The sequence below is a fragment of the Arachis hypogaea genome, chromosome 18, assembly GCF_003086295.3.
Source record: "Arachis hypogaea cultivar Tifrunner chromosome 18, arahy.Tifrunner.gnm2.J5K5, whole genome shotgun sequence".
Classification (NCBI taxonomy): Eukaryota; Viridiplantae; Streptophyta; class Magnoliopsida; order Fabales; family Fabaceae; genus Arachis; species Arachis hypogaea.
The window spans coordinates 93481201-93553289 of record NC_092053.1 but is presented as its reverse complement, the minus strand read 5'-3'; the positions used below and the strand labels follow the sequence as shown (position 1 = coordinate 93553289).

Here is a 72089-nt window from a genome sequence, read left to right as displayed (position 1 = left end):
TTCTTCTACTCTCTTCTTTCTTCTTTTACTCGAGGACGAGAAAACCTTCTAAGTTTGGTGTGGTAAAAGCGTTGCTTTTTATTTTTCCATAACCATTTATGGCACCTAAGGCCGGAGAAACCTCTAGAAAGAGGAAAGGGAAGGCAAAAGCTTCTACCTCCGAGTCATGGGAGATGGAGAGATTTATCTCAAGGGTGCATCAAGACCACTTCTATGAAGTTGTGACCAAGAAGAAGGTGATCCCCAAGGTCCCTTTTAAGCTAAAAAAGAATGAATATCCGGAGATCCGACATGAAATTCGAAGAAGAAGTTGGGAAGTTCTCACCAACCCCATTCAACATGTCGGAATCTTAATGGTTCAAGAGTTCTATGCCAATGCATGGATCACCAAGAACCATGATCAAAGTGTGAACCCGGACCCAAAGAATTGGCTTACAATGGTTCGGGGGAAATGCTTAGATTTTAGTCCGGAGAATGTAAGGTTGGCATTCAACTTGCCCATGATGCAAGGAGATGCACACCCCTACACTAGAAGGGTCAACTTTGATCAAAGGTTGGACCAAGTCCTCATAGACATTTGTGAAGAGGGCGCTCAATGGAAGAGAGATTCAAGATGGAAGCCAGTTCAACTAAGAAGGCATGACCTCAAGCCCGTAGCTAGGGGATAGTTGGAGTTTATCCAACGCTCAATCATTCCCACTAGCAACCAGTCTGAAGTTACTATAGACTGGGCTATCATGATCCATAGCATCATGATTAGGGAGGAAGTAGAAGTTCATGAAGTTATATCCCAAGAACTCTATAAGGTGGCTGACAAGTCCTCTACTTTGGCAAGGTTAGCCTTCCCTCATCTCATTTGTCACCTCTGCAATTCAGCTGGAATTGACATAGAGGAAGACATCCTCATTGATGAGGATAAGCCCATCACTAAGAAAAGGATGGAGCAAACAAGAGATCCTACTCATGGACATGAGGAAATTCCTCGTCATGAAATCCCTGAGATGCCTCAAGGGATGCATTTTCCTCCACAAAACTATTGGGAGCAAATCAACACCTCCCTAGGAGAATTAAGTTCCAACATAGGACAACTAAGGGTGGAGCACCAAGAGCATTCCATCCTCCTCTATGAAATTAGAGAAGACCAAAGAGTCATGAGAGAGGAGCAACAAAGGCAAGGAAGAGACATTGAGGAGCTTAAGCACTCCATTAGATCTTCAAGAGGAAGAACAAGCCACCATCACTAAGGTGGACCCGTTCTTTAATCTCCTTATTCTTTATTTTCTGTTTTTTGAATTTTTATGCTTTATGTTTATTTATGCTTGTGTCTTTATTACATGATCACTAGTGTCTAAGTGTCTATGCCTTAAAGCAATGAAAATGAATCCATCACCTTTCTTAAATGGAAAATGTTTTTAATTGAAAAAGAAAAAGAAGTGCATGAATTTTGAATTTTATAACAGATTAATTATTTTGATGTGGTGCAATACTTTTGTCCTTCTGAATGAATGCTTGAACAGTGCATATTTTTGAATTTGATTGTTCATGAATGTTAAAATTGTTGGCTCTTGAAAGAATGATGGAAAAGGAGAAATGTTATTTGATAATCTAAAAAATCATAAAATTGATTCTTAAAGCAAGAAAAAGCAGTGAAAAGCTTGCAATATATATATATATATATATATATATATATATATATATATATATATATATATATATATATATATATATGCAGAAAAAAAAGAGAAAGAAAGAAATTAAGCAAGCGGAAAAAGCCAATAGCCCTTTAAACCAAAAGGCAAGGGTAAAATAAAAAAGGGATCCAAGGCTTTGAGAATCAGTGGATAGGAGGGCCCACAGGAATAAAATCCTGGCCTAAGCGACTAAACCAAGCTGTCCCTAACCATGTGCTTGTGGCGTGAAGGTGTCAAGTGAAAACTTGAGACTGAGCGGTTAAAGTCGTGGTCCAAAAGCAAAAAGAGTGTGCTTAAGAGCTCTGGACACCTCTAATTGGGGACTCTAACAAATCTGAGTCACAATCTGAAAAGGTTCACCCAGTTATGTGTCTGTGGCATTTATGTATCCGGTGGTAATACTGGAAAACAAAATGCTTTGGGTCACGGCCAAGACTCATAAAGTAGCTGCGTTCAAGAATCAACATACTTAACTAGGAGAATCAATAACACTATCTGGATTCTGAGTTCCTATAGATGCCAATCATTCTGAACTTCAAGGGATAAAGTGAGATGCCAAAACTGTTCAGAAGCAAAAAGCTAAAAGCCCCACTCATCTAATTAATACTGATCTTCATAGATGTTTTTGGAATTCATTGTATATTCTCTTCTTTTTATCCTATTTGATTTTCAGTTGCTTGGGGACAAGCAACAATTTAAGTTTGGTGTTATGATGTGCGGATAATTTATACGCTTTTTGGCATTGTTTTTAGTATGTTTTTAGTATGTTTTAGTTAGTTTTTATTATGTTTTTATTAGTTTTTATTTAAAAATTATATTTCTGGACTTTACTATGAGTTTGTGTATTTTTCTGTGATTTTAGGTATTTTCTGGCTGAAATTGAGGGACCTGAGCAAAAATCTAATTCAGAGGCTGAAAAAAGACTGCAGATGCTGTTGGATTCTGACCTCCCTGCACTCGAAGTAGATTTTCTGGATCTACAGAAGCCTAATTGGCGCGCTCTCAATTGCGTTGGAAAGTAAACATCCTGGGCTTTCCAGCAATATATAATAGTCCATACTTTGCCCAAGATTTGATAGCCCAAACCGGTGTTTCAAGTCAGCTTAAGAATTCTGGCGTCAAAACGCCAGAACTGGCACAAAAGCTGGAGTTAAACGCCCAAACTGGCACAAAAGCTGGCGTTTAACTCCTAGAAAAGTCTCTACATGTGAAAGCTTCAATGCTCAGCCCAAGCACACACCAAGTGGGCCCAGAAAGAAGATTTCTGCATTAATTACTTATTTCTGTAAACCCTAGGCTACTAGTTCTCTATAAATAGGACCTTTTACTATTGTATTTTCATCTTGGTTCTTCGGGTTCCTTCTATGGGGCCGAAGCCAATAACCACCATTATCACTTTTGTATTTTCAATGGTGGAGGTTTTACATACCATAGATTAAGGTGTGGAGCTCTTTTGTTCTTCATGAATTAATGCAAAGTACTATTGTTTTTCTATTCAATTCACGCCTACTTCTTCTCTAAGATATTCATTCGCACACAAGAACATGATGAATGTGATGATTATGTGACACTCATCACCATTCTCACCTTTGAACGCGTGCCTGACAACCACTTCCGTTCTACATGCAAACAAGCTTGAATGTGTATCTCTTGGGTTTCTAATATAATATTAGAACCTTCGTTGTATAGGCTAAAATTATTGGTGGCCATTCCTGAGATCCGGAACATCTAAACCTTGTCTGTGATATTTTGAGTAGGATCTGGGAAGGGATGATTGTGACGAGCTTCAAACTCGCGAGTGTTGGGCGTGTGACAGACGCAAAAGGATCAATGGATCCTATTCCAACATGATCGAGAACCGACAGATGATTAGCCGTGCGGTGAAAGCGTGCGTAGAACATTTTCACTGAGAGGACGGGAAGCAGCCATTGACAACGGTGATGCCCAACATAAAGCTTGCCATGGAAAGGATTATGAATGATTGGAAGAAGGCAATAGGAAAGCAGAGGTTCAGGAGGAACAAAGCATCTTCATACGCTTATCTAAAATTCCTACCAATGAATTACATAAGTATCTCTATCTCTATCTTTATTTTATGTTTTATTCATCTTTTAATTATCAATCCTCCATAACCATTTGAATCCGCCTGACTCAAATTTACAAGATGACTATAGCTTGCTTCAAGCCGACAGTCTCCGTGGGATTGACCCTTACTCACGTAAGGTATTACTTGGACGACCCAGTGCACTTGCTGGTTAGTTGTGCGGAATTGTGACAAAGTGTGATTCACGTTTGAGAGCTCCAAGTCTTTGGCGCGATTGTTGATGATCACAATTTCGTGCACCAACAAACATAAACTGGATTCCACTAATTCAAATCACAAAATAAAGTACAAGTAAACTTGCAGAAGAAAATAGCTCATGAAAGCCGGGAACAAAGAATCGAGCATCGAACCCTCACCGGAAGTGTATACACTCTAATCACTCATGTGTTTAAGGTTCGATTCTCTCAATTCTCTACTAATCTTGCTTTCTAAGGCTTGATCTTCTTCTACCAATCAACAAATAATTTGATGCACAGATACACATATCAAGAGGTCTTTTAAGGGTTGTAATGGGGTTAGGGTCAAGGTAGGATTGTATTTGGTCAAGTGGACTAAAATCTGAATCCTTAATTAACCCAAACTTTCCACCTAACTTAGGACAATCCATGTAATCAAAATACAAAACCTAACTATCCATTAACCATGTTTTCCACATATTCATGCATCCTAATTTCGAGTACAGCACATATGCATTGCTATCACCATTTACTTTGGGGCATTTTGTCCCCTTTTATTATTTGCTCTTTTTTTATTTTCTTTTTCTCTCTCTTTTTTTATTGTTTTTTTCTTTTTTTTTTTGTTTTTGTTAATACATAGAACAAAGATATTGAATGCAAGAATATATGTTCAGCTATTGTTTTGCACATTTTCACAAGAATATACAACACCCAATTGTCAAACCAAATGTTTCCAAACCCAACTTCCCTACACTTAAATCATGAATACTCTCACTAGTCTAAGCTAACCAAGGATTCAAATTAAGGACATTATTATTTTATGCTTAGAGTTAATGATGTGATAAAGTAAAGAACAAATGGGATAAGTAGGCTCAACATTGGTTTACAAAGGATAATGAAAAGGTTAGGGCCATATGGGTATGTAAGCTCAGTGAAACAAGACCTCAATCATGTAAGTGCATGCATACATCAAGCAATGGAAATATAGAATTAAGCAAGACAAAGATCACAATTTTAGAGAGAACAACACACCAAAAATAAAATATTGGTTGATAAAATGCAACCAATTCAAATAGGCTCAAAATCTCACTGGTTTTGTGTGTTCGAGCTCTAAACCATGTTCCAAAATAATATTCTTCAAACAAGTTTAACAAAAAATTTTAATTCAAATTAGTGAAATGCTATAAAAGGTTTCTTGAACAAGAAAATATTACTTCAACCAAGCAGTGGTAGAATATGCACAAGATCAAACAAACATGCAATCAAACATGCAAATGCAACAACTAACAAATTAAATATTGGTGTTGAAAAAGGAAGTAACTAACCCACGGAAGTTCGGTATCGACCTCCCCACACTTAAAGGTTGCACCGTCCTCGGTGCATGCTAAGATGTGCAAGTGGATGGGTTGCTCCAACTGATGCTTTTTTCCAAAGGCTGTGCAGATGGACTTATCTGTCGTCCCATTGAGAAGCTTTTCCTTTCCCTTCTCGGTGACCATCCTGAAAGAAGAGGAAAAAAAAAGAAAAGTAACATATAAATAAAGATAAGAAAACAAATAAAGTATGGGTGGGTTAATGCCAAATAACGAGAGTCTCAAGTACATGGTAGCTACAACATGCAAGTGAAAAAATAGTAGAAGCAAATGGCATATCAATAGTGCAAAAATTGCAATAATGGGGGAGAGAAAGTGGGTCATGAAAGACAGTATAAATGCATATCAATGCAAATGGAATACATGTCATAAGAATTTAGCATTGACCTATGAATAATAATACCCAACAATTTAAAACAAGTCACGAATCATCAAAATAACGGAAGAAAAGATGCAACAGTTGAATAAGAATATTTAACACCAATGGTAAAATAATAACTCAGAAAAGAAAATAAAAACATGAAAAAAATTAAAATGCAAGGAAGAAAAGTATGCAAATGCAGTAAGTAAAAGAAATGGAAAGAGAATATGGATGAGAATGTAAAGAAATGAAGAAGAAGAAAGTAAGAAAGGAGGAAGAAAGAAGAAGAAAGAAGAGAAGAAAGAAGCAAGAAATGAAAAACAGAGCGTGACGCGCACGCATGCATCACGCGTAAGCGTGAAAACTGAGTTGGCCATGCGACGCGTAAGCGTCACCCACGCATGCGCGTGGGTGGTAAAAAATGCATTCTGACGCGTGAGCGTCGGTCACGCGTATGCGTGACCACTCGCGCGCTAAAAGCACGCTTCCAGCACAATGGCAGCCCAACTTTTTGTCCAATTCACCAACAGCGCCGATTTTGCATTCCACGCGTATGCATCGCTGACGCTTACGCATGGATTGGCAAAAACACAGGGGACGTGTACGCGTGGGTCACGCGTACGCGTCGGTTGGCTTGTGCGCCAGGCACCCCTCCCGCGCGTCTCCATCGCAACTCTCTGTTTATTTTATTAATATTACGAACCTGCGTGTGATGCGTGCGCGTCATGGATGCTTATGCGTCGATCGCAGTTTTTTGTTATGCAGAATGCAGGTGATGATGCAGAATTTATGAAGTAAAACTGAGAAGAATAAAATAAAATAAAACTAGGAATAAAAGGGACGATCATACCATGGTGGGTTGTCTCCCACCTAGCATTTTTAGTTATTGTCCTTAAGTTGGACATTTGGTGAGCTCCTTGTCATAGCGGCTTGTGCTTGAACTCATCTTGAAACTGCCACCAACGCTTGGACTTCCAATAAGCTCTATCAATCCCAAGTAAATTCCCCAAGCCTTGATGAAGTTCTTCACAAGCTTTGTGCTCCCAAAATTGATCCTCTTGTATGCTGGGATCCCAAATCTTGTTTCTACACCCGTCTTCAAGTTGATCAACATGATTCCATCCGGGTGGTTTAGCCTTGGAATTCTCATGTAAGTACCCAAACATCCTCCTAGACCTATTCACTTTGGTTTTACACCAACCATTGTTATCAAACTTTGAGCGTGCAACCATCATGAACCTAGAGTGATGTTTCTAACCACTACATAATTCTCCCTTACTCTTCAATACGCAAAGAGCTCTAAGTTGACCATCCGTTTCAAGCAATCCATACTCAAGTGGAATTAGAAAGCCTAGAGATAAGAGATTTACCCGCTTGAATTGTGTAAAGGATGAAGGTGACTTAGGAAGGGGGGCCTCTCCATACTTTGACAATGCAAGGTCCACTCCATTGTACTCCTCTTTAAATTCTTCTACCTCTTGACAAGTATCTTCAACTTAAATTCCTTGTTTGCCAACTTCTTCTTTGGCTATTTCACATCCAATGGGAGAGGATTCAATTGTAGATAGGAATTCATCAATGATTGAATCTATCTCTTGATCAACCTCTTCAAGATCCCTAACTATAATATGCTTTGGAGGTTGTACACCCTCCTCAACATCAATTTCAAGCCTCTTGGAGGGAGGTTCTATGACTGGAGGTTCACATGGAGGTTCCGCATCTCCTAAGTCTTCAACCACTTCCTCTTCTTCAATAATTTCAACTTTCTCCACTTGCTCTAGTACAAATCAAACTCCTCCTTGATGTCACTTAGTGTAGAGTTATCTGCAATGATGGAGCTTCCCTCTTGTTCCATGTTCACTAATTCTTCAACTACTTCATCTTCAAGGGTCTCTCCTACCTCCATCTTTTGGGCCTCTTCTTGCTTCTCTTGAAGTATGGATGCGTGAATCCGATCCATTACATCCCTAAGACGATCCATTCTCTCTTGTTCCATATCAATAGCGTAATTGGGATCATATTGCTCTTGGATTGATGGATATGGGTGAAAAGTAAGTGCACCAGAGCTTGAGGGTTGAGTACTGGGGGTAAAGGATGGATCCACATGGGATATAAGAGCTTGGAGAGTAGAGGTGAGACCGGTGAGAGTAGAGGTAAGAGTGGTTTGAAGCTCTCTTTGCCCTTGGCGAATAGCACTAAAGGTGTCATCTATGGGAGCTTGGGGTGGATAGGAGGGTTCATTTGTTGGGAGAAAAGGCTCATAATACTGAGGTGGTTCTTCTTGATAAGGGTATGGAGATGGTGTATATTGAGGTGGTGGTTCTGGGTATGGTTCATATGATTCGTATGGTGGTTGGTGTGGTGGATAAGGGTTAGGGTCATATGGAGGTGAATGGTGGAAAGAGGCTTGTGAGTATGGTGGTTCAAAGCTATGTTAAGGAGGGGGTTCATAGGCATATGGTGGGGCTGGGACTTGTTGGTAACTACAAGAGGGTCCATCATATCCATTGTCTTGGTATGCATCATAGAATGGTTGTTGCTCATGGTGCATTGGAGGAGGTTGTTGCCAAAAGGGTTGATCAAATCCTTGTGGCTCCTCCCATCTTTGATTGTCCCAACCTTGATGCATGTTCTCATTATAGCTTCCATTTCCTACAATATAATTTGAACCAAACTCATAGCCAAAGGGGTGAGAATTCATAGTAGCAAGTAAAAACAAAAACTAATAAGAAAATAATGAGAATAAACTCCTAAAACTAGAAACAACTAACAAAGAAACGAAAAAGCAAAATTATTCACAATATTCACAATAACCAATAATAAGGCACACGTTTGCAATTCCCCAACAACGGCGCCATTTTGACGAACGGATTTTTGATGGTAAAGAATTCACAATAAATTCTCGTTGCTAGTATAGTTTCTAAACCAACAATAATCTTTTCATACAAAAATTTGGTTGTCACGTAAACAAACCCAATAAAATTAAACCGAAGTATTTAAACCTCGGGTCGTCTCTCAAGGAATTGCAGGGAAGTGTAGTTTATTATTGGTTGTGGAAAAGTATATTTTTGGATTTTTTGAAAGGTTGAACAAGGAATGTAAATGACAAGAAAATAAATTAATAATTAAGAAAAATCTTAACAAGTATTGAGAATTGGAACTTCTATCCTCATTATCATCATCAATTATGATAGTAATTATCTTTTGCTTTCACTTAGTTAACCTCTAACAATGAAGGAAAGTCAAGTGAGAAAAGTTAACTTAAGTTCACAAGTCCTAATCAAAGACTAGATTTAGTGAAGCTTAAACCGACTAGCAAGTCTCAAATACCAATCAATAAAATACCTTTGATAATTCAAGAGTCTCCAATTAATCAATTCAATTTAAGAATAGAAAAATCTAACTTAAAACCCTCACAAGCATTTTATCAAACACTTGGAAGGCACAATATAAAAACATAGAAAACTAGCAAGGAATATTAAATCCAAACAACCAATTGCAAACATCAATGACTAACAAATAATAGAAGAAGCAATAAATATGAAATACCTCAAATTGCATTAAATAGAAAATCAAATCTAACATGAGAATTCATAAACTAAATTGGCAACATAGAGTAATCAACAAGGGAAATAAATAAACTAAAGTGCTAAAATAAATAAGAGTAGAAGAGAAACTAATTAAGAACCCTAAAACCTAGAGAGAGGAGAGAGCCTCTCTCTCTAGAAACTACATCTACACTTAAAATTATGTGAATGAATGTTGTATCGTCAATGAATTGTTTGATTCCCTCACTCTGCAGCCTCTAATCTGTGTTTTTCGGGCTTGAAATTGGGCCAAAAGGAGCCCAGAAATCGCTCTCAGCGTCTTCTGCAATTTCTGCACGTGGCACATGTCACGCGTACGCGTCGCTGTCAGCTTCTCAAAACTTCATTTTCTTGCGTTCCTTCCACTTTTGCATGCTTCCTTTCCATCCTCTAAGTCATTCCTGCCCTATAAAGCCTGAAAACACTTAACCCACAGATCATGGCATCGAATGATAATAAAGGGTAATTAAAATTGACAATTTAAGAGCCTAGGAAACATGTTTTCAACTATATCCAGAATTAGGAAGGAAAATATAAAACACGCAATTTATATGCATAAGTGTGAGAATAATGGATAAAATCCGCTTAATTCAATACAAAATAAACTGTAAAATAGCGATTTATCAGTCGTTTGTATAACTTCTTATATTAACTTGTACTTTGTCGCTTTATCTTGCCGACAACCTTAGGTCGGGCAATGAATTTTGCGGTGTGTCGAGCTTATGGTAATGCGTTTGAGATTGGAAACTTTAAAAAAAACATAAATCAAGAATCTTTTATTAACGTTTAAGAAATTCCTTTACAGAGTCATTGACTAAAGGCTTGTGTGCCTGAAGTTCTTGTACTGGTGCCTCATTAAAAAATCCTTACTATTGGGAAAAAGAGTGCACTTAGGTTCAAGGCTTCTAGCTATGGTACCTTTTTAAGTTACAAGCGTGCCAAGACGTCAGGAGCTCCCGCCCTTGGAGGTCGGACACCTTATAGGAACCTTTGCCTAGGACCTCTACTATCTTGTAAAGTCCTTTCCAGTTTGAAGCAAGCTTTTTCTCACCCGACTTCTGTGTTCAGATGTCATTTCGGATCAGGACGAAGTCGTTGGTGGTGAAGTTTCTCTTGATCACCTTTTTATTGTACCTTAGAGCCATCCTTTGCTTCAAAGCTTCTTCCTTAATCCGAGCTCTTTCTCAGACTTTGTATAGGAGTCCGAGCTCTTCTCTTTGAGCTTGGACGTTAGCTTTTTCACTGTAAAACAAAACTCTAGGTGATTCTTCGGCTACTTCTATGGGGATCACTGCCTCCATTCTATATGCAAGTTGGAAGGGTGATTCTCCTATTGTTGAATGTGGAGTAGTACGATAAGCCCACAAGACTTGAGAAAGCTTGTCCGCCGAAGCTCTCTTTGCATCATGTAATCGGTGCTTTAACGGCCCATATGACTTTGTTGGCAGTTTCATCTTGTCTATTAGCCTGAGGATGCTCCAGGGATGTGAACTGGTGTTTTATTTCAAGTCAGACACTAGGTTTCTGAAGGTCAAGTCAGTAAATTGAGTTCCATTGTCCGTGGTGATGGAGTGGGGAACCCCAAACCTTGTGACAATGTTCTTATATAAAAATTTCTGATTTTTTTTAGCAGTGATGGTTGCCAAGGGCTCTGCCTCAATCCATTTAGTAAAGCAGTCAATCCCTACTATGAGGTATTTGACTTGGCCTGGTGCTTGGGGGAATGGTCCAAGTAGATCAAGGCCCCATTTTGCAAATGGCCATGGTGAGGTGACACTGATGAGCTTCTTAGGAGGCACCACATGGAAATCGACATATTTCTAGCATGAAGGGCACATTCTGACGAACTCGGCAGCCTCTTTTTGTAAAGTCGACCAGAAAAAACCAGCTCAGATCACTTTTTTTGCTAGTGACTGAGCTCCTAGGTGGTTTCCATATATGCCACTATGTACGTCTTCCAAGACTTCCTTTGCACTGGAGGTCAGGACGCATTTTCAGAGGGGTGTTGAGATCCCTCTTTAGTATAGGATATTTTGGACCAGTGTATAGTTTTGTACCTCTTTTATGAGCCTTTTAGCCTCCTTCTCATCATCGGGGACATGTCGAATTTGAGGTAGTTGACTATGGGATCCATCCATCCTAAATGTTGATTGTGTACAGTCAGCACTTCCTCTTCCTTTGATATGGATGACTTTTGTAAAGTCTCTTAAATGAGACTTCTATTGTTGCCACCTGGCTTGGTGCTGGCTAATTTTGATAGAGCATCAGCTCGGGCATTGGACTCTCGAGTTATATGTCGGACCTCACTTTCTGAAAAGTGTGTCAGTTGTTCTCGTGTTTCTTCCAAGTACTTTTTCATAGTGGGGTCTTTCGCTTCGTGGGTGCCATTAATTTGCAAAGTTATTACTTGCGAATCACAGAACACCACCACCTTTTTTGCCTCCACTTCTTTAGCTAGTTTTAAGTTAGCAAGTAGAGCTTCATATTCTGCCTAATTATTAGAAGCATGGAACTCAAACCTTAAAGATAGCTCTATCCAAGTTCTTTGGTTACTTTCTAGAGTAACACCAGTCCCACTTCCAGATTTATTTGACAACCCATCTACATACAGGCTCCATGTAGTGGGGTTCCCGGGACTCTCAGTGTATTCGACAATGAAGTCGGCAAGGTATTTGATTTGATGGTTGTCCGAGTTTCATATTTTAAGTCAAACTCGGACAGCTCCACTGCCCATTGCAGAATTCTCCCTGCTAAGTTCGTCTTTTGTTGGATGTTTTTCATTGGTCGATTAGTGCGGACTTTAATGGTATGGGCTTGGAAGTAAGGTCGGAACCTTCGGGATGTAAGAACAAAGGCATAAAAAAATTTCTCTATCTTTTGGTAATTCAGCTCTACCCTTTGTAAGGCTTTGCTGATGAAGTAGATAGGTTGCTGCCCCTTTTCATCTTCTCGGACCAGGCCGAAGCTATGGCCCGACTTCCAACTGATAGGTATAGCACGAGTTCTTCCCCTCTTTTAGGTCGGGTAAGTATGGGTGGTTGCCCCAAGCATGCCTTGAAGTCTTAGAAGGCCTGTTTGCATTCTGGGGTCCATTCAAATTGCTTCCCTTTCATTAGGATTGAGTAAAGAAGAAGTGATTTCAAGGCTGATCTTACTAAGAATCTGGATAGAGTGGCCAACCTTCCATTTAGTTGTTAGACCTCTTTAACACAAGTCAGGCTCTTCATATTAAGGATAGCCTGGCCTTTATCAGGGTTAGCTTCTATGCCTCTTTGAGTCAGCATGAACCCTAAAAACTTCCCAACCTCTGCTGCGAAGGTGCATTTTGAGGGATTTAATCTCATTTCATGCTTCCTTATAGTGGAGAAGACCTCCGAGAGGTCGGATAATAGTGTTCCGTCCTCTTTGGTCTTAACGAGCATGTCATCCACATATACTTTCATGAGTTTTCCTATGTGAGTGGAGAATACCTTATTCATCAGTCTCTGGTAGGTAGCTCCTGCATTCTTTAATCTAAAAGACATTACTATGTAGCAATAGTTTGCCTTCGGAGTTATGAATGAGGTCTTTTCTTAATCTGGTTTGTACATCGGGATTTGGTTGTATCCCGAGTATACGTCCATGAAGGATAGATATCTATAGCCTAACGTTGAGTCGACCAAGGCATCTATGCTGGAGAGTGGATAAGGATCCTTAGCACAGGCTTTGTTGAGGTCGGTGTAATCAATACACATTCTCCACTTTCCGTTTTGCTTTTTTACTAATACAACATTGGCTAGCCAAAGCGGATATTTCACTTCTCTTATGAATCTTACTTCTAGCAGGTCCTGCACTTGGTCTTCCACAACTTGTTTTCATTCTGGTCTGAGTTTTCTGCGCCTCTGCTGAACAGGTCGGGAACCTGGGTACACAGCAAGCCTATGACACATCAGGTTGGGGTGAATACCGGGCATGTCAGAGGCTTTCCAGGCAAAGAGATCAGAGTTTTTTCTCAACAATTTAATGAGTTGTTTCTTTAGGCTCTCATCCAGGTTTGCCCCTATGCTCGTTCTCTTGTCGCGGTGATCTCTGATTTGTATCTCTTCTGTTTTGCCTTCTGGTTGAGGTCATAATTCTCCTCGAACTCGGATTCCAGCTAACTCAATCTTATTGACTTCTTTGCCTTACAAGCTGCCTTTCAAACTAAGACTCTCGTTATAGCATTTTCTTGCTAACCTTTGATCTCCTTTAATGGTAGCAATCCCTTCATCTGTGGAAAATTTCATGCAGAGATGTGGGGTGAAAACGATAGCTGCAAGTCGATTCAGAATCGTCCAACCTATCAGGGCATTGTAAGCCGAACATACATAAACCAGGATGTAGTCAACACTTAGCGTCTTCGACCTGGCACCATTTCCAAAGGTAGTGTACAAGAAGATGTAACCCAGAGGTCAGATTGGGGTGTCTCCTAGTCCAAAAAGGCTATCTGGGCATGCCCTTAGATCTTTATTCTCTAACCCGAGCTTGTCAAAGGCGGGTTTGAACAGGATATCTGCCGAGATACCTTGATCTATTAAGGTCTAGTGGATATCAGCATTTGCTAAGATAATAGTTATTACCAATGGGTTGTCGTTCTTGGGTACTATTCCTTGAGCATCCTATTTAGTAAAAGGTGATAGTAGGTAAGTCGGGTGATTGACTTTCCTCCCCAACTTGGTATACTTCCTTGAGGTGCCTTTTTCAAGAGGATTTTAATATTTCTCCTCCTGCAAATCCACCATTGATCATGTGTATATGTCGTTCAGGGGTGTGAAGAGGGCGTTCTGGTCGTCCTCCTTCTTCATCCCTTCTTCTCTTTCTCGGGTCGTTAGACCTGTCTGCCAGGTATCTATTAAGTCGGCCTTCTTTGACTAACTTTTCGATGACATTCTTGAGGTCGTAGCATTCATTGGTGGAGTGTCCGTTCAACTTGTGATATTTACAATATTCAGTCCGACTTTCAGCTTTCTTATGCTTAATCGGACGAGGTGGTGGAAGCTTCTCCATGTGACATATCTCTCTGTAAGCATCAACCAAGGAAACCCCTTAGAGGGGGTGTAGTTGTGATAATTTTTAGGCTTTTCTGGGTTCTGCTCCTCTTTCTTCCCGGGCTCCCTTTCTTTGTCCCGAGCTTGGTAGTAGGGCATGTTAGATCTCGATGGAGCTTCCCTAAGTCGGGAATTTTCCTCCATGTTGATGTATTTTTCTACCCTTTGTTGGATTTCGTTCAAGGAAGTCAGGTATCTCTTGGATATTGACTGAGAAAATGGCCCTTCCCTAAGGCCGTTGACCAGACCCATAGTTATAGCTTCGATTGGTAGACTCTGAATTTTCAAGCAAGCTTTATTGAATCTTTCTATATAATCGCAAAGGGTTTCCCCGACCTCTTACTTTACTCCTAGCAGGCTTGGGGCATGCTTCGTTTTGTCTTTCTAGATGGAGAATCTGGTTAAAAACTTTCTTCCCAGGTCGTCGAAGCTAATGACCGACCTGGGGGGCAGGCTGTCAAACCACTTCATGGCTACCTTGGTTAAAGTAGTCGAGAAGGCTTTGCAACGAGTGGCGTCAGAGACGTCAGCCAAGTACATTCTGCTTCTGAAGTTGCTAAGATGGTGACTCAGGTCGAATGTGCCATCGTAGAGATCCATGTCGGGAGATTTGAAGTTCCTAGGAAGTTTGGCCCTCATGATTGATGAATGGACTTTTGACGGTTTAGAATTCACAACAAATTCTCGTTGCAAGTATAGTTTCTAAACCAACAATTATCCCTTCATGCAAAAATTTGTTTGTCACTAGTACAAACCCCTAAATTTATAAACCGAAGTATTGAACCTTGGGTCATTCTCCCTAGGAATTGCAACAAAGTGTCTTGTTATTGGTTATGGGTTGTGTTTTGGGGGTTTTTTTTTTTTGGATAAGAGACATGAAATGTAAATGGCAATGAAAATAAACTAACAACTAAAAAGGTCTTGGCAAAGTTTGGTGGTCAAGGATCTCTATCCTAATCACTAACCACAACATGAGAATTAGCAAGGACTAACCCCACTAAGTTAACCCCTAACTAATAGTAGAGGAAAGTCAAGTGAGCTATGTCAATCCAAGTCCATAAGTCCTAGTTCTCTACCAAATCAATTAGTGAGATCTAGCGTTAATGGCTCCCAATCGTCAATTACTTGGACATTAGTAACTCAAGAGTTCCTAAGTTACCTTCCCAAGCCAAGAGCATAAAATCTACTCTAACATCTTTTCAAGCATTTTGACAAACACTTGGAAGGTGTGAAAGGAAAGCATGGTAAATCTACAACAAGAATGAAATCTAACAACAATTATTGCAAGGAATTAACAACAATGATAAAAAAAACATAATTATTATGAATTACCTCAACTTGAATTGAAAGAGAAGAGAAGGAACAAGAGTAGATCTACAACAAAATATAGAAGCAACATAAAGGAAATTACAACAAAAGAATAGAAAAAGATGATTGCAACAACAAAGAATTGAGAAGCAAAAATAGAAGAAAGCTTGAATCAAAACCTAGATCTAAGAACTAAACCTAATCCTAATTCCTAATCCTAGAGAGAAGTGAGAGCTTCTCTCTCTAAAACTAACTAAAACTAATCCTAATGAGAATGAATGAGTAAAAATAAGTGAATCCCCCTTTTCCCCTTCAATCCTTGGTCCTTATATGCATTTTGGGCGCCAAAGTTAGTTGAAATTGGGCCCCACAGCTCTCAGAAATCGCTGGGCACGTTTTCCATTTAAAAAATCACATGCGCCCATCGGCGCGTACGCATATAGTGCGCGTGCCCTTGAGGTTTTCGCAATCCACGCATGCGCATACAGTGCGCGTGCGCATGGGTGCACATTTCCAATTCTTTGGCTTTTCCATGATTTCTCCACTTTGTATGCTTTTCTCTTCACTCCTTTGATCCATTCCTAGCCTTTTCAACCTGAAATCACTTAACAAACAAATCAAGGCATCTAGTGGAATCAAAGGTGAATCAAATTTAGCTAATTAAGGATCTAGAAAGCATGTTTTCACACTTAAGCACAAATAAGGAGACAAGTATGAAACCATGCTATTTCATTGAATAAATGTGGGTAAAAGGTCATAAAATCTCCTAAATTATGCACAAGATAAACCCTACAAATGGGGTTTATCAATGATCTCTTCTATGAACGGATCTTGCCTTCCCAAGGGACTTTCATCACGCTCCATCCGATTGTTTCTTTGTACATAAGCTTCTAATTTTTGTAGATTGTCTTCTAACTCCTTTCGTCACTTTACTTCCTTTCACAGCTCCCGTTCTGCTTCCTGTTATCATTCAGCTTCGTGTTCAAGCTGTTGTAGCCGATTCCCTTGGCCATGGACGAGATCCAGGATCTCGGTCGCATGAGGTAGATCCTCTGCCTTGGGATGGTGGACTCGGACTAGATCCTCCTTGTTTGGAGATCTCCTGAGGTCCCTTCCCCGTGGGGGCCATGGTATGGTGGTAGAGGTAGAAGCAAGAGGGTTTGGTCTTCTGGCTGATCTTCTGGCTTGGACTCGGATGCTGTATAGCCATCTCTGAGCTCATGGTCCGCCATTTGTTAGAGGATGAATCCCAGGTTCCCGGCAACGGCGAGGGTTAATTTGGCCTTGGACGTGAGGTCCAGATCCCTTTGTGTGGCAACGTCCGACTTGATATGCCGAGGTGCCGCCTGTCCGAGTTCCTAGTGAGGAGGTGGAGGGTGGTACCTACAAGAGACTTCGATTCTTAAATTAGTAAGGGCTTTAGTCATGTTTTTAGTAGAGTAGAACGTGAATTGTACCGGGGGTTTCTAGGGTATTTATAATAGAGTAGATAACCACCTTTGTTGGAGTAGATCTATCTTTTCTGATAGATAAGCGTTCCCTTTATTTTGGGAGTTTGTTGGGATTTACCTTTTAGATGAGGTAGAGATAATAGGAGAGATAGAAAGAGGCAGTTACTTGTTAGGTCAAGTAGAGCTGGACCTCTTTGTTGTAGTCCGACCTCTTTAAAGAAGCCGGGCTTGTCACGAAATTCACCTTTATTGGTGGGCCTTTTTGCGTTATTGGGCCTGACTTCTATTTATTGAGGCAGGACATCAACAGTTCCTAATAGCAACTAGTTTTTTGGTGGCTAAATCGGTTGATATAATTTCAATCGCTAAATCTATCACTGATTCTAATTTCCAAATTATAATTTTTTTACTAAATTTCAATGTACTATTTTAAAATCCTAATTTTTATATACAATTATAATTCTACAAAATATAAAAATAATCAAACATAGATTTATAAAAGTAATGTTTATAAAACTAATGTTTCACACTTTCACTTTCACTTTTACATCATTTAAATCTCTTTAATTACTATTCACATTATTTAAATATCTTTAGTTGCTAACTAGAATAATAACTACAACCAAAGCACTCATCCTTTACACCTTTATTTACCATCTTCATCCTTTTTCTATATTTGTTTTTTCACTTTCTAATTGAGGAATTAGAATTTTAAATTTAGCTTTTTCATCATCTATTGAAGCAAACGATTATTGAGTTCAAATTATATTTTTATCTTTTTCAACCTAATTTTCAAACTATTGTTTCTCCTCTTACATTCTTTTAATTATTTTTTATGTTCTGACCTTCACAACCAATCATATGACTGAGAACTGCAGTCACTATAATTAAGTACATAATTTTTTCTCCCTTTTTGTAAAATAATTTTTGGTATAAAGTATTTATTATTTTAATTATTCTATTTTGTTCTTAGTATATATATTGAGATTTGAAAAAAAAAATTAGTAAACGAAGATATCTAGCTATAAAATACGCAGCCATAAAAAATGGGTAATATCTAAAAAATACGAGTTAAATTTCAAAGTGGTCCCTGAAATTCACAAAATGCATCGATTTAGTCCCTGACTTCCTAATTGCACTAATTACGTCCTCCAGATTCCAAAAAATGTATCAACGTGGTCCCTCTTGAATTTTCCGTTCATATTTCTTACCGGCGGGAGTGACGTGGCGAATGATTGCCACGCTGGAGACCCAAGCCATCATCCCCAACTCTATAGTTGCCGTCCCCTTCTGTCCGTATTGGCCGAGCAACTTCTTACCCTCCTCGCCGTGATGCTCGTAGTTCTTGCCTATTACGGTGCTTCTCGCGGTCTTTCTGTGTTGCTTTGCTTCTCGCCGTTCTCGTCGAAATTCTAGTAGGTGAGTCATCACTTTGCTGTGTTCTTGCTGCGTTGTATATGTTTGTTAATTTGCTTAATTAATTTCTTAATTATTTTTGTTCTTGTTCTTCTGGCATTGAATTTTCTTCACCTTCCATCTCCTTGGTTGCAGGAAGCCACATGGAGAGGCGACACAAATTGAAGACAAAGAAGAAGGCTCATATTGATTTGGCATAGGTTACTTTGTACTATCACTATTTAGTCCCTTACAGTATCGTCTTAGGGTTTTCAAAATTTCTAATTACACACGCGGACACACAACATGTTCCAAACTAAATTCACAATAAAGTATTGCAAATTTGTTATCAATATCGTATCTCTCGCTGGAAAAATCGAAAGAGGCCTATCATCAAGCTCATAGTTCATCGATATTACAAATTTCACAGCCAATAATCTCCAACCTCAGCAAGCTAAATCGTTAAGCCACCGAAAATGGGAGGCCATGGCGGCCTCAACATTCTCCTGCAGAAGCGGTGGAACGTCTACAACTACGAGAACAGAGAAAAGGTCCGCCGCGACGAGGAGCAAGCCGCTAGAGACAAGCAGATCAAGCGCGAAGAGGTCAGAAAGCACAACGCCGAGCTCCGCCTCGAGCGCCTCCGCACCGCCAAGGGTTTGACTCCTCTCGTTAAGGCCAAGGCAAAGAAAGAGAAGGGGGAGAAAGAAGAAGAAGAACCGGAATTGAAGAATTCGGGTGACAACAGGCACATTAACTTGTTAGAGGGGATTAAGATTTTCGATCCTGTACGAGAAACCGAGAAGAGGAAGGAGTTGTTAGGGGAAAGGGAAGGGTGAAAGAAGGAGAAGAGGATGAAGAAAGAAGAAGGAAAGTCCTCGAGGGTGGTGGTGGGTCCCGAGGATGAGAAGTATAGGTTAGGGTACGGGGTAGTAGGGAAGGGTGTGAAGCTTGGTATATATCTTGAGATTCGTAATGGCATCGATGAGAAGGGCGGTGGGGATGATAGTGATGGGGAAGTGAAGAATGAGAATAAGAAGAAGAATGGGAGGAAGACTTTGGAGGAGTTGAGGGAAGAGAGGTTGAAGAGGGAGAAGCACGAGAAGGAGCAGGAGAGGAATGATTGCCAATACGATGACGTTTTCCATCTTCCAGTGTGGCAATCATTCGCCACGTCACTCCCACCGGCAAGCAATATGAACGGAAAATTTGAGAGGGATTATGTTGATGCATTTTTTGTAATCTAGAGGACGTAATTAGTGCAATTGGAAAGTAAGGGACTAAATGGATGCATTTTGTGAATCTTAAGAACCACTTTGGGTTTAACTCAAAAAATACATTAGTAAACGAAGATATCTATTATTGTGGGTCATTTTATATTTCTAGTTTTCTACTGCTATCTGTAGTCTATACTATTGTATGAGATGTTGATGAATGCTTGCAAACAGAAGATAAATCCAAAAGGTTAATAATGTTTAATCTTACTAAACAAAATAGAATAATCATCATGGACAAAAGAATAATACAAGCCGTCCAAAGTTTTTTTAATGACGATAATACTATAAATAAAATCAACACAAAATTGTTAACAATTTAATTTTTTTCCCTTACACATCATTATCATGAAAAATAAAATAGAACTATTTTTTCTGCACAAAACAAAACGGAAAGAAGAAAAAGGAAAAAACGAAGCGTCTTTTTCTGAAGACAGGGTTGAAGTGCAAGTTGATTCACACTCTGACTGTGGGTAAAGCAAGAATCAGTGCGTGATAACCCACAAAATAGAAAAAGAAAACGTTGGTTTGTTTTGTTTCCAGCTGAAAGTTCTGTTTTTGATTGCAAAAGTTATCCTTTTCTTTTATTTGGTCACTTAATTGAATATTAGTTTCAGCGCTTGAACTGAAGCAATACATTGGGTAAGTGAAAATTTTGTTTTTTCTTATTTTTATTATAATTGGATAGTTTGATTCACTTAATGTTCCGCTAGTTTTGATGTTTGATCTTTGTTTTATTTATTGTTTTAATTATTACTTTTTGTTTTTTTTTTTTTTTGGGGGGGGGGGGTTTAATGGAGAGTGTTGAACTGTTGATAGGAGGTGGAACCCTAGATTGACAATTTTGGATTTGGGAATGAAGATGTCAGTTCAAAGGATTCTGATTGTGTTTTTGGTAGACTATTATATTATGCTCAATTTTGATTTTGTGTTACGAAATGGTCTTTGCTTGCCTCTTAATCGCAATCATTTTTGACAATTGGGTTATTTGGCGCTAGAGGTGATCGGCTTGTATGTTCATGAAAATTTTATAGGAATTCTGCAGAATTCAATGCTTAAAAGTATTATTATTAATTGATTAGTCAATAGCTAGCTAATTTCCGGAATTAGTTTTGCAGGACTAGAAATACCTGTAATTTTTTTGAGAAACTACTGAGATATTCTCAAAATTGCATTCACATTGATGCATGGTCATTCCATTCATGTCCTCAGAGACATAATAGCTCTTTAGCCATAGAAATTATGCTGCCTTTGTTTATTATATTGAAACGTTTTATTGTCAATTTTACAAAAGGACTGGGTTGCCATTATCTTGATCTTTTCGGTTATCTCAGTAATTTTAGGCATCTGCAGTGATATTGTATATCTCTATTCTCTGCCCATCCATTATGTCATCGTTTTCCATGTTAACTTGTTGCTAAAACTTCTTTTGAATTCCATTATTTATACAGGTGATTACTTCAAATTTGATTTGCATTTTGAGGCTTGGGAATGCCGAAGATCGCAGATGCTTCAAATTTCTAAATTGTGATTAATTAGTACTCAAGGTTTTCGAAGCACCTTTGGCATAAAGGCTGTAAATAAATTCTTCTTTTTTCAAGTAAAAGGATATGGTATAATGGAACATTCAAGATTCCAAAAAGTTCTTCCAAGCAATACAATGGAACCAAGAAATGGTGAATTCCAGCCTGGGTTGCAGCCAATGATGCAGGATCGACCGGATGACATGCATACAATTAGAAGACCACCTAATGTTGGTACGGCACAAGCCAAACCTGTACTTAATTTTTCCATACAGACAGGTGAGGAATTTGCTCTCGAATTTATGAGAGATAGGGTGAATCTTGGGAAGCCTATGTTTCCAAATGTCGGTGACACTAATTATACACCAGGTTATATGGATCTAAAAGGCATTTTAGGCATTAGTCATCCAACATCAGAAAGTGGATCAGACATTTCCATGCTTTCAATGGTTGACAAATATCCAAAAGAGTTTGAAAGAGTGAACACATCATTGCAGGGAGACAAAAGCAATTATGGGTCAATTCGATCAATACCAAGAACTTCAATGACTCAGGACAGTAGACAACTTGTGCAGAAGTATGGCTCTTCTCGAGGTTCCGATAGCTCATCAATGCTATTGAAGTTCCTTTGCAGCTTTGGTGGGAGAATATTACCTAGACCAAGTGATGGAAAACTAAGGTATGTTGGAGGTGATACACGTATTCTTCGTATAAGAAAGAATATATCTTGGCAGGAGCTCTTGCAGAAAGCATTATTAATGTATAGTCAGGTTCATGCAATCAAGTATCAGCTTCCGGGGGAAGATCTTGATGCTTTGGTATCTGTGTCATGTGATGAGGATTTGCAGAATATGATGGAAGAATGTAACCATCTAGAAGACAGAGAAGGATCACAAAAGCCTAGGATGTTTTTGTTCTCATTGAGTGATTTGGAGGACGCTCAATTTGGTCTCAGTGGTTTGGGTGATGATTCTGAGATCCAATATGTTGTTGCTGTTAACGGCATGGACATGGGATCAAGAAGAAACTCAACCCTGATTGGCGTGAACTTTTCAGCAAATGATCTGCATGATTTGGACAGGCAGAACACTGAAAGGGAGACTGGTAAAGTTGCTGTTGAATCTGTAGGTGTCAACAATTCTCTCCTGAATAACAAATTTGACTCATCACCAAATGTGGAATCCTTGCAACCAGTGCTACCTACTTCCTCAAATTCTTATGAAAGATATCCACAGTCCTTGCAACCAATGCACCATGGGGATCCTGTTGGTCAATATCATGTTTCTAGATCTGTTGTTGAAGACATTCCTACTACTATGCCTCCTCGTGCACTGATTAATCAAGATGGGGTTTTTAGCAAAGGCCATCCACCAGTCGGATTACCAGTACATAATTCTGAAATACCACCAGTGGTCACAAAAAAGAAGGTTGATAGTTTGATTGAACAAGCAAGCGACCAGGGTAAAGTTTTATACTTGGAAACCCCATCCTCAGCTCCTACTCAACTATTTGATGGTTACATGAAAAATAATTTTCCCGAAGCAACAGCTGTAGTTACTATGCCAGAGGGCTATCCAATACCTCCGACAAAAAAGGACCAGCTACAGAACTATGAAGATGGTGCTTCTACATCTAACAGTGGCTTTGCTCCCACTTATGTCGACTCCCAGTCAAATGCTGTTGATTTTAGTTCTCTTAACCCTCCTCCTCTTCCTGAAAGAGTTTACTATTCAGAAAGGATTCCTAGGGAGCAAGTAGATTTGCTGAATCGGTCCACCAAGTCAGATGATTTACATGGTTCTCAGTTTAACATTTCCGATTTACTTTCTGATGCAAAACCCTCAGATTCAGTTACAGGATCTGACGACAACTTGCATAATGGGAATCAGCCTCTCCGAGCTGAGGAATCGGGTGTTGCAGCAAAGCCTTTGCCTGCTGATGGCTATGCTACCAAACATCAAATATACAAACATTTTCCTGATCCAAGTAGCCAGTTGAAGTCAAAACTAACTGAGCATGTGAATTCTGAGTTGAAGAAGGTAGTACCAATAGTTGAAGGAAGTAATGATGTAGTAACTAAAGATCATGTTGTTAATTTTGAACCTGAAACTTATTGTAAAGATAATCATATCAAACACCGGCTTGATGAGATAAAAGATAGCAAATCAGAATCTGACTTTCCTACTTTGCATCAGGTTCCCTCTGCTAGGCATCTTGAGGATCCTGCTTCATGTCTTCCCGAGGTTGATTGGGGCAATGCCACTGTTACAGAATCTAATGAAAGTCGCATGGTTCAAGGACTACCTGTTTCTCTAAATGGGAACCAAACTACCAAAGATGATTTTCAACCTTCTTCAAGTGTTGCTTCAAAGACATCACAAGGTGACATTCTAATTGATATTGATGATCGATTTCCCCGTGAAGTGCTTAGTGACATGTATAAAGCTTTACTTGAAGAAGGTTTCTCGGGTCGGCATCCACTAACCTCGGATGGAGTAGGTCTAAGCATAAATGTGAAAAATCATGAACCTACACCTTGGGAATATTTTCACAAACTGGCACAAGAAGGACTCAATAATGTCTCTCTCATTGATCAGGATCATGTTAGTTTTTCACCTGCAATAGAAGAAGTGGAAGATGACGGTAGAACTCAACATGTTACGCCTCTAACAACAGGTGAAATATATCAGAAAGACTTACATGGAAGGGTTGGAACAGAAACTACTATTCTAAAGCCAAATGATCCCCTCGTGAAGGATACTGAAAGTATGCAATTTAATGCTATCATGGAAAACATAAGAGCACAGGAATCAGTTTTTGAGGTATGCTTTTTAATATATTCAATTTCATTTCAGAATCTTTATAAATATATTTGTTTGCTGACAGAAGTATTTGTCATTTTAACACAGGATGGGAAGTTTGAAACAAGAAATCGTACACCTCCTGTTGATCCTCCCGTAAGTGAAATTGACCCGAATTCTTTGCAGGTGAGTTTCTCCTTCTCTCATCTGCGATATTTCTTCTGTGGCATGGTTCTCATTCTTAGAGGAGTAAATTAAATGAATATTTTTATTAAGGAGTGATTGCTAATTTGTCCAAGTTTTATAAATTTATTGATGTCTTGTACATCAATGAATGGCGATAATGCTTAGGCTTAAATTGGCATGCTTTGCTGGTCTAGTTCCTAGTTATTTGTTTAATAATCGAGACTTGCTTTTGTAACTTTTTGAGTTCATGTTGGCAGCAGAGTATGATGCTTGCATTTTATTGAACAAGGCTTGATCATTTTAATCTGTTCCCATTCTTTCATTTTCATTGAGGTTACTACAACAGTACTGAGCTATGATATCAGCAAGTAAAGAGAAAAGAAACAACAGAGTGAGAAAAAAATTGTGGGAAGAGAGAGAAATCACAGGGAGAGAGGTAGCAAGGGAGAGAAGGAGTTTAGATGAGAACAATGATTGCGATGATTAAATTCTGGTCTGCATGACTAGTTTATGTGAATTCAAGTAGACTTGCTTCTTTTGGAAGCTTTCAACAGAGGTTTAGTGAAAAACAATATCAGCTAACAACTTTTTGATAGCATCCTTTTGAATTAAGTGACATGCTAATATAACTCTAGAAAACAGCATTGGTAGCTGCTGCATATATCGTTTATCAAAGAATTTCGTTCTAAAGATCCTTCCATACTGAACATTTTGTGCTTTGTGGCTTTCAGTTGTATCTCTAGTTATTGCATTCTTCAATTGTTGAATTTTGTGTGAGGTACTATGTGTATGTGTGTGGTTATGAATGTCAATGCTGACTTCTATGGACTATTACAGGTTCTGTGGTCAAGTATTTCTTAGGCATACTTTTAAGTCTGTAACATGTGTATCAAAATACAATGTATGGACAAGTTAACCAAGTTTCAGTCATGATATGATTCTTTATTTCTCTTTTCATCTTCTCATATTACCTATTGTAGACTGCTCTGGTCATCTAGCTGTTTTGTATTTTCACAACTATTTACATCGTCACTTGAATTCATTGTCTTCATTGAATACTGGTCTAAGCATTAAAGTCTTCAGTCCCGTTATTTAATTGTTCTGATGCAATTCATAGGTCATAATGAATGAAGATCTTGAAGAGCTGAAGGAGCTGGGTTCTGGTACCTTTGGGACTGTGTATCATGGAAAATGGCGTGGAACAGATGTTGCCATCAAAAGAATAAAGAAAAGCTGTTTCACCGGTCGATCATCAGAGCAAGAGAGACTGGTATATATATATATATATATATATATATATATATATATATATATATATTATAATTTCGATAATATACTACCTGGATATTTATCTATTCTCTGAACGAGCTTAACTGATGGTAATGGATTTTGAGGCACATGAAATGATATTTGCTTCTTTTTCTCAGACTTTAGAATTCTGGCGGGAAGCTGATATTCTTTCCAAGCTTCATCACCCAAATGTTGTGGCATTTTATGGTGTAGTTCAGGATGGACCTGGAGGAACAATGGCCACTGTTACGGAGTACATGGTGGATGGTTCTCTTCGGCATGTATTGCTTCGCAAAGATAGGTAATGTACCTAGAAAGAACCTTTGCATTTCTATTATTTAGTTCTTCATGTAAAACAATGTCCTCGGTAATTCTTTTTATTTACGTCTGCCTTTTATCTAATATAGTGAAAGTTGTGTGATTATAAATTATAATAACTCCTATTTCTTATAGAAGCCATGATCTATGCAATCTGTTTGTTTGCTTTTGTAATTTTGTTACAGCCATAAGTCATAACTCGTAAGTGCTACTAGAATTCACTGTTTTATAATGTCCAGTTATGAATATCATGTCTGTTGGTGGATTTGGCTCTAATGGGTCTAAATTGTATTGTAGGTATCTAGATCGTCGCAAGAGGCTGATAATTGCTATGGATGCAGCTTTTGGAATGGAGTATTTACACTCAAAAAATATTGTTCATTTTGACTTAAAATGTGATAATTTGCTTGTGAACTTGAAAGATCCTTTACGGCCAATATGCAAGGTAACTACGCTTGTATTTTTGTCTAATTGTTTAAGTTGGAATCTTCTTTGTGTTTAAGAGTTGACAAGACTAAGAAACTTGTGTTTCCAGGTTGGTGATTTTGGCTTGTCAAAAATTAAGCGGAATACCTTGGTCTCAGGTGGCGTGCGGGGGACACTTCCTTGGATGGCACCGGAGCTGCTGAATGGTAGCAGCAACAAGGTGTCAGAAAAGGTAGAATTTTAAGTTGTCTTCTACTCTTTCCAAAGATTAAAATTCAAGTATGCAGCTGAATTTACTGATCTGATATTCTGATCTCTATTTTAGGCATTAAAAACTGCTTTGATCTCACCTGGAAAGTCTTTATTTGTCATAGTACTCTGGATTTCTTAACTTCCCCTTACCTTTGGAGAAGAAATCCCTGTGAAATTAAAGAAATCTACTTCATTTCTGTTTTTCTCTGCCTTGTTACTCGGAGTTATTGGCATCTAAAATTGAATTCTTATTTGTAGGTTGATGTGTTCTCCTTTGGCATAGTATTGTGGGAAATTCTAACTGGTGAGGAGCCTTATGCCAATATGCACTATGGTGCAATCATAGGTGCGATCTTGTTCCTATGCTGTTTTTTTGGGTCCTGAGGTAGATCTTGAACTATGGTTGTATACTCTGAAATCAATTTTCTACCAATTTTTGGAAGTAAGAATGTGCTTGGACAACCTTTTATGCATTCTCTATGAACAGTGACTGTATAAAAAGATTTAGGTGTTTGAGTTGAGCTTTTGAAAAGAATGTTGTTAGTGAATCAGGTTGAAAAAGAGGATCTAAATGAGGAACATAGGGTTTTCACCTAAGATTCCGAAGCATCACATCAAAGATTTGAGAAGTTGAAGCAGTTAGGTGAAGCCAAATAAATGGTTTTATGATCTCTCTTTAACATTCCCTCTCACATGAAGATCCCTTTTAGCTTGAAACATAGACAGATAGACTTCACTGAAATTCAATGTGTGGGTGAAACTCCAGAACAAGTATCCTAAAATTTCAAGTGATAGATCAAAACATTTTCATACAAATTATCACAACTGTCACCATCAAACTGAAAAAAAAAAAAAAATTCAAAACAAAATAGTAAAATTTGAACACTAGAGATTGCAACTGGTTCAAGTGTGAATTTAGCTTGCTTTGCTTGTTACCCTTATTATTGTTGTTGTGATTATTATGGTATAAACCATTTATCTATGTGCCTGGATTTTAACCAATTCCACCCCAGTTGAGTTGACTGTGTGTAAGACACTCTGGGTACAAGTTCTCGTGTTCTTTCGCATAAACATGCTTAAGAGAAATAAGTGCCAAAAAACCAATCAAAGTGTTTGTTACTCAATTTGTCATTTGATCACCATATGACCCATAATTTCTCTTTCCATACAGGTGGGATTGTTAATAACACATTAAGGCCAACAATTCCCAGTTACTGCGACTCAGAATGGCGAACACTGATGGAGCAGTGCTGGGCACCAAATCCTGCAGTCAGACCTTCCTTTACAGAAATTGCCCGTCGATTGCGTGTCATGTCTGTGGCAGCTAGCCAGGCAAAGGTGCAGGGCCAAAAGGCGTCTAAATGATTTGAGAGAGAGATGTGTTGGTTGCTGCTTTTCCAACCCTAATACCAATATTGGCGTTGGTATTGTTAAAATCATACTCCAAGTGTATTATTATACCACCTCTACTTTTTATTGAAAATTTTCTTTTTTTTTTCTTTTATCAACCCTATACTTTTGTGAGCTAAATTTGTGTGTATATGAAACTGCTTTTGTGCAAACGGAAAATAGTCTTCTTTTCTATGTTGTTTGGTTCCCTTTTACTTTGTATATTTGCCCTTTGAACCAAATTTCTTGCATCTATAAGTAATTCACAATTTTGTGTTGTAATTTATGAGTTGAATGTACAATTTCATGTATGGACTTGACCAACGTCATTTTTTTGTGTGTGCCCATGATGAGGAAGAGGTGTAACTATAAAAGAAAAGGAGATAACTCCGAATTATGAAAAAAGTGTAACTATTGGGAGAAGTAACATTAAATGTTGTTTTTCGTCATGAATTATGCTACATATACAATTTTTTTTGGTTTACAAGTTTTATAAGTTAAGCCAAGTTTAACAAAAACGACATTCACCTATTGGAGTGTGATAATACGCGCCACTCAATCGTTTCTAAAGCGCGTTATCACTCACCATTATGGAAGACGCTTCTTCTTCTTTACGTTCCTCCTTCTCCTCCTCCTCTTCCTTCTTCTTCTCTTTCTTTTTTGCGTTTCTCTTTTTTCTTCGTGTGTTTCATCTTCATCGTTTTTTTATTATTGTTGTTGCTACATTTTTTTCTCCTCATCTTTCTATTGATTTTTCAACATTATGTATTTTTTTCTTGTTCTTTGTTTGATTTTTTCTTCCAAGAAGAATTATAAGAAAACGAAATAAGAAGGAAAAAAAAGCAGTAGAAGATGAAGAGGAGGAAGATGAAGGGTTTTGAATTATGCAGAACTTATCAGAATAAAAATACACCAAAAATTCTTAAAATACACTCAAATATCTTCGTGTTACACCAAAATATCTTCGTGTTACACCCAAATTTGCTACAAATATAGAAAAATATTTTCTCTAATACTGCATTTTTTCTTCTTTTTTTTTCTTATTTCTTTCTTTCTTTTAGTTAAATGAATGTAAGTTCATGCTATTCTAAGTAATTTTGAAGCATTATGTGTTTTTTCTTTTTTTTTGTTTGATTTTTTTTGTTTTTATTCTTGTTAAGAGAGTAAAACAAGAAAAAACTTGAGAAGGTAAAATAAAAAAAAAAAGATGAATAAGAAAAAAAGAAGAAGAAGATGGTTATGAATGATGATGATAAAAAAGAGTAAAAGAGGAGGAGGATGAAGAGGAAGAGTTTTGAATTATGCAAAACTTATCAGAATAAAAATACACCCAAAAATTCTTAAAATACACCCAAATATCTTCGTGTTACACCCAAATATCTTCGTGATACACCCAAATTTGCTGCAGAAAAATATTTTCTCTAATGCTATATTTTTTCTTCTGAATTGAACCGCACCTTAGCCACTTGATTTGTTTAAAAACAATAATCAATTTTGTTCTGGTTCAATTGACAATCTGAACCTGAATTATTTGTTATCTTCAGCAACGAGATAACTGATGATGGAGGGGAAAGAGAAAAAGAAAAGAGGAGAAAAAATTCTAATGAAAAAAGAAGAAGGAAGAGGAGAAAGAGAAAGAGGTGGTTGGTATGCGAAATTGTTACTCAAGTTGTGAATTATTGTTCGAAATTGATTCCCTGGCGATGGCACCAAAAACGGATGCACAGAACCATGGTCTAAACATATCATCACAACTTCGCATAACTAACCAGCAAGTGCACTGGGTCGTCCAAGTAATAAACCTTGCTTGAGTAAGGGTCGATCCCACGGAGATTGTTGGTATGAAGCAAGCTATGGTCACCTTGTAAATCTCAGTCAGGCGGATATAAAATAGTTATGGAGTTTTCGAAATTAATACTAAAATAAGGATAGAAATACTTATGTAAATCATTGGTGAGAATTTCAGATAAGCGTATGGAGATGCATTCATTCCTCTGAACCTCTGCTTTCCTACTGTCTTCATCCAATCAGTCTTACTCCTTTCTATGGCTGGCTTTGTGTAAGGATGTCACCGGTGCCAATGGCTACTTTCAATCCTCTCGGGAAAATGGTCCAAATGCTCTGTCACAGCACGGCTGATCGTCTGGAGGCATCACCCTTGTCGTTGGTTGCATCCTATTCCTCTCTGTGAAAATGGTCCGATGCGCTGTCACTGCATGGCTAATCATCTTGGAGGTTCTCGATCATACTGGAATAGAATTTACTATCCTTTTGCGTCTGTCACTACGCCCAGCACTCGCGAGTTTGGAGTTCGTCACAGTCATTCAATCCCAGAGTCCTACTCAGAATACCACGGACAAGGTTTAGACTTTCCGGACTCTCATGAATGCCGCCATCAATCTAGCTTATACCACGAAGATTCTGATTAAGAGATCTAAGAGATACTCATTCAATCTAATGTAGAAAGAAAGTGGTTGTCAGGCATGCGTTCATAGGGAATGATGATGATTGTCACGTTCATCACATTCAGGTTGAAGTGCGAATGAATATCTTAGAAACTGAATAAGTTGAATTGAATAGAAAACAGTAGTACTTTGCATTAATCCTTGAGGAACAGCAGAGCTCCACACCTTAATCTATGGAGTGCAGAAACTCTACCGTTGAAAATATATAAGTGATAATGGAGTTCATTGGTCTCGGCCCCAGAGGGGAACCAGAGTAACCAAGACTACGAATACAATGATAAAAAGTTCTATTTATAATAAACTAGTCACTAGGGTTTACAGAAGTAAGTAATTGATGCATAAATCCACTTCCGGGGCCCACTTAGTGTGTGCTTGGGCTGAGCTTAAAGTCCACACGTGGAGAGGTCATTCTTGGAGTTGAACGCCAGCTTTTGTGCCAGTTTGGGCGTTGAACTCCACTTTGCAACTTTTTTCTGGCGCTGGATGCCAGAATTGGGCAGAGAGCTGGCGTTGAACGCCAGTTTGCGTCATCTAAACTTGGGCAAAATATGGACTATTATATATTGCTGGAAAGCCCTGGATGTATACTTTCCAATGCAATTGGAAGCGCGCCATTTTGAGTTCTGTAGCTCCAGAAAATCCATTTTTAGTGCAGGGAGGTCAGAATCCAACAGCATCAGCAGTCCTTCTTCAACCTCTGAATCTGATTTTTGCTCAAGTCCCTCAATTTCAGCCAGAAAATACCTGAAATCACAGAAAAACACACAAACTCGTAGTTAAGTCCAGAGATGTGAATTTAACATAAAAACTAATGAAAACATCCCTAAAAGTAACTAGATTCTACTAAAAACATACTAAAAATAATGCCAAAAAGCGTATAAATTATCCGCTCATCACAACACCAAACTTAAATTGTTGCTTGTCCCCAAGCAACTGAAAATCAAATAGGATAAAAAGAAGAGAATATACTATAAATTCCAAACTATCAATGAAACATAGCTCCAATCAGATGAGCGGGACTTGTAGCTTTTTGCCTCTTGAATAGTTTTGGCATCTTACTTTATCCATGGAGGTTCAGAATGATTGGCATCTATAGGAACTCAGAGTTCAGATAGTGTTATTGACTCTCCTAGTTCAGTATGATGATTCTTGAACACAACTTCTTTATAAGTCTTGGCCGTGGGCCTAAGCACTTTGTTTTCCAGTATTACCACCGGATACATAAATGCCACAGACACATAATTGGGTGAACCTTTTCAGATTGTGACTCAGCTTTGCTAAAGTCCCCAATTAGAGGTGTCCAGGGTTCTTAAGCACACTCTTTTTTTTGCTTTGGACCTTGACTTTGACCGCTCAGTCTCAAGTTTTCACTTGACACCTACACGCCACAAGCACATGGTTAGGGACAGCTTGGTTTAGCCGCTTAGGCCAGGATTTTATTCCTTTAGGCCCTCCTATCCACTGATGCTCAAAGCCTTGGGATCCTTTTTATTTGCCCTTGCCTTTTGGTTTTAAGGGTTATTGGCTTTTTGCTCTTGCCTCTTGGTTTTAAAAGCTTTTGGCTTTTTCTGCTTGCTTTTTCTCTTTCTTTCTATTTTTTTTCGCCCTTTTTTTTTCTGCAAGCTTTGTTCTTTGGTGCTTTTTCTTGCTTCAAGAATCATTTTTATGATTTTTCAGATTATCAAATAACATGTTTCCTAGTCATCATTCTTTCAAGAGCCAACATATTTAACATTCTTAAACAACAACTTCAAAAGACATATGCACTGTTCAAGCATACATTCAGAAAACAAGAAGCATTGTCACCACATCAATATAATTAAACTAAGTTCAAGGATAAATTCAAAACTCATGTACTTCTTGTTCTTTTGAATTAAAACATTTTTCATTTAAGAGAGGTGATGGATTCATAGGACATTCATAACTTTAAGACAAAGTTACTAACTACTAATGATCATGTAATGAAGACACAAACATAGATAAGCACTTAACATAGAGAAAACGAAAAACAGAGAAAGTAAGAACAAGGAATGAGTCCACCTTAGTGATGGTGGCGTTTCATTCTTGAGGAACCAATGATGTCCTTGAGCTCTTCTATGTCTCTTCCTTGTCTTTGTTGCTCCTCCCTCATTGCTTTTTGATCTTCTCTTATTTCATGAAGGATGATGGAGTGCTCTTGATGTTCCACCCTTAGTTGTCCCATGTTGGAACTTAATTCTCCTAGGGAGGTGTTGATTTGCTCCCAATAGTTTTGTGGAGGAAAATGCTTATGAGGCATCTCCGGGATCTCATGGTGATGAGCTTCCTGCGCCTCTTGAGCTCCATGAATGGGCTCTCTTGCTTGCTCCATCTTTTTCTTAGTGATGGGCTTCTCTTCCTCAATGTGAATGTCTCCTTCTATGGAAGCTCCAGCTGAGTAACATAGATGGCAGATAAGATGAGGAAAAGCTAGCCTTGCCCCAGGAGAGGGCTTTTCGGCTATTTTGTAGAGTTCAAGGGAGATGACTTCATGAACCTCTACTTCTTCTCCAATCATGATGCTATGGATCATGATGGCCCGATCCACAGTAACTTCAGATCGGTTGCTAGTGGGGATGATGGAGCGTTGGATGAACTCCAACCATCCTCTAGCCACAGGCTTGAGGTCCAATCTTCTTAGTTGAACTGGCTTGCCTTTGGAGTCAATCTTCCATTGAGCTCCTTCCACACATATGTCCATGAGGACTTGGTCCAACCTTTGATTAAAGTTGACCCTTCTAGTGTAGGGGCGTTCATCTCCTTGCATCATAGGCAAGTTAAACGCCAACCTCACATTTTCTGGACTAAAATCCAAGTATTTCCCCCGAACCATTGTAACATAGTTCTTTGGATCCAGGTTCTTACTTTGAACATGGTTCTTGGTGATCCATGCATTGGCATAGAACTCTTGAACCATTAGGATGCCGACTTGTTGGATGGGATTTGTTAGAACTTCCCAACCTCTTCTTTGAATTTCATGTCGGATCTCCAGATACTCATTTCTTTTGAGTTTGAAAGGGACCTCGGGGATCACCTTCTTCTTGGCCACAATATCATAGAAGTGGTCTTGATGAGCTTTGGAGATGAATCTTTCCATCTCCCATGACTCGGAGGTGGAAGTTTTTGTCTTCCCTTTCCCTTTTCTAGAGGATTCTCCGGTCTTAGGTGCCATCAATGGTAATGAAAAAACAAAAAGCTTATGCTTTTACCACACCAAACTTAGAATATTGCTCGCCCTCGAGCAAGAAAATAAAGAATTAGATGAAGAAGAAGAAGAAAAGATGGAGAAGAGGGGGGAGGTGTGTTTCGGCCAAGAAGAGAAGAGAGGGTTGTGTTGTGTGAAAATGAGGAAGAATGGAAGGCTTTATATAGGGAAGGGAGGGGGGTTAAGGTTTGGCCATATGGGTGGGTTTGGGTGGGAAATTGATTTGAATTTTGAAGGTAGGTGGAGTTTATTGGGTAGGTTTATGGGGAAGAGTGGGTGGATGTGAGTAGTGAAGGGTTAATAGGGAAGAGAGATGGAGGTGATAGGTGAAGGGTTTTGGGGAAGAGTGTTTATTGGGAATAGAGGATGATTAAGAAGAGAGAAGAGAGTGAGTGGAGGTAGGTGGGGATCCTGTGGGGTCCACAGATAATGAGATGATCCTGTGGGGTCCACAGATCCTGAGGTGTTCAAGGATTTACAACCTTGCACCAAATTAGGCATGTAAAATGTCCTTGCACACAACTCTGGGTGTTCAGCGCCAGGTTGGTGCCCATTTTGGGCGTTCAACGCCCATTTGTTGCCCATTTCTGGCTTTGAACGCCAGAACCATGCTTGTTCTGGGCGTTCAGCACCAGCTCTTCTCCAGGGTGCAATTCTGGCGTTCAGCGCCCAGATGCTGCCCATTTTGGGCGTTCAGCGCCCAGATACTGCCCATTTTGGGCATTCAGCGCCAGAACCATGCTCTGTTCTGGCGTTGAACGCCAGACAGGTGCTTCCTCTAGGGTGTGATTTTTCTTCCGCTGTTTTTGATTCTGTTTATAAATTTTTTGTTTATTTTGTGACTCCACATGATCATGAACCTAAGAAAACATGAAAAACAAAAATAAAATTAGATAAATAAACATTGGGTTGCCTCCCAACAAGCGCTTCTTTAATGTCAATAGCTTGACAGTGGGCTCTCATGGAGCCTCACAGATGTGCAGAGCTTTGTTGAGACCTCCCAACACCAAACTTAGAGTTTGGATATGGGGGTTTGACACCAAACTTAGAGTTTGGTTGTGGCCTCCCAACACCAAACTTAGAGTTTGACTGTGGGGGCTTTGGTTGACTCTACTTTGAGAGAAGCTTTTTCTGCTTCCTCTCTCCATGGATGCAGAGAGAGATCCTTGAGTTGTAAACACAAGGTTGTCCTTATTTAATTGAAGGATCAATTCTCCTCTGTCCACATCAATCACAGCTCTTTCTGTGGCTAGGAAAGGTCTTCCTAGGATGATGGATTCATCCTCTTCCTTTCCAGTATCCAAGACTATGAAATCAGCAGGGATGTAAAGGCCTTCAACCTTTACTAACACGTCCTCTACTTGTCCATAAGCCTGTTTTCTTGAATTGTCGTCCATCTCTAATGAGATTTTAGCAGCTTACACCCCATAGATTCCCAGTTTCTCTATTACAGAGAGGGGCATGAGGTTTATTCCTGAACCAAGGTCACACAGAGCCTTAAAGATCATGGTGCCTATGGTACAGGGTATTATAAACTTTCCAGGATCCTGTCTCTTCTGAGGCAATGTCAGTTGATCCAGATCACTTAGTTCATTGGTGAACAAGGGAAGTTCATCTTCCCAAGTTTCAATACCAAATAATTTGGCATTTAGCTTCATAATTGCACCAAGGAACTTGGCAGCTTGCTCTTCAGTAACATCCTCATTCTCTTCAGAAGAGGAATACTCATCAGAGCTCATGAATGGCATAAGAAGGTTCAATGGAATCTCTATGGTCTCTAGATGAGTCTCAGATTCCTTAGGTTCCTCAGAGGGAAGCTCCTTATTGATCACTAGACGTCCCAGGAGGTCTTCCTCCTTGGGATTCACGTCCTTCTCCTCTCTTGTGGATTTGGCCATGGTAATTAATTCAATGGCCTTGCACTCTCCTTTTGGATTCTCTTCTGTATTGCTTGGGAGAGTACTAGGAGGGATTTCAGTGATCCTTTTACTCAGCTGGCCCACTTGTGCTTCCAAATTTCTAATGGAAGACCTTGTTTCATTCATGAAACTCACAGTGGCCTTAGATAGATCAGAGACTAAATTTGCTAAGCTAGATGGATTCTGCTCAAAATTCTCTGTCTGTTGCTGAGTGGATGATGGAAAAGGCTTGCTATTGCTAAACCTGTTTCTTCCACCATTATTAAAGCCTTGTTGAGGCTTTTGATCCTTCCATGAGAGATTTGGGTGATTTCTCCATGATGGATTGTAAGTGTTTCCATATGGTTCACCCATGTATTTTAACTCTGCTATTGCAGGGTTCTCAGGATCATAAGCTTCTTCCTCAGAAGATGCCTCTTGAGTACTGTTGGATGCAGCTTGCATTCCATTCAGACTCTGAGAAATCATATTGACTTGCTGAGTCAATATTTTATTCTAAGCCAATATGGCATTCAGAGTATCAATTTCAAGAACTCCCTTCTTCATAGGCGTCCCATTACTCACAGGATTCCTCTCAGAAGTGTACATAAACTGGTTATTTGCAACCATGTCAATGAGTTCTTGAGCTTCTGCAGGCGTTTTCTTTAGGTGAATGGATACACCTGCAGAAGTATCCAATGACATCTTTGATAGCTCAGATAAACCATCATCGAATATATCAAGGATGGTCCATTCTGAAAGCATGTCAGAAGGACACTTTTTGGTCAGCTGCTTGTATCTTTCCCAAGCTTCATAGAGGGATTCACCTTCTTTCTGTCTGAAGGTTTGAACATCAGCTCTAAGCTTGCTCAGCTTTTGAGGAGGAAAGAACTTGGCTAAGAAAGCCATGACCAGCTTATCCCAAGAGTTCAGGCTGTCTTTGGGTTGAGAGTCCAACCATATTCTAGCTCTGTCTCTTACAGCAAAAGGGAAAAGCATGAGCCTGTAGACTTCAGGATCTACTCCATTAGTCTTAACAGTATCACAGATCTGCAAGAATTCAGTTAAGAACTGAAAAGGATCTTCAGATGGAAGTCCATGAAACTTGCAGTTCTGCTGCATCAGAGAAACTAGCTGAGGTTTCAGCTCAAAATTGTTTGCTCCAATGGTAGGAATGGAGATGCTTCTTCCATGTAAATTGGAATTAGGTGCAGTAAAGTCACCAAGCATTCTCCTTGCATTATTGTTGTTGGGTTCGGCTGCCATCTCCTTTACTTGTTCAAAATTTTCAATAAGGTTGTCTCTGGATTGTTGTAATTTAGCTTCTCTTAGTTTTCTCTTCAGAGTCCTTTCAGGTTCTGGATCAGCTTCAACAAGAATGCCTTTTTCTTTGTCCCTGCTCATAAGAAAGAGAAGAGAAAAAGAAAAGAAGAGGAATCCTCTATGTCACAGTAAAGAGGTTCCTTATTGTTAGTAGAAGAAGAAAAGGAATAGGGGTGAAGAAGAATGAAGAATCCAAACACAAAGGTGATGATAGGAGCAGAGATGTGAGATGAAGAGAAGTGTTAGTAGATGAATAAATAAATAGAAGGCGATGAGAGGAGGAGAGAATTTTTGAAAATAATTTTTGAAAAAGAGTTAGTGATTTTCGAAAATAGTTTTTGAAAAAGGTTAGTAGTTTTTCGAAAATTCAAATAAAAAATAAAATAATTAGTCTAATTAAAAAGAAATTTTGAAAAAGAGGGAAGATTTTTTCGAAAATTAGAGAGAGAGAGTTAGTTAGGTAGTTTTGAAAAAGGTAAGAAACAAACAAAAAGTTAGTTAGTTAGTTGAAACAAATTTTGAAAAGATAAGAAGTTAGGAAGTTAGAAAAGATATTTTGCAATCACTTTTTTGAAAAAGGTAAGATAAGAAGATATTTTTGAAAAGATATGATAGAAATTAGTTTTTGAAAAATATTTGATTTTTAAAATCTCAATTAATGACTTGATTCACAAGAAATCACAAGATATGATTCTAGAACTTAAAGTTTGAATCTTTCTTAACAAGTAAGTAACAAACTTGAAATTTTTGAATCAAAACATTAATTGATAATGTTATTTTCGAAAATATGATGTAAAATTAAGAAAAAGATTTTTGAAAAATATTTTTAAAATTTTCGAAAATAACTAAAAAAAATTGAAAAAAAGATTTGATTTTTGAAAAAGATTTTGAAAAAGATAAGATTTTTTTAAATTGAAAATTTGATTTGACTCATAAAAACAACTAGATTTTAAAAATTTTTGAAAAAGTCAAATCTAATTTTCGAAATTTTAAGAGAGAAAAAGGGAAAGATATTTTTCTAATTTTTGAATTTTTATGATGAGAGAGAAAAACAAGAAAAATGATGCAATGCATGAAAGTTATGGATCAAAACAATGAATGCATGCAAGAATGCTATGAATGTCAAGATGAACACCAAGAACACTATGAAGATCATGATGAACATCAAAAACACATTTTTGAAAAATTTTTAATGCAAAGAAAACATGCAAGACACCAAACTTAGAATTCTTTAATGCTTAGACATAAAGAATTCAGGAATGCATATGAAAAACAAGAAAAGACACAAAATATGCAAATGCAAAGATCAAACAAGAAGACTTACCAAGAACAACTTGAAGATCATGAAGTACACTATGAATGCATGAATTTTTTTGAAAAATGTAAGATGAACATGCAATTGACACCAAACTTATAACATGACTCAAGACTCAAACAAGAAACACAAAAAATATTTTTGATTTTTATGATTTTCTAATTTTTTTGTATTTTTTTCGAAAATTATTTGAAAAACAAAAATAAGGATTCCAAAATTTTTAATATGAATTCCAGAAATCTAGCATTCTTAGTCTAAAGCTCCAATCTGAGGGTTAGGCATGGCTTAATAGCCAGCCAAGCTTTAGCATATAACATCAGAGAATATACTGCTCATTACTTATCAAAGTAACTTGCCTCTATGCTGATGGTTTAGAAGCCTCAGTCCAAAAGAATTTAGACATGGCTTTATAGCTAGTCAGGCTTCAACATGCTTCATGAAACACTAGAATTCATTCTTAAAAATTTTGAAGAAAAATATATTTTTGAAAACATTCTTTTTTTCGAAAACAAAGGAGAAATTTTTGAAAGATTTTTGAAAACTTTTTGAAAAGAAAACAAAAAGAAAGTTACCTAATCTGAGCAACAAGATGAACCGTCAGTTGTCCAAACTCAAACAATCCCCGGCAACGGCGCCAAAAACTTGGTGTTGTTGCCGGATCAAACTTGGCATTGATGTTACCGGACCAAAAGCTTGCCGAAAACTCGAACAATCCCCGGCAACGGCGCCAAAAACTTGGTATGCGAAATTGTTACTCAGGTTGTGAATTATTGTTCGAAATTGATTCCCTGGCGATGGCACCAAAAATGGATGCACAGAACCATGCTCTAAACATATCTTCACAACTTCGCATAACTAACCAGCAAGTGAACTGGGTCGTCCAAGTAATAAACCTTACGTGAGTAAGGGTCGATCCCACGGAGATTGTTGGTATGAAGTAAGCTATGGTCACCTTGTAAATCTCAGTCAGCCGGATATAAAATAGTTATGGAGTTTTCAAAATTAATACTAAAATAAGGATAGAAATACTTATGTAAATCATTGGTGAGAATTTCAGATAAGCGTATGGAGATGCATTCATTCCTCTGAACCTCTGCTTTCCTGCTGTCTTCATCCAATCAGTCTTACTCCTTTCTATGGCTAGCTTTGTGTAAGGATGTCACCGGTGCCAATGGCTACTTTCAATCCTCTCGGGAAAATGGTCCAAATGCTCTGTCACAGCACGGCTGATCGTCTGGAGGCATCACCCTTGTCGTTGGTTGCATCCTATTCCTCTCTGTGAAAATGGTCTGATGCACTGTCACTGCATGGCTAATCATCTTGGAGGTTCTCGATCATACTGGAATAGAATTTATTATCCTTTTGCGTCTGTCACTACGCCCAGCACTCGCGAGTTTGGAGTTTGTCACAGTCATTCAATCCCAGAGTCCTACTCGGAATACCACGGATAAGGTTTAGACTTTCCGGACTCTCATGAATGCCGCCATCAATCTAGCTTATACCACGAAGATTCTGATTAAGAGATCTAAGAGATACTCATTCAATCTAATGTAGAACGGAAGTGGTTGTCAGGCACGCGTTCATAGGGAATGATGATGATTGTCACGTTCATCACATTCAGGTTGAAGTGCGAATGAATATCTTAGAAACTGAATAAGTTGAATTGAATAGAAAACAGTAGTACTTTGCATTAATCCTTGAGGAACAGCAGAGCTCCACACCTTAATCTATGGAGTGCAGAAACTCTACCGTTGAAAATACATAAGTGATAATGGAGTTCATTGGTCTCGGCCCCAGAGGGGAACTGGAGTAACCAAGACTACGAATACAATGATAAAAAGTTCTATTTATAATAAACTAGTCACTAGGGTTTACAGAAGTAAGTAATTGATGCATAAATCCACTTCTGGGGCGCACTTGGTGTGTGCTTGGGCTGAGCTTGAAGTCTACACGTGGAGAGGTCATTCTTGGAGTTGAACGCCAGCTTTTGTGCCAGTTTGGGCGTTGAACTCCACTTTGCAACTTGTTTCTGGCGCTGGACGCCAGAATTGGACAGAGAGCTGGCGTTGAACGCCAGTTTGTGTCGTCTAAACTTGGGCAAAGTATGGACTATTATACATTTCTGAAAAGCCCTGGATGTCTACTTTCCAATGCAATTAGAAGCGCGCCATTTTGAGATCTGTAGCTCCAGAAAATCCATTTTGAGTGCAGGGAGGTCAGAATCCAACAGCATCAGTAGTCCTTCTTCAACCTCTGAATCTGATTTTTGCTCAAGTCCCTCAATTTCAGCCAGAAAATATCTGAAATCACAGAAAAACACACAAACTCATAGTAAAGTCTAGAAATGTGAATTTAACATAAAAACTAATGAAAACATCCCTAAAAGTAACTAGATTCTACTAAAAACATACTAAAAACAATGCCAAAAAGCGTATAAATTATCCGCTCATCAGTGGTGTTGATGACGATGATAACTTGAGAAGTATTACGAAAAAGAAGAAGAGGCACGAAGAAAAAAGAATAAGAAGAGACACAGAAAAAAACATGAAAACACGTGAATATAAATGACTTGTATGATTTGTATGGGAAAATGCTTGTATGTGGAGAATAACTTTTTCGGAATTACAAAACAAGTATCTTCTACAATTTTTGTACAAGAAGACGGTTTAACTAGTTGGAAAATAGTTATACATACGAGGCAATTTTTACCTCGAAAGTTAGCTTTTCAGATAAATTAAGATAAATTAAGTGTACCTAATCTTTAGGGTAACGTATGTTTTTTATTCATAATGTTTGCAATTTTTTTAAAAATACTTCTAATATTTAGTCACATTTAATTTTGTTCTTAACATTTTTAATTTAAGTCAAAATTATCTCTGAACGTTAATTTCATGTAAAACGTTAGGAATAAAATTGAAAACTTTCAATGGTAGTTTTGACACAAATAAAAAATATTAAGGACGGAATTGGATTAATAAAAAATGTTAGGAATAAAATTGAATGAAATTAAACATTAGGGATATTTTTGAAAAAAAACCGCAAATGTTAGGAACAAAAAGTATACTTTACCCTGATCTTTAATATTGTTATTCGATCAGCTTCATAGTACATAAGTTGTTCACAAATTTTATACTCAGTCCTTATCTAATTTTGAGTGTGAGGAGCGTGTAAAATCCTACATTAACTAGAAAATGAAAGCCTAATAACTTTTATGTGTAAACTATTAAAATGGTATCTAAAATTTTATACCGCTCACAAAAATAACCTAAAATTATTTTCATATTGAGTTTTATTTCCATCATTTTAGCTTTAGTGCATGGGACAATGTCAAAGGTTTTGCTAGCGTTAGTTTGAAGAAAGTGGACAGAATGAACAAAGGCTTTTATAATGGGGTGGTCTTGAGTTAGAATTTGGTGGAGACATTGGCCTTTAGTGCATGAGAGAATGTCAAAGATTTTGCATCTATCAACCCACTTGATGTTGTTTTCTTTTTTGTTGTCGACCCTTTCGAAGAGCTCGTTCTGAGAAGGCGGGCGAGAAAACTCGCTTCCTTCCCAACATAAGACACCTGAAGTTGTTTGTTGTCTAAAAAATAAAAATCCAAATAAGGATGAAGGCAAAGAATATGCCACTTAAGACAATTAATTTTTTTGTTGTTGCCGCATAAGTGGAGGAGAGTCGACTGTGTGCAACAACCCTCTTGTATTGGATGCCTGACTAACTTGTGCATTGGCCATTGTGTCCCAACAATCCTCTGTAGCCAATACTCCCAGACTTGTGCGAGGATATCATCGCAGATATCCAATCTGTAGCCCATGTTGTGGATGTTGGCAAAAATCTTGCGAAGATGCTTTGCTGCCCTCAGCCGCCATACGTTGTACAACCTCTACTCTTCACGATAGTTGAACTTGAAATGTTGCTACAACAAACAAAAATAGTGAGAAGCATGAAAATTACTATATAAAAATGTTTTAAATGATGTAATATATTATGAAATTTTAAATAAAGAACACGTAATTACCTTAAATAAGACCCACTAGAAGTCTTGAACTCGATCAGGAATCATGCCAAACCTGGGTATAAATTACTAGTAGTGGTTCTTGAATACATATGTAATCTTCATGCCTTTTCATGAAGAATACTAGTTTGAAAAAATGTTGTATGTATAGATTTGTAAATAAGTCTGTAAACTAAAGTGAGATGACAAAAAGAATTCAAACGTAAATTAAAACATATTGATCATTTTCACTAAATGTTAACTAAATAAGTCTGTCAGTAGTGGAGGATGTGTAATGACTCAACTTTCGATACATTATGACCAATGTTAATCGTCAGGTGTTACTATTTAATCAAGTATTGAAGAAGCACTCTATGCATATAACAAATTTTCTAGCTAGTTTTAACCCTTACCTTACTAGTCAATTTCGTCAAGTCACTTTCTTATTTTCTCTAAGTTTCAAGTACTTATAAGAAAAGCAATATATACCTTGGTTAGAATGGAAGCTTCATGGCAGAACCATGAGGGCATGAGGAGGTGAGTTCTTACCTTCTTGAGCTTGGATATTGTGTGGTCCTAGAAGACGATTTATGAGTGAGACAGGTTAAATAATGAGAGTGTAATTTTTTGCTCTTAGGAAGTCCTACGGCCAAATGTATGGTGAAGAAAGGAAGGAGAATTTCTCATCCTTTTTGCTTTGGATTTTGATGTTCTCTTTTCTCTTGCGGAAGCTCCTATTGTTAGTTTTCTACACATGAAATGAATATCATTAACTCTCCACAAGAGAGCATGATTGCCGAATGTATGGATAGAAAAGAGGAGAGTGCACTCCTTACTCACCTAGGAAATTCTTGAAGGTGATTCAAGAAGAGAATGGGTGAAGAGATCCTAGCTCTTGTTTGCTTGAGAAATGGTAAAGTGGTCTTGATTTTGAAAGAAATAATTATATGAAGGTAGGACAGATTTTTTCTCTAAGTCTCGGACACTCTCTTTCTCTCTAATGATTTTTCTTAATCTCACTCGCTAGGGAGACAACGAAGTATATATACAATATGTATAATGTGCTGTTTTTTGGCTCATTATAAATTAATAATGCAAATTGCAAATTAATCCTCATTAACCCTAATTTTAGATGGTTTGTTCAGTTTTATGGTTTCTACTCCTAATTCAAAGTTTTTCAAAGTAACCCTTCTACACCCACCATTTCCCTTACCCCCCCAAAACCTCCACTGTTACTTCCGCAAAACCCACTCCATACCTCCACCGCAACCTGCATCCCTCCGCCCCGTTCCCGCACGACGTGGAGCCTTCGTGTCATCCTACCAGAACTGTCGCACCTAGCATTGTCGCGCCGAAGCCCTCGCGGGAAGGAACTCTGTCGCTCCTCACGCGGCTGAACATCCGCGTTTTGCGGTGTCGCATGGCTGGCATAACGTCATCGTTGCCGATGCGAACTGAAGCACCAAACCTCCTCACGCGCGTCATCTTAGCGTCTTCCTATAGCCTGGGTCCAGTTTTCTGCGCCAGCTAATTGTCGCCGTAACCATTGGAAGGGTCACGGTCCAATAGGGGTTACGGCAACCTAACTCCAAGCGTCATGAAAAATATACAGTTAGTGGGTTAATTTCTTGTTTTAATAATTCTTGTATTTTTAGCTTCTTGTTATATATTTAGTTGATTTTGCTGAGATGATTGAATGTTCATGGCAGAAACCTGAGTATTTGCAATTTTAGTATGCTTGAACATGTAGAATAATTTGTTGGTTTAGATGGTTGCAATTGATTTAAGGTTAGTGTGGGAAGAGTCATATAAGTTTCGTAATCAGTTTTAAATATCATAATATTTTTTCCTCGCAGTGTGGACCTTCGCATGCAATGTGACGTAAACAAGCTGAGTAATGCCTTTATTTGAAACTGTTTATTAGATAGTTACTTTAGCAGGGTATAAGATGGTTGGTTTCCTAGTGTGCAATGGAAGGATCTTGAAATTCATGATTTTCACATATTGAAATAGGTAGAGTTACTAACGTTGATGGATGGGTAAGTGTTAATATGGAGAATTCAATCATGTCCTTGTACTTTTGTCCTGAGATAATTACTCATGCATGTAGTCAATGACAAAAACATTTTTCTAACATGTGCATTCAATTTCTTGAAAGCGATTGTAGTGAATATGGTTGGGACTGCCGAGAAGGAAGAAAACATGTAACGAGGGCCTCAAAGCCAATGTAACAGAATTCAAAGAAATAGTGACGGATGAGAAGGCTTTGTGCACTAAGTTGGCCACTTTGGATCAAAAGAAGAGAGAGCTTGAAGATCAAATCAAAGCAATAAAAGATGAGATTGCAGGATTTACAAAGAGGAGGGACAAAGTTGCTAAGAGAAACAGAGAAGTGTTTGAGAATGGAAAAGTGCTGAGAAGTAAATGGGATGGTTTGAGGAATAAACTGCCAAGGTTGAAAGCTGAAGAAGAATGGCCATTTGTAACAGAAACTAATATTGAAGCTGAATGGTCAAAAGCTTACGAAACAAGTCCTTCAAAGCACAAGTTTTGTTGAAGATTGGGTCTAGCCATCTAGGAACATGGAAATATTACAGATTTATGTTAGTTAATGAACCAATATTTGTCTACTTTTTAGGGGTAAGTTAATCTTAGGAATCATTTAGAGTTAGTCAATTTACACCATCACAAGTTTTAAGTCTCTATCTACAACTTTGGTTCCTCAACAAAGTCAATAGTAACTTGAGAGTTTCAACATCTGATGATAATTAACATTGTTGAAGTCTGTTCATTTAATCAATTCATAGCCTTTTCTTTGCTTGTTTCTACTCTTACTTTTCGGTTGTTGATGGATAATTTATCATCTCTTTTTTCTTTTGCAATAAACATCACTTTTGGTTATAATTTGTGGCCATGATGCTGTATGGAGAGACTTCATCCTATGGCTGTGGATGGTCCTACGATGTATTCTTGAGTTTCAGCCTTTCAGGGGTGAAGACACAAGGAGGAACTTCACAGGCTCACTTTATCCGGATGGTTGGTTTTCATTCTAGTGATTCCTATTTTTTTTCTAAGTAATTGATTTTTTTGCATGTTTTTTTTCTAAGTAATTGATTTTTTTGCATCATATACTCTATGGATTGTGAGTTTGTTGAACACTTGAGCACATATTTAGTTGTGCACAAATTACTGATTGTTTTCTTAAATTATTTAGATTGGTGATTGGATATTTTATACCCAAAGTAATAATAAATTATACTACAAATGGTATACCCAAAGTAATCATCCACTTTAGAAAGAAAAGAACCATCCACAATCATACTAAAATGAACATCCACCTTAGTTTAAATGGCTTAAAGTATAGTACATAATTTAACTCAATCATTGATGCGAAAAAGAAAATTTAATGGATAAGAGCAATATAAACAACAAGAATTCTTATTGTATTAATCAATTACACTAAGAATTCTTGCCATTAGACTCACAGATTAATTTTTTCATTTATTGGACACTTAATCTAATAGTGACATATTTTATAATTTATTAGTTTAAATTTTAAGAAAATGACTAACTTAAATAGAATTAAACGTGTTAGTAAAATTTCAAATTATAATAGACTCCATGCTCATAATATTTTTAACAGAGTCTTCTAATCAGGAAAAATTATGTTAAATTCAATCCAAATCAATTAAATATCCAAATTAGAATGAAAATAACCACCAGCCTACCTAATAAAATGAACATCCAGCTTATGTCAGTTTTTTTTTATTTTTTTTGTTTACGTTAACACAACAGGATAATAAATTGTACTACAAATAGTATACCCAAAATAACCATCCACTTTAGAATAGATAGAACCATCCGTTATTATAGTAAAATGAACATCTGTCTTAGAAAGTATAGTACATGATGTATCTCAATCCTTATACAACTTGTTATTGAGCTCTAAATCCGTCTTAGTAAAATGAACATACTTTGGCATGAGGCACACACTTACGTATCAAAATTGAACATAATTTTTCAGAAACTTAATAATCTTTTTTCTTTAATTTAGAATAATCTCTGCAGTCTGCACTAATGCTCATGCTGATGAAATTCAGCATATTACATGAGTTTTAATTTTTTTTATGCATAGAAAAATCTTAATGTTTTATTATTTTAGAGGAAAGAAAGAAAAGGTAGAAAAGAAAGATAGTGGGAATTATATCACTAGAGAAGATATGAAACCAGAAAACAAAACTGAGGCATGTGCATAAAAATTCTGATGGCACAAAATTTTTTTTCAGTTTTTACCTTGATTTAAACATACAAATTCATATAATATGAAAATTAATAAATGAACAGTTTAAAATTGTGTGAGAAATTAAAGTAACCAACTACAATCACTAGTGAAGGCTAGTTCATCAAACTTGATATCTAAATTTAAATAATGATCTGCAATATCCCACACCTAATTAGCACAATACAGTGTTCAAGATAAAAAAGATTGTTACAATCACACCTAATTAGCACAATACAGTGTTTAAGACAAAAAGATTGTTACAATCACACTTAAACTAAACAACAAAAAAATAAAATGTAACAAATTAGCATGATCATGTTCCCTCTTTCATCTTGGATCAATTGTTATGTCAAATACCTTCTCTTGAGGTGGCTCTCCATTCTGCTGGTTTGATATTGAATTCTTTGGCTGCACCTTTTTTTGTGTCATTGTTAGGGTTTTTACCCAAGAAATGGCTAGCAAAGAAATTGAAGTAAACAAAATTCAAAACACCAGGTGAAGCAATGAGATCATAGTAGTAATCAAGCTTATTGTCATCCAAATCAAGTCCACCAAGCAATGAATTTCTCCCACCATGTGATGTAGCATTATGGATAATGTTCACAATCATGTCCACCAAGCCATGAATTTCGATTGACCAAAATCATTGATCTAACATTCTGCTAGAATTAATCAAGAAGCAAATTAACGAAATGAGTCCTAGTAAGGAAATCTCTCAAACATTCCTAAATGAGTATACATTCACATAGACAAGACGGGTTTAAATAGAAAAATTTTGCTGCAATTCAACACCAAAACCAGATATCAAGTAAGCAATCTAGCTATGAAAATGAAAATCACATATAACCAACATACATGTGTATATGCAAATCAAAATCAACCACTTCATAGTTCACATATCATTGAGAATATATCTAATAAACCAAACAAATCAAAGGCATGAATCAGCAATAAAAGAAAAAACAGAAGAAGCTTGAGCCTTGATTGATCTAGGCTTAGCAGAAGAGCCAAAAATTCCTGATGCAAAACCCCTTCTTGCAGTGCGGAGCTCAGTTTCCCTGGTGCTCGCTTTCCAAAATCAAGGAACATCTAAACCCTAGGTGTCACACAAACATACTATATAGAGTAGAATAATAATTTTATACTGACTTTTTGTAGTCCAAGAGGGGAACGAAGAAGATGTCGGAGAGTAAAACGTCGCCGGCTGGGGGGAGGGGCTTTTCCGACTGGCAGGTTTAGAACTGCGTGAAGAACGCAACCTGCACGACGGTGATGCTCGGGCATTCGCGGTGCACACGGCAGAATCTCCCGAAGCTATGGGCGACGGGGTTTGCTGTGGGTGGCAGCGCAGAACGGTAAGAGAGGATGAGACTAGGGGAGAAGCAATTTGGTTCACCCGGGGGAGAGGAAGGTAGTTATGCTGCGCGACGGTGTTGCTCGGTCCTTTGCGGTGCACACGGAAGTGTCTCCCGAGGCTATGTGCGATGGTGGCTGTTGCGAGTTACGGGGCGGCACCGTTGAGAGAAGATGAGAATATCCGGGAAGTAAATCCGTGCAAATAGGAGAAAGGGTTGGCAATTTTCAGCTTTGCATTGTTCACGGTTGGAATCCTTATTTGGATTTGATTTGAAATTGAAAATAAATAATAATTAATTAATTTAATTATCATTTAATTTTAATTACAAAAATATGCCCATTGTATATATTTTCAATTATATTGACTCCTCATATTTTTCCATTATTTATAGTGAGAGGGAGAAGGAATCATGCTGTTAAAGAGGGAGTGGGGGGGAATAAGGTTGGATTTAATGGCTTTTAGTACATCCTAATCATATACTTATCTAATATTTACCCTGCTTGGTCACTAAGGATAAAATTTAGTCATGTGAGTAAAAAACGGGGGAGATTTTTTACCCAAAAAAAAAGAGTTGGTGAAAAATATGAGTCATGAGTGATTAGGCTTGGATAATGTCACTCATAATTAATATGTGGTGAGAAATGCTTCTAGGGAGAGGAGTGAATATAGTCATAAAAATTAGTGATCAAGATTACTTCTTAATGGATAATTATCAAAGTGGTAATTTCTTAGTAGCTTATTTTTACCGTATATGATAAAAACAATGTCGGTTTTAGTAATGTCAGTTTCACATCGTATCTTTGCTTCAAATTGGTGTAGTAAAATGGGTCAAGAAATACTCATAAAAATATATTATCGATTAAATTCTATCCTAGTAATCACAATCATTAATTACTAGCATTTATTACTGTTGTTGCATTTATTATTACCTTTGTATTTATCACTACTAGTCATTTATTATCACTAATATTTTACTATTACCGATTATCAATATTTATTTGTTATTTATTTATTTATTTTATCTTTTTTGTAAAATTGGATTCTTACATTGTATTCTCCTTAAAAAAATTTTGCCCTTAAAATTCTAGTTATCTGGGAATAGATATGGAAAATCTGTCCTCATGGTAGCCTCTAGTTTTCATGTGTGTTCTTTTATTCTATCTCGACTCCAAGCTATTTTTACTAGGGGTACTGTCTTTCCTCTTAACTGTTTGGTACTATAATGACCCGATTTTTAGCATGTCATGACCAATGCTAATCTCTAAGCGCTTTTATACAGCTTACCTTATGGACTCTAGACTAGATATATTAAACGTATAAATATGAGCCTGTATCACTTACTGAGATCGATGTTATCCAGATAAGACATAAGTTAAGCATTCAAAACATGTAATATATAAATATACACAAGCATAGTAATATCATATATTTATCCGTAGACTCAGTTTAATACACCCTCACATAAACTACTTATTTATATAGGTGTTTACAGACTCTATTACTTACATTAATAGTCTTCGGCTCTACAAGAGCCACCCTACTTTGAGATCCGTCTAACTTATATAAATATTTAACAAAGATACTATCCCTCTAAAAAGTCTATACAAAACGAGAGCAAAGACTACTACTACTACTAGCCATAGATCGATGATAGCTAAAGGAATACGGAATATTGTGCTGAAGTAAGTAGAGTCGCTTTGGCATACCAGTAATGTTGCTGCTGCTTGCATCCCATGCTGTCCAAATATTGGTAACTCAAAAAAGATCATGCCGGTCCCCACCTGGGGAACAGGAAAAGTAAGGGGTAAGAATCTAAGGTTCACAGCAGAGTACTAAGTAGAAAACTAAGGAGTTCTATAACCTAAGTCTAAGAATTTGTTCAGTTACATTGGCAAATTACCCAAGACTAAGCCCGAATATGGTCTTCCCAATTGCGTATGTTCTGCAGACATGCCTAATGAACAAAGCCACATACATTCTGGCAATGGACGATTGTCGCAGAGCTTGACACCATAGTATACTAACAATTGGAAAAATAATGTGTATTCTGATGGGTGCCCCCACCATCAATCTCAATTAAGTCGTGAGCAAGGGAGACGCAACCACTATCCTTGCCAAACATATAGTCTGAAAGGGTGTACATTCTAAAATCTTAAAGTTTATAACATTTTCTTCTTATAATACCTTATTTCAGTCTCATCGTGGGACCCTTTTTCCCTTAATATTTCAATATAATTACCATGGTGTCCTTTCTTTTATTAAGGGACCTTTTTTTCTTAGTTTTTTACTTAATGTCTTTTATGTCCTTGTTCTCTTTTTCTACAGTTTTCAAGTTATTATTATTATTCCTAGTAACCAATTTATCCTTAATATTTTACAGAATTTTCATTTTCTTTTTACACTAACTTTCTCTTTAACTTTTCTCTTTAGGTTTATAGTGACACTTTTACCCCTACGACTACTTATTTACCATTATGTCCACATATTCTACCAAAAAGATCTCTTTATCCTTTGTTAGGTTAAATAATCATTTTAATATTTTATTTTATTCCAGAATTACTATTATACCCTTAGGTGTCTTAAGTACTACCTTTTAATCCTATTTAGTGCCAAGATTACCAAGTTAATCCTATGACTCCTCTCTTACCCATTTACCCCTAACATTTTTAACTAATGCCATTTTACCCCTAATGACACAAAAGACTATTTTACCTTTAGAGTAATTTTCTTATTTAATTACCACACTTTCACTTTACCCCCAACTTTTACTAAAGCTTTTATTTTGGTCCGAAGCTTTATTTTAATTATAATTTTGACCTAACTCTTTTATATAGTTACAATTTTATTCCTAAGACTACTAAGATCATAATTTTAAGCCTAACTTGATTTAATTATATTTTTAGCCTTCTTTTTATCTCTAATGACCAAAATAGCCTTTGTGCTACATCATACCAATTACATAGGATTAAAACCTAATTTCTAGACTCTTTTTAACCTTTTTATTTCACACTTTTTATACTTTTTATGGCTAGATTTTTCAGAGGCTCAACTCTTCATTTTCTCCATTTTTAATAATTTTAAGGCTTGAAACTTTAAACTCCAAGCTGCAACTTTTTGGCCTTTTTATACAAGAATCATAGGCATTAAAACTTCATATTTCACATATATATCAAGCCAAAAATAGTGGTGCATCATACAATTTCTAGAATTATATGTTAGAAACAAAATCACCATAATAGGGCTCATATGAACATAAAATCAAGCACAAAGATAATCTAACTAATCCTAATTCTTGTCTCTTGTTTATATCGGCCCTTAAACACTTTAAACATCAGAAATCACTCAAACAAATGCAAGAAGATAATAGATGATTTTGAAGCTCTCTTAGGCAAAAATGGTGTTGGAAAAGTGATGAACTTCAACCACTTTGAGCTTGAATTTTTTGTGCTTCTTAGGCGTGCTCCATAGGACCTTCAAGAGTGGTTTTCTAGATATGGAAGAGAGCAATATATCCCCTTAATTTCAGGCTTAAAACCGAAAGGAAAAAGTGTGAAGAACAAGGGTTACCTTTGTTGGAATTTGTATGGAAGTTCAAGAAAAATCAAGAAAGAATAAGGAGTTGGGCTTGGAAGGCTTGAATCCTTGAAGAAAAAGCCAAGAACTATGGAAGAACACCTTGAATGCTTGCTGAAAATGTGAAGAGCAGGTGCATAATTCTCTCTTTCTCTCTCACAAAACTAAGATATTTTCTCTCTCAAAATGCACTAACATTTGTCAAATTGTTCCTTAAGTGTTTGCTTAAATAAAGGGCTGAATCAAATATGAATTAAATGTGATAAAAGGGTGCTAAAATATGGTCAAGGGATGCAGATTAATGAAGAAGAGGCGTGAAAACTAGGAAGCTTTGTCAGCGCTTGCATGTCGAGTTTTTCTGCAGTTAACCACAGTTATTTACTCAGGATTAAAAACACTGCAGAGAGCCTAAATGAGAGAGAGAAATTGGTCGCTCTATGGGGAGAGTGAGCTGTGTTACTTGGGAAGCAAATAAGAGAATTCGAAATTTTTAGGAGGTGTTTGCAGAATACTAGGCCGAGGTTAGCTTCGGATTAACTTTTACCTCGTAGTAAAATAATGAACGTCTGAGATTTATTCTTAAAGGAATAAATGAAGAATGAGTGGCTAAGATTAATCTTGAAATACAATTACCAAAGTGATAATTACTTTTATCATTGATTCCCCATCCTTTAAGGCGCTGACTTTTTTTTTTCAGCGCATGCAAAATCATCACTAAAAATAAATCCAAGCTCAAAAAGTCTTTAGTGAGAAAAAATAGACCAATAATAAGTGTGAACATGTCTTTGCTAAGTCAAATTTGAATAGAGGGATTAGTTACCTTATAAAGTCAAATTTGACTCATTTATTACCATATTTTTATTATTTTCATTTTTCTTGGGGTTTAGGCCTGCCTCACTATTTCATGAAGAGCCGTGATCCTGAATTTTATGGAATAAGTCACAAAATAGCCAAAAAAATTAGTCTACCAAAAATTATCTCTTTACAGGTACTCTGATTGACTATTCTTATTAGTGGTACTTGGAATGTCAAGTCATTACGTTATTGTGCTTTCTCAAGCTCTAGGATATGACTCTCGTTGGGATTGTTCTTCTTAAGTTAGGAAACATGAAATATGTTATATAGGTTTGATAGATACGGAAGGAGGGCTAGCTAGTAGGATATAGGTCCAACTGTCTTAAGCATTTGGAAAGGGCCTATATACCTATGGTTTAGCTTTTTGGTTTTAAGACTACAGCCTACCCCAGTGGTTGGCATAACCTTTAAGAAAACGTGGTCTCCTTCGTTGAGCTCTAAGGGTTTCCTCCTCCTGTTGGCATATCTCTTCTGTCGGTTTGGCGCCGTTCTTATCCCGAATCCTCTTTATTTGTAGCATTGTTTCTTGAACTAGGTCGGGTCCTATCAGTTCCCTCATACCAGCATAATGGTGACTGGTATTTGTATAACAATTTAAGTTTTTGAAAATTAAATAATGAGTTATTCATGATTTATTATTTTATTTAAAAAAAATATTATTTTTCTAAAAATAATTAAATTAAATTTTATGATACTTTGAGTTTAAAATTCATTAATATTTTTAAGTAATTTTAATTATAATGAGAAATTTTGAAAAAATAAAGAATAATAATAATAATAATTATTATTATCATTGTTATTTTATTTTTAATTACTTTAGTTAAAATAAATATTTGTATAATAATATTATTATTAAAGTTGAAAAAAAAAACAGAAAAGAAAGAAACTTAGCCGAAACCATTTGAGAACGAAAGAAAGTGTTGAGTTTGGAAAACTTGAATCTAATTAAAATGATGATCAAACATTATTAAAATAAAAATTAGGAAATTATTTAAATCTTTTCCAATTATTTGGTTGATATGTTTGTTAGTGTGCATATTTTCTATTGTGCCAGAAGCAATATAAGCCCAACTTATTATTTGAATTTAAGCTTTGTGCAAAAATTAGTTTAAACATAAGTGGCTGTATGTTGAAATGAAAGTGGCCCATATCTCAATCCCATAGACCAATATTAAAGGATCAAGGAAAGGAACCCAAAGGTTCCCAAAGCAAGCCTCGGTTACCTACTCCCTTTGTGATTGGAATTCAAAATTCAACATCGTTAATTACTCTCCTTGGTAACCAAAACTCAAAATTAAATTGAGTTTATTGTGCATTAAAAGCTTCTCTCTTCTCTCTCCTCTCTCTTTTCTTTCGATCACATCCATCAGAGAAGAAGATTGAAGAAGTTATTAGAAAATCCTACAGGAGAAAAAGGCTATGAAGAAGAAAGGAAGATCTTTACTTCAGAAGGAAAGATTTTGGAAGATGGCTTCAAGATTTTAATGCCAAGAAAAGAAAGAATCTGCCTCGGTGAAGAAGCAAATCTAACTTGAAAAAGCTTAGTTCCATTTTTGTTCATCAAAGAAGAAAGTTAGCTGCTGTGCTACACATAGGAAGAAGCAAAATGGAAGGTAAGAAGCTATCATGGGTCAGGAGCTCATCAAGGGTTCGAATCATTTCTTGGTGCCAAAGAGAAGATCAAGGGTTCAAATTGAAGGAGCCTGTTGAAAAAGGTTGAGAAAGATGAGGTAAGCTTGCATGCATCAGCCTCGGTTCTCTTATCTCTCTCTGTTGAAGCCGCTGCTACTCGTTGGTAGGACAAGAAGTTGCTGGGTTATGGTTTCAACCTTAGAAGCTTCCCCTTCTATATTAAGGGTGAACAATCAAGGGTTGAGATTAAGGAGAGAAAGTGAAAGCACAGAGTTCTCATAGCTACCCAAGCTTCCTGAGTTCTTCTCCTTCAATGATGTTCATTTTGTTTTCTTTTTCTTAGTTTTGTCTGTCTAAGTCTCATGGTGAAAAAGGCAAACATGGTGAGGTTTGTAAGAAAAAGCCAGTGAGAAGAAAAAGGAAGTGATCAAAATTATAGAAAAAGCCATAGACGTCTCAGAGTTTCTTTGTACATCTATCTGTTGTGTGTCATGATCATGTGGGGATTCTCTTGCAAGTTGGGTTAGCACTTTACGATTGAAATCTAGGTTTTGAGTCCTAGTCAAATTCAGATTGGGGGTAGAATCTGGATTTATCCCAGATAGAAATGGGTAGTTTCTAGGGAGAAATTGGTGTTTGTAATGTTGTGATAACATAGTGAAATTCCATCATTATTGTGATAGAGACTGGATGTAGGCCACATTGCACCTAGTGGCTGAACCAGGATATATCTGGTGTTAATTCTTCTTCTCTACTTCTTTCTCTGTTTCTGTTAATCAGGAAACAAAAACAAAAGTGTCTCTCAACTCGGCACGAGACAAAACAAAAGTGTCTCTCAACACGACACGAGACAAAAGCAGAAATATCTCCTAAAGTTTGGTTGAAAAATCAAAAATTGAGATTCAGCAAAAAAGAGCTAAGATTCAACCCCCCTTTCTCTTAGCCACTAATTACCATCAGAAAGAAAATGAAACATGGCTTATATATATATATATATATATATATATATATATATATATATATATATATATAAAATCAATTAAGGGAACAAAGAATGGAACTAAAGAACGTGGCTTGCATGCTTTTATATATATATATATATATATAAAATTGTTACACATGTTCTTTTAATTAATAATCATGACACCTTAATTAGCATTAGCCTATATCATCACCATCTAATAATGTCATCATAACCTTTATTTCTCTTTTCAAGTGACCGAACCAAATGGAGAAAGAAAAAAGGGAGGGTGCTTGTGACACATAACCATTCATTAATGAACTAAGACACACTGCTCTTTTTCTAATCACCACTAATCATCATCTTTATTTTTTATTTCATTCACTGAGCCTTAGAAGAAAAAGAGAGAGAGAGAGAGACTGAAGCTTTCCTTGAAAAGCTGTGACCCTCACCAAAACTTCTGGCTTTGATTTCTTTAAATCCGTAACTCCAATAAAAAATCTAATCAATAAAAGTGTTCGTATACTCCTCCTCTACATGTTAGCATCACTTTTGTTCGGTAGAAGTTGATGGTGACACAGCTCCCCTGCCCCTTGAGTTCGGCCAATTGGAGTTCTAGGAGGAACAGACGATTTCCGACATTTTCTTCTTCAGTAGCTCGGTCAAAAAGCTTATCCAGAGTTTCCGTTGTTTTGATCTCATACGGAGGCAGGATTTGGTAATTTTATAATAATTAAATTGAATTTGATAAGTGAATGTTAGTTTGATTGATTATTATTTGAGTTTGATTAAGTTTACGTTGAATTTTTGTTGAATTATTGTTGTTTGCTTGAGAGTTATGCATTTTGGGATTTTTTTTAAAAATGGAATTAAAGAATGGATTGCTAAAATTGATTTAAAACTTTTATTTTGGTGAAAATGAGTTTAAAGAAAGAGAAATGAATTTGAATTGTTTTTAAAGAGAGATTTTGAAGTTTGGAAAAAACCTGGGCAGTATGCAAGGGTTGTGGTTTAGTACCACTTGCTCTGGGTCAAGATTTTAAAAGATTGTGATTTTGAATTTGAGCTATGATCTGGCAAGGATCATGGTGGTGTACTGCTTGTCTGGTGTCACGATGGACATGGGGATTGTGGTTATTTACCCTCCACGGGTGTGCTATTTTTCAATTGAAAACGTCTGTGGGGATTGAGGTGGTTTACCACCTGCAATTGGTGAGAATCGAGGTGGTTCACCGCTCACCCATTTTCAAGAGGATGATATCGGGGTTAGCTATCGGACATGTCGGGTTGGCTATATAACCAATAGACGAGTCTCATCATCCATAGGACAGACATACATCATACTTGTTTGCGCATACTTTTTTGTGATATGTGTTTCTGTGATTGTGTGTGTGCGTGCTTCTTGACTTGTGATTTTCTTTGTATCTCTGGTTTGTTAAAGTTGTTTGCATTATGAGGCTTATTGCTATTGGCCATCTATTGAAGATCATAAGTATTCTGTTGTGGAATTCCTATATAACAAATAATAAAATGAATATAGCTATACACTCTGACCTTGCTAAGAACTCTCCAGTTCTTACACCCTATTTTCCCCATTTCTACTACAGGTGCGAAGGTTTAGTGCGGAGCTACAGGAGCATAGAAGATTATGTTTACGAGTTCAATTGTTAGAATTTATTTTTCCCTCGTCATTTATTCTTTTGATTTTTAGAGGGGTAGGACTTGTAATTGAGTTTCTTTGAATAAGTCTATGTATATAATGCTATATGAATATATATTTGTGATTAAATAGTTTAAAGTACAGACTCATCGTTTTCTAAAATAAAACTTAGGTTCGTATTTGCGAAGGTTCAATATTAAATAAATATAGTATAAAATCAGAAGAATAGAGCTAGGTAACGCCTGGACTTTTAGTGCGATCATGAGGTGCTAAAAGTTAGGGTGTTACTGATGCTGAAGATTTATGCCGGCTTAGAATCTCTCAATAGAAATAGAATTGTTTCGTTACAAGCATATTCCAAACCGAAGAATCACTTCGTTGTAAGTGTAGTTCCAAACCAACAATCGACCCGCATCAGAGTTTAATTTTTTTTGTCACGAGTGAAAACCAATAAAAATATCGAGAGTATTAGATCTCAGGTCGTCTCTCAAAGGAATTGCAGTGAGGTGTGCATATTATCGGTTATGAGGTTCAAAGGGGGTTTGTAATTAAGAGAAATAAATTAAATGACAAGAAAGTAAAGAAGCAACTAACGATAACAAATACTAATGAGGCATTCATGGCAAGGATTGAGAATCAAGGTCTTCTATCCTAGTAATTAATTATAACACAATAATTACCAAGAGTTAAGCCTATTACGTTATCTCCATATTGGGAAAAGATCAATTAGGCCTAGTTAATCCCAATCCATAAGTAGTGTCAATGGGAACAAGATTAACTAGCAACTCTAGATCAGCAATCCAAATTGGGTAGTAATGGCTCAAGACTACCAAGTTTCTCTTTCCAAACCAAGAATTCTCAAAATCTACTCTAAAACTAAGTCAAACATTTTATTGAACACTTGGTGTGCATAAAAAGAAAAGCATAGTAAATTGCAATCATAATAAAATCTATTACTACCAAATGAGAAATTAACAAGAACTAAGGAAATTAGAGCAATACAACAAGGAAAAGTAAAAGAAACCAAATCAAAACAAGTATTTAAACCTAAATCTAACAAAAAATTAAACTAAGAACCCTAAATTCTAGAGAGAAGAGGGAGCTTCTCACTTTAGAAAATGCCTAAAACATGGTTCCTAAGCTACCCTAATTGCTCCCCCTTGTTTCTTCTTGAATTTGGCTTTAAATACTTCAGAAATAAGTTGCATTTAAGCTTGAATGAGCTCAGAAATTACCAGCCACGTTTTCTTTAAGTGAGTCACGTGCCGAGTGTCACGCGTACGTGCCATGTCATGCGTATGCGTGGCCGTGAATTCCACCAAATCCTCATTTTTTCATGAATTCTCCATTTTGTATGCCTTTTCTTCATTTCTTCATTTCTTCATTTCTTCAATCCAATCTTTGCCTTCTAAGCCTGAAATCTTTTAATAAACACATCAAGGTATCGAATGGAATTAATAGAAATTAAATTTAGCAATTTAAGAGCCTAAAAAGTATGTTTTTAATCTTAAGCACAATTTAGGAAAAATTCACAAAATTATGCCATTTCATTGAATAAATGTGAGATAAGTTGATAAAATCTACTAAATTCAACACAAGATAAACTCTAAAATTGGGGTTTATCAATCTCACCACACTTAAACAATAGCATGTCCTCTGCTAAACTCAAGAAAGACACAAAAGGGATATCAACATTTATTCAATACAAACTATCTAGATGCAACCTATTTACATGTATGCAACTATTCTAGCTATCTAACTATCTATATGTATCTACATGGTTAAATTAATTCAAATTCCAAAAAAGCATGTATAAACATAAGGGCTAAAGCAACTAGAATCAAGTCAAATCCACAATTGAATTGAGTTGTTGAAAGGAATTTACAAACTTGCAAGATAAGAGATAATCACAGGTGGAAACATAAAATTGAGCAATCGAACCCCTCACCGGATGTGTGTACTCTGTAATCGCTCAAGTGTATAGGGTTGATTCACTCAATTCTCTTCTAATCTTGCTTTCTAAGATTTGTTTTTCATCTAACAATCAACAATTATTCAATGTATGCATACAAATATCATGAGAACTTTTCAAGGGTTATAACGGGGCTTGGGTAAAGGTAAGGATGCATATGGTCAAGTGAGCTTGAAATTTGAATCTTTGATTAACTTAAACTCTTACCTAACACATATAACAACCTATACAATTTAAATGCAAACATAACTACCCATTCTTCACTTTTTCACATATTCATGCATTCTTTTCAATTCACATCCCATATGCATTATTCTTATTACTTTTCTTGGGACATTTTGTCCCTTTTTTTATTATTATATACTTTTTCTTTTTTTTCTTATTTTTATTTTTCTTTTCTTGTTTTTTTAATAACATAATATATACAAAAAGATTAATGCATATGGTTCAATATTCAATGCATGAGTATGTACCCAACTTCCAAGATTTTTAATGAAAGCTCAAAAATATACTCTTATTTCAACCAATGTTTCGCAAATTTTCCACACTTGAATGATAAACACTCTCACTAGTCTAAGTTAATCAAAGATCCAAATTAAGGACATTTATTGTTTTTCGCTTAATAGTAGTGATGTGCTAAAATTCCTTTCTCCTGATGTTCTGATTATGTTCGCCTTGGTTTTCTCTTTGTAAATTCTGGCATTTTCATATACTTCCAGTCTCAAGCGCTCTAATTCTCCCAATTGTAACTTTCTCTCCACACCTGCCTTCTGCAGGCTCATATTGCACTCCGTTATTGCCCAATAGGCTTTATGCTCAATTTCAATAAGAAGATAGCAAGCTTTGTCGTAGACTAACTGAGATGGGCTCATTCCTATTAGTGTTTTGTATGCAGTTCGGTAGGCCCATAATGCATTTCTTAGCCTTGCACTCCAATCTTTCCTTTGGGGTTTTACCACCTTTTCCAAAATCCTCTTGATTTCACGGTTTGAAACCTCAACTAGGTCATTTGTCTGGGGGTGGTAGGCATAGCAACTTTATGGATTATGCCATACTTCCGAATCAACACCTCCAGTTTTTTGTAACAAAAGTGAGTGCCTTGGTCACTCAAGATTGCTCATGGTGACCCATAGAGACAACCAATATTGTTCCTTACGAAGGAAACAACAACATTAGCATCATTGGTTCGGGTTGGAATTGCTTCCATAGCTAACAATATGTACAAGAACCCATTTAAGTTTAGAAATGTCCCCATAAATTCAATACTCCATACATAAAAATTTTCGCAAAACAACATTAGATGTTGGGGCATTTCATCCCTTTGGGATGCATTTCTAGACTTTTGGCATTGATGGCAATTTTGGCGAAATTGATTTGCGTCGTTGAAAAATGTTGGCCACCGAAATCTGTAATCCAAAACCTTCTGGGCAGTTCTTTGAGGGCCAAAATGTCCTCACTCTCAGATGAGTGGCAAGATTGGAGAATGGATTGGAATTTGGATTCTGAAACACATCTTTTGATTACTTGGTCAGCTTCACACCTCTAACAAGTAAGAGTCATCCCAAATATAATACTTAGAATCACTCTTTAACTTGTTCTTTTGATGTTTGGAAAATTTTGGAGGGATGGTGTGAGCCACCAAGTAATTTGCTATTGGTGCAACCTAAGGAGTGTTAGGGGAAATTGCTCCCAAGGCATCCTGGTAGCCGTACGAGTTCCCACACTTCGTACAACTGAACCAGCAAGTACACTGGGTTGTCCAAGTAATACCTGGGCGAGTTAGGGTCGATCTCACAAGGATTGTGATTTGAAGCAAGCTATGGTTATCTTGTAGATCTTAGTCAAGTGAGTAGGAGATGTTGGTATGTTGTTTAAATGCACAAAAAGAATAACGAGATCTGAACTAGGTTGACCTATTTATAATGATAAGAAGATGATTAAGGCTTGGAGATGCTTTGTCCTTCTGGATTAACTCTGGTCTTACTGTCTTCTTCTATGGCAGGCTATATGTGATTGTCGCCAGTTGAGAGGATGCCAATGCTCCTCCAGATCTGAACCCCAGCATTAGTGTGGATCCATTCTGATTGAGGGTGAAGCTCCTGCAGTCCATTCTCCTTAATGATCCTACTCAAAACGCGACAGACAAGGTCGGATCTTCTGGATCAGAGAATGTTGTGCATTTAGGTTCTAGCCTCTACCATAGAGACCCTAATCTCCGGATACCTCGGCTGAACTGTTGTCTCGAGAAGTCCGCAATGAAGTCGTGGATTAGCCGTCTAAGAGATGTATAATCAAGCTAGTGGTTCAATGCTTTCCAGTTACGTATTCACACGAACCCAAGAAGAACACGGGTGGTTGTCAGGCATACGGTCTTAGAATGAAGAACGAAGATGATTATCATGGGTCATCCTATTCGTCAAGTTGATGAACAAAGATACATCTTAGAATTGAATCAAAAACAGATTGAAGAGAAACAATAATACTTTTATTAATCCATAAAACTTAGCAGGGCTCCTCCCCTCAACCTAGGAGGTTTAGAAACTCATGCTGATAGAAAATACAATGTGAAAATGAAATATGGTAGATCTCCTCTTGAAGATCGTGTAAAAGTTCTTTAAATACTAAGCTAATGATTAAGAATTACATAAGAAAGGGTAAAATAGTCTTTTAGTGCTAAAATCCACTTCTGGGGCCCACTTGGTGAGTGTTTGGGTTGAGCTTTGATGAGATCCACGTGCTAGGAGGCCTCTAGGGAGTTGAACACTGGCTAGGGGGTCCTCTTTGGGCATTTGGATGCTGGTCTCCTCCTTTGGGTGCTGGACACCTGGACTGAGGTAGATGCCTGACGTTGGACGCCAGTTTTGGGCCTTCAATTCTGAAACAAAGTATAAACTATTATATATTTCTGGAAAGCTCTGAAAGTTAGCTTTCCATAGCCATTGAGAACGCTCCATTTGGACTTCGGTAGATCCAGAAAAGCTCTTTCGAGTGAAAGAAGGTCAGATCCAGACAGCATCTGCAGTGCTTTCTCTGTCTCTGAATCAGACTTTCGCTCCAGCTCCTCAATTTCAGCCAGAAAATACCTGAAATTGCATAAAAATACACAAACTCAAAGTAGAATCCAAAAATGTAAATTTTACACTAAGACCTATGAAAACTTAATAAAACTTGAACAAAACATGCTAAAAACTATATGAAAATGATGCCAAAAAGCGTATAAAATATCTGCTCATCAGAACACCAAACTTAAACTGTTGGTTGTCCCTAAGCAACTAAAAATACAGTAGGATAAAAAGAAGAGTACGATACAATAAATCTCAGAGTTTCCAAGGAAGATCAGTTTCAATTAGATGAGCGAGACTTAGTAGCTTTATGCTTCTGAATAGTTTTGGCATCTCACTATCCATTGAAACTCAGAAGTGTTGGTCTCTTTAGGAACTTAGAATCTAGATGATATTATTGACTCTCCTAGTTTAGTTCTTTTTGATTCTTGAACACAACTTTTAGAGTCTTGGCCGTCACCCTAAGCACTTTTTTTTCCAGTATTACCATCGGATACATAAATGCCACAGACACTTTAACTGGGTGAACCCCTTAGGATTGTGATTCAGCTTTGCTAGAATCCCCAGATAGAGGTGTCCAGAGTTCTTAAGTATACTCTTAGGATCTTTGGATCCTTTTACCCTTGCCTTTTAGTTTAAAGGGTTATTGGCTTTTTGCTCTTGCCTTTTGGATTAAAGAGCTACTAACTTTTTTTATTTTTTTTTATTTTTTTTGCCATTATTTTTTTCGCATGGATATATAATTTTTTTTCTTTTGAAACATACTTTTTCTTTTTCTTTTTGTTGTTTTTTCTTGCTTCAAGAATCAATTTTTGAATTTTTCAGATTACCAATAATACTTTTCCTTTTTCATTATTCTTTCTAGAGCCAACATTCTAAAATTCCAACATCAAATATGCATTGTTTATTCATACATTCAGAAAACAAAAGCAATGCCACCACATCAAGCTAATTGAACTATTCTTATTATAAAATTAAAATTTATGTACCTCTCAATTCTTTTCAAATAAAATTTCATTTTTAAGCAAGGTGAGAGATATATGGAACATTTTACAACTTTAAGACATAAATGGAAATGATCATGCATTAAGAACAAGAGAATAGACAGAAAAATATAACAGAAAACAAAAAAATAACATAAGAAAAGGAGATTGAGAGAACGAATCCACCTTAATGGTGGCGGCTAGTAGTCCTTCTTGAGGACCCAATGTAGTGCTTGATCTCTTCAATGTCACTCTTTTGTCTTTGTTGTTCTTCCCTCATAACCCTTTGGTCTTCCTTTATGGCTTTTTGGTCTTTCCTTATGGCTTTTTGGTCTTCTCTTATTTCATTGAGGATGGTGGAATGCTCTTGATGCTCCAACCTCAATTGCTCCATGTTAGAGCTCAATTCTCCCATGGAAGTATGCGATTGATCCCAAAAGCTTTGAGGAGAAAAATATATCCCTTGAGGCATCTCAGGGATCTCATGCTGAGGTAGATGCACAGGCTCTTGTGCATGCTCTCTAGTTTGCTCCATCCTCTTCTTAGTGATGGGCTTGTCTTCCTCAATGAAGATGTCTCCTTCTATGACAATTCCAGCTGAATTGCATAGGTGACAGATGAGATGAGGGAAAGCTAGCCTTGCTTTGGTGGAAGGCTTCTCAGCTATCTTGTACAGTTCTTGAGAAATCACCTCATGTACATCCACCTCACTTCCAATCATGATGCAATGGATCATGATGGCTCTTTCAATGGTCACTTCTGACCAGTTCCTAGTGGGGATGATGGAACGTTGGATGAATTTCAACCATTCTCTAGCTCTGGGCTTGAGGTCAAGCCTTCTTAGTTGAATGGGCTTGCCTTGGAAATCCCTTTTCTAATGTGCTCTTTCCACACCAATGTCTGAGAGCACTTGATCCAGTCTTTAATTAAAGTTGACTCTCCTAGTATAAGGATGTGGGTCTCCTTGCATCAAAGGCAAGTTGAATGTCAACTTCACACTTTCCGAGCTAAAATCTAAGATTCTGCCTCAGACCATGGTGCTCCAATTCTTGGGATTTGGGTTCACACCAATGTCATGATTTTTTATGACCCATGCATTAGCATATAACTTTTGCACCATTAAGATCCCAACCTCTTGGATGGGATTAGTTAGGACTTGCCAACCTCTTCTCCGGATCTCTCTTCGGATTTTCGGATACTCATTCTTCTTGAGCTTGAAAGGGACCTCAGGAATCACCTTCTTCTCTGTCACGACTTCATAGAAGTGGTCTTGGTGGGCTTTGGTAATGAATCTCTCCATCTCCCAAGATTCAGAGGGTGGCGGCTACTGCCTTTCTTTTCTTCTTTCTAGATGGTTCTCCAACCTTGGGTGCCATAAGTTGTAATGGAAAGAAAAAAGCAACGCTTTTCTAACACCAAACTTAAAAGCTTTGCTCGTTCTCGAGCAAAAATAAAGAAAAGAAAAGAATAGAGTAGAAGAAGAAGAAAATAGATGGAGAAGGAGGGAGAAGGTAATTCGGCCAAGGGGGGTTTTGATGTGTATGAGAGATGTGTGAAGAAAGGTTAGAATGAGGGGTATTTATAGTAGTGGGCTAGGGTAGGTTTGGTCATGGGTGGGGTAAACGGGAGGGAAATTTGATTTTGAAGTAGGTGGGGGTTGGTGGGACTTATGATGGATTTGGGAAAGTGATATGGATGTGATTGGGCTAGGGTTTATAGGGAAGAGTTTATGGGGAAGTGTGAAAGAAAGAGAGAAGAAGTGGGGTAGGTAAAGATGCTGTGGGACCCACTGGTCCTGAGAGGTTACGGAATTCAGATTCGCTGCCCTCTGCATTGGCGTTGAATGCCCAGGGCTATGCATACTTTCACTCCTTTCTTACTTTCTTCTTCTTCATTCCCTTAACTTCTCATCCTTATTCTCTTTCATTCTATTTTTCTTATTGCATTTGCATACTTTCACTCATTGCATTTTAATTTTGTGCATGTTTTCATTTTCTTTTCTAAATTTGATACTTTTTCTTTGGTGTTGAATTTTTTGCTCAACTGTTGAATATCTCTTGCATTATTATGGTGCTTCATGACTTGTTTTATCCTGATTGGGTCATATTATTTAAGTCAATGCTAATCTTTTATGATACTTGTTTTCCTTTTGCATTGATATGAACTTATATTGTCTTTCATGACCCGCTCTCTCTTCCCCATTGTTGCAATTTTTGCACTATTGATATGCCAATTGCTTCTACTGTTTTCTCACTTGCATATTGTAGCTACCATGTAATTGAGACCCTCATTATTTGGCATTAACCTACCCATATTTTATTTGTTTTCCTATCTTTGTTTCTGGGTTACTTTTCTTCCTTTTCCTTTTTTTTTAGGATGGCCATCGAGAAGGGAAAGAAAAAGCTTCTCAATGGGATGACAGACAAGTCCATCTACACAATCTTTGGAGAAAAAGCGTCAGTTGGAGCCACCTGTCCACTTGCACATCTTTGCATGCACCGAGGACGGTGCAATCATTAAGTGTGGGGAGGTCGATACCGATCTCCATGGGTTAGTTACTTTCTTGTCTCAACACCAATGTTTAATTCTCTTTGTTAAATTAGTTGTTGCATTTGCATGTTTGATTGCATGTTTGTTAGATTTTGTGCATATTTTGCCACTACTTGGTTGGAGTGATAAGTTCTTTTTGAAGAAACTATCTTATAGAATTCCACTAATTTAAATTAAAATTTTTGTTAAACCTTGCTTGAAGAAATATATTTTGGAACATGGTTTAGAGCTCGAACACACAAAACCCAGTAAGATTTTGAGCCTATTCGATTGGTTGTATTTTATCAACCAATATTTTATTTTTGGTGTGTTTTTCTCTCTATAATTGTGATATTTGTCTTGCTTAATTCTATATTTTTATTATTTGATGTATGCATGCACTTATATGATTGAGGCCTTGTTTCACTGAGCTTACGCATATGGCCTTAACCTTTTCATTATCCTTTGTAAACCAATGTTGAGCCTACTTATCCCATTTGTTCTTTACTTTAGCACATCATTAACTCTAAGCGTAAAATAATAATGTTCTTAATTTGAATCCTTGGTTAGCTTAGACTAGTGAGAGTGTCCATGATTTAAGTGTGGGAAAGTTGGGTTTGGAAACATTTGGTTTGAGAATTTGGTGTTGTATATTCTTGTGAAAATGTGCAAAACAATAGTTAAGCATATATGCATGCATTCAATATCTTAATCCTATGCATTGAGAAAAACAAAAGAAAGGAAAAACATTAAAAAAACATAAAAAAAAGAGGAGAAAAAGAAAAGAAGAAGAGCAAATAATAAAAGGGGACAAAATGCCCCAAAGTAAATTGTGATAGCAATGCATATGTACTGTACTCAAAATCGGATGCATGAATATGTGGTAAACATAGTAAATGGGTAGTTAGATTTTGTATTGTGATTACATAGATTGTCTTAAGTTAGGTGGGAAATTTAAGTTAATTAAGGATTTAGATTTTAGTCCACTTGACCAAATACAATCCTACCTTGACCCTAACCCCATTATAACCCTTAAAATACCTCTTGATATGTGTTTCTGTGCATTGATTCTCTGTTGATTGGTAGAAGAAGAGAAAGTCTTAGAAAGCAAGGTTAGTAGAGAATTGAGAGAATGGAACCTTAAACACTTGAGTAATTAGAGTGTATACACTTTCAGTGAGGGTTCGATGCTCGATTCCTTGTTCCCGGCTTTCATGAGCTATCTTCTTTTACAAGTTTACTTGTACCTTATTTCATGATTTGAATTAGTGAGATCCAGTTCATATTTCTTCTTGAAGGATTTGTTTACTTTTAACCATGTACGTAAAAGCATTTTGCATTTTGCATTTAGTTGCATTCATATAGATAGGTTGCATTTCATACTTTCTACCATTCCTCTTCACTCTTTTGGTTCTCTTGAACTTAGCATGAGGACATGCTAATGTTTAAATGTGGAGGAATTTGATGCACCACTATTTTGTGGTACATCTTGTGCTTAATTGAGTGGATTTTATCCACTATTCTCACATTTATTTATAGAATTCGCATGTTTTACACTTTCCTTCCTAATTTTGTGCTATGATTGAAAACATGCTTCTTTGGCCTTAAATTTGGTATGTTTAATCCTCTCTTATTACCATTCGATGCCGTGATATGTCTGTTAAGTGTTCTCAGGGTTTATAGGGTAGGAATGGCTTAGAGGATGGAAAGAAAGCATGCAAAAGTGGAAGGAATACAAGAAATTGAAGGAATTGCTAAGCTGTCAAGCCTGACCTCTTCGTACTAAATCGGTCATAACTTGAGCTACAGAGGTCCGAATGAGGCGGTTCTAGTTGCGTTGGAAAGCTAACATCTGGAGCTTCAAAATGATATACAATTTCCCATACTTGCCATGCAGTTACGCAATGCGTACGCGTGGATGATGCGCACGCATGACCTTGAGAAAGTTCAGCGACGCGACGCGTGGGCGACGCGTACGCGTGACATAGCCACGTGCTGCACGTATCAAAAAATGCTGGGAGCAATTTCTGGGCTAGTTTTGGCCCAGTTTCGAGCCCGAAAACACAGATTAGAGGCTGCAGAGTGGGAGAATCAATCATACAACTTTCATTCACATAATTTTAGGTTTTAGATGTAGTTTCTAGAGAGAGAGGCTCTCTCCTCTCTCTAGGTTTTAGGATTCTTAGGTTTAGCTTTTTTCAATTTTAGATTTCTACTCTATTTCAATTTAGTTTCTCTTCTACTCTTATTTGTTCTAGCATTCTAGTTTATTTATTTCCTTTGTTGATTACTTTATGTTGCCACTTTGGTTTATGAATTCTCATGTTAGATTTGATTTCCCTTTTTAATGCAATTTGAGGTATTTCATATTTATTGTCCTTTCTTCATTTGCTATCATTAATGCTTGCAATTGGTTATTTAGATTTAATATTCCTTGCTAGTTTTCTCTATTTTTATGTTGCGCCTTCCAAGTGTTTGATTAAATGCTTGAAAGGATGTTAGAGTAGATTTTTCTCCTCTTGGCTTTGGTTGAGTAATTGGAGACTCTTGAGTTATCAAACTCTTTTGGTGATTGATAATTGAAAATTGCTAGTTGACTAGGACTTGAGGACTTAAATTGATTTATCCACTTGACTTTCCTTCATAGTTAGAGGTTGACTAAGTGGGAGCAATGGACAATTGATGTCACAAGTGAGGAAGATAATGAGGATAGGACTTCTAGTTCTCATTCCTTGCCAAGAGCTTTCTTAGCTATTAGTTTTATTCTTGTAATTTACATTCCTTGTTCCACAATTGAAAAACCCAAAAAGATACAATCCCATAACCAATAGTAACATACTTCCCTGCAATTCCTTGAGAGACGACCTGAGGTTTAATACTTCGGTTATTTTTATTGGGTTTACTTTAGTGACAAACAAATTAAATTTGATTGAGGTTTAATTGTCAGTTTAGATCTATACTTACAACGCGATTATTTTTGTGAAATTCTTTATCGACGATTTTTCTACCCGTCACGTACACATGACGAGTGTCACATGCTGCATTAAATAGAATTCATTGGGGGTGATTTCTGGGTTGCTTTTGACCCAATTTTAGGCCCGAAAACATAGATTAGAGGCTGCAGAGTGGAGCTGGAAGGGGGACTAACTTTTCATTCATACACAATTTGTAGGTTTAGATGTAGGTTTCTAGAGAGAGAGGCTCTCTCCTCTCTCTAGGTTTTAGGATTTTTAGTTTTATTTCTTCTCCAATTCAGATTTCTATTTTGCTTTAATTTAGTTTCTCTTCTACATTCTATTATTCTAGCATCTTAGTTTATTTTCTCTTGTTGATCTCTTTATTTTCCCAATTTAGTTTATGAACTCTTCATGTTAGATTCAATTTCCTTGTTAATGCAATTTGAGGTATTTCATGTTTATTGCTTCTTTCTTCATTTGTTGTTATTGATTCCTTGCAATTGTTAGTCTTAGATTTTACATTCTCTTATTACTTTTCTATGCTTTTATTTTGTGCCTTGCAAGTGTTTGATAAAATGCTTGGTTAGATTTTAAATTAGATTTTTGTATTCTTAGCTTGGATTGATTAATTTGGAGAGTCTTGAATTGTCAAAGTCTCTTGTTGGTTGGTGATTGAAAGTTCTAGTTGGCTTGAGCTTCACTAACTCTAGTCTTTGATTAGGACTTGTGAACTTAAGTTGATTTTCTCACTTGACTTTCCTTCAATTGTTAGAGGTTAACTAAGTGAGAGTAATTTGCAATTAGCATCACAATTGACAATGATAATGAGGACAGGAATTCCGATTCTCAACCCTTGCTAGGACTTTTCTTAGTTGTTAGTTATTTCCTTGTTATTTACATTCCTTGCTTATTAAACTCAAAACCCAAAAAGATACAATCTCATAACAAATAATAAACATACTTCCCTGCAATTCCTTGAGAGACGACCCGGGGTTTGAATACTTCGGTTAATTTTATTGGGTTGGTATTTGTGACAAACAATCTAAACGTTGATTGAGGTTTAATTGTCGGTTTAGAACTATACTTGCAACGCGATATTTTTGTGAAAATCTTTACCGACATTTTTCCTCCGTCAAGTTTTTGGCGCCGTTGCCAGAGAATTGCAAATGTGTGCCTTATTATTGGTTATTGTGAATATTGTGATTATGTTTGCCTTTTTGTTTCTTTGTTAGTTGTTTCTAGTTTTAGGAGTTTATTTTCATTATCTCTTATTAGTTTTTTTTCTTATTTTCTCTTGGAACTATGAATTCTCACCACTTTGGCTATAAGTTTAGTTCAAATTATGTTGTAGGAAACGGAAGCTACAATGAGAACATGCATCAAGGATGGAACAATCAAAGGTGGGAGGAGCCTCAAGCCTATGGACAACCATCTTGGCAACAACCTCCACCAACATACTATGAGCAACAACCATTCCATTATGCATACCAAGACAATGGTTATGGTGGACCTCTTTGTGACAATCAACAACTACCACCATATGCCTATGAACCCCCTCTTCAACATAGCTTTGAACCACAATACTCACAAGTCCCCTACTACCAAACACCTCCATATGATCCTAATCCTTATCCACCACACCAACCACCTTATGAGCCATATGAGCCATACTTAGAACCACCCCAATTGAAACCCAATTACTCCCAAGAACCACCACCTTAATATACACCACCTCCAATGTATGCGAACTTTCAACCACAAGATGAATTTTCCTTTCCACCACAACCCTCCATATGGGAATATCCATATCCATCAATCCAAGAGCAATATGATCCTAATTATGTTAGCCAAGCGGAACAAGAGCCACAGGATCAGTTTAAGGAAGCAATGGATCGACTTCAGGCAACCATCTACCAAATGGAGCGAGAGAAAGCCCGAAAAGCACACGAAGCTCTCATGGCTAACAAATCTCAACTTGAGAACAAGGGACTGGAGTGTGTTGTACAAGTGGAAAAGATAGAGAGTGTTGAACCGCCACATTCATATCATGATGAACCACCCTCCTATTATGAACCCCTTCTCCTAACCGATGAACCCTCATATCCACTCCAGTCTCCAATGGATGACAGCCTTGGTATTCTTCTTAAAGGGCAAAGAGAGATGCAAAGGATGATTCTAGAGTTCATAGCTACCTTGGCCGAGATAGTAGATAATTTAGCTTCCCAGCACTTTAACACTCAAACTACCCCCATGGCCGCATGTGAAGAATCTAATGAAGAACATAGCATGAAGGAGAAACTAAGAACTCCAGTGGAAAGTGAGGAATGTGGCTTTGTATGGAACAATTGGAGGAAGCCATAATTGTTGAAGAGGAAGAAGTGGTTGAAGACTTAGGAGATGCTGAACCTCTATGGGAATCTAGAGTTATAGAGTATTCCTCTATGAAGCTTGAAATTGATGTCAAAGAGGCTAGTGCACAACCTCCAAGGTATGTTTCTGATGACTGGAATTTTGATGGTATAGAATTCACAAAGGAAATCTCATTGCAAGTACAGTTTCTAAACCAACAGTAATCCTTCCATACAAAAGATTGTTTGTCACAAGTACAAACCCCTAAAAATAATAACCGAAGTATTCAAACCTCGGGTCGTTCTCCCTAGGAATTGCGATAAAGTATTCTTGTTATTGGTTATGAGGTATGTTTTGGGGTTTTTGAGGTAAGAGACAAGAAATATAAATGGCAAAGGGGATAAACTAACAACTAACAAAGCTCTTGGCAAGGCATGAGAACTAGAAGTCCTATCCTAGTTATCCTCCTCAATTGAGATAACAATTGTCCATTGTTCCCACTTAGTTAACCTCTAACCATGGAGGAAAGTCAAGTGGATGGATTAACTTGAGCCCACAAGTCCTAGCCAAATCTAGATAAAAGACTAGCTTTAGTAGCATTCAAATCAATTAGCAACTTCTAATTATCAATCAACAAAGGAATTAGATAACTCAAGAGTCACTAATTACTCCACATAGGCCAAGAGGAACAAAATCTATACTAAAATCCAACCAAGAATTTCATCAAACACATGGAAGGCATAAATGGAAAGTAAAAGGAATTAAACAACAACAAAGCAATTCAACAATAAAGGAATCATAAATTGCATTAAGAGAGAAATAGAAGAACAAAAGTGCATCAACGTAAAAGTAAAGAATTACAAGAATTAAATGCTAAACTAGAGAGAGGGAAGGTAGAAGAAGAAGAATTTGCAAAGGAAAAGTAAATCAAAGCATGAAATTAACCTAGATCTAAGAAATTCTAATCTAGATCTAACCTAATCCTAATTCTAGAGAGAAGTGAGAGTTTCTCTCTCTAAAAACTAACTTTCCTTCCAAAACTAAACTAAACTAAACTAATGTGACTAGATGTGTGATTCCTCTTCAGTCCTTGGGTTAAATAGCATCAAAGGTGAGTTGGATTTGGGCCTGGGAAGCCTAGAAATCGCCCCCAGCAGATTGCCTTTAAGTGAGTCACGTGCAAGCATCGACGCATACGCGTGACCTACAATTTCCTATCCACGCGTACGCGCCATGTACGCGTACACGTCGCCATGCGACGTCACAATCCATGCGTGCGCGTCAATCTCAGCATCCCAAATCCTTGTTTCTTCATGAGTTCTCCACTTGCATGCTTTTCGTCTTCATCCCTTTGTTCCAGTCCTAGCCTTTCCATCCTGAATTCACTGGCAAACATATCAAGACATCTAGTGGAATCAAAGGTGAATCAAAATTAGCAATTAAGGGCCTAAAAAGCATGTTTTCACACTTAAGTACAAATTAGGAGATAATCATGAAACCATGCTATTTCATTGAATAAATATGGGAAAAGGTCATAAAATCCCTTAATATCAATACAAGATAAACCCTACAAATGGGGTTTATCAACCTCCCCACACTTAAACCAAGCTTGTCCTCATGCTTAAACCAAGAGAAAAATAAAGGGTATCAACATTTATTCAATGTAAATAGACTATATGCAACCAAAACTTTATGTAACTATCTAAATGAATGCAATTGCTTGGT

At 37.1% G+C, this 72089-nt stretch overlaps 1 protein-coding gene, 1 non-coding gene and 1 pseudogene across 9 annotated transcripts; all 3 read left to right on the top strand.

The window, feature by feature from the left end:
- The first annotated feature begins 18827 nt into the window (after positions 1–18827).
- Positions 18828–19759, top strand: LOC112773210 (uncharacterized; annotated as a pseudogene).
- Positions 19760–19995: 236 nt separating this feature from the next.
- LOC112771048 (uncharacterized) lies at positions 19996–28253 on the top strand. 8 transcript variants are annotated; one of them, XM_072225824.1, is made up of 13 exons: positions 20173–20428; positions 20587–20681; positions 21238–21588; positions 21679–23348; positions 23505–23691; positions 23770–24131; positions 24219–24296; positions 25414–25566; positions 25724–25887; positions 26202–26349; positions 26440–26562; positions 26841–26928; positions 27754–28253. In XM_072225824.1, the coding sequence occupies exons 3-13, from the start codon at positions 21405–21407 to the stop codon at positions 27945–27947; spliced, it is 3351 nt and encodes a 1116-aa protein (XP_072081925.1). In that variant the 5' UTR covers positions 20173–20428; positions 20587–20681; positions 21238–21404; the 3' UTR covers positions 27948–28253. The 8 variants fall into 8 exon arrangements, with proteins under 8 accessions (XP_025671406.1, XP_072081920.1, XP_072081919.1 ...); XM_072225820.1 differs by having other exon boundaries at positions 20140–20428; positions 21238–23348; XM_072225823.1 differs by lacking the exon at positions 20587–20681 and having other exon boundaries at positions 20166–20428.
- An 8063-nt stretch (positions 28254–36316) lies between these two features.
- On the top strand, positions 36317–36424 carry LOC112773927 (small nucleolar RNA R71). Its single transcript, XR_003188447.1, has one exon. It is a non-coding gene; the product is annotated as a small nucleolar RNA R71 (small nucleolar RNA).
- The last annotated feature ends 35665 nt before the right edge of the window (positions 36425–72089 follow it).

Bases quoted from the DNA above. Each gene is read 5' to 3' on its own strand.
- LOC112771048 (XM_025815621.3), top strand. From the start codon at position 21,405: ATGGAACATTCAAGATTCCAAAAAGTTCTTCCAAGCAATACAATGGAA. The intron at 25,567-25,723 runs GTATATATATAT...TCTTTTTCTCAG, and splicing joins CATCAGAGCAAGAGAGACTG to ACTTTAGAATTCTGGCGGGA. The intron at 26,929-27,753 runs GTGCGATCTTGT...CTTTCCATACAG, and splicing joins GCACTATGGTGCAATCATAG to GTGGGATTGTTAATAACACA.